Below are 72,089 nucleotides of genomic sequence, written 5' to 3'. Positions count from 1 at the left end.
GCGTTGTTGCTGTGATGTCATTTCAGGAAGACAAGTTCAGTTAAGGAGTTTTGTGTTCAAATTGTGAACACAAACAAACATTAGCTCATGGAAGACATTAATTCCAAAATTCTGGCAATTTGTGCTGCTGAAACAAATTTAACATTGACGTTTCTACCTAAACTGACATCACACTTTTGCTCATGAATATGGAAATTTGAATTGGCATAAAATCCAAAAAGGCACCATAAAACGGCTAACAGAACATTAAAAATAACTTTAAATGGGACACAAAGGTGCATTTTCTATGATTGCATTTAAAAAAATTACTTTGCACGGGCCCATTAAATAGAACTTGACGCAACGAAGCCACGACCTCGTCCGAATGCGGTGAACGGGCTAGATACATGTAACTCGTTTGGCACCTAAATGCGCCAGCGAGTTTCGATTTTGTGAAGTCAAAATTCCAGGGACTGGCAACAAGTATGGCGGGTATTGCGATGGTACATCAACCATGATACATCCCGAAACTTCAGAGCCATCGCGAACTTGTCACCCTGCTTTGGTCACGGGATATTGACACCTCTGACCTAATCTAGATTACATGCAGTCAGACTCAGAATGGTCCGGATTTTGGTCCGAGAACCAGACTAAAAAACTCAAAAATTTTTTTGGGGGGAGGGGTTGATTTGGGCATCTAAAAAGAGGTGGGCTCCCGTTGAACTAAATTCATGTAAACGTTTTTAATTTCGAAAAAAATAAAGTACTCTTCGTTCAACTATAGCCTTCTACAATGGACATGAACACACAAATCTAGCAAGATATAAATGTCCAAAGGGCGCCTATATTCACACCATTTAGACCCACTAGACACACCGACAAACGCAACTGAAAAGTATGCACAAACAAACCGCACATTATTCCCGCTAATATTAAAGCGAGACTTCTGCCGCGTTGATGGTATTGCAAAAAGCGTGGAGCTGAGCGACCGTAGTGCGGAGAATAATCAGCAAATATACACACACGCACATAGGCAAACGCATTAGGCCGCAGGGTACAGTGGGCCGGGTCTTGTGTCCCACCGTTGCGCAAACAACTCCTCCCCGCCTTGTGTACTAGCCAAACCCCCGGACCCAAAGCCAGGCCGACAGGGCCCCGAGGCCCCCCGGCGCGGCTCAGACCAAAGCACCGCAAAGCTGGCAAAAAGACCGCCCCAGCTTGTCGGTGCCTTTGATCGGGGCCGGCTCGCGGGCCGGCCCCCTTTGATCTCTTAAGACCTTGATTATGGAGGAAACAACGGGGACTTAATGGCGTTTTAGGATGACAAGTGCGCGACCACTTCACGGCATTTTGCCAATCAGATTTCGATTGGAAGCTGCCGTCGATTTTTTTTTGTTCAAAGGATTCAATCGGCAGCGAAATATTATCGTTTATACTCTTGTTTTCTTTTCCCCCGAAAATTGAAACGAATGATATTTATCTTTTTTGTGTGTGTCAGCAGCCAGACCAGATGGGTCCCCGATTCCCTCCAAATGACATGTGTTATCTGGAGCGTAACGTCTGACTGGGATTGATAAGAACCAGGCCAAAATTGATAGAACTGAAATTCTAGATCTAGAATACCAAATGACTGATTACGGTAAATTTTGCTCGAAAGCAAATCCTGGAATTGTTTGTTAAGCCTAATGGCTTCAGTTGTACAATCCACGCAAATAAGCAATCTATGCCAAGTTTTTTTTCTACTATCTATTCTAATCCTGTCAATTTTACCAGAAATGGAACCAGATTTTCTACCACTTTAGACCATCTTAATATTAATCAAAGTAAACTACTCAAGAAATCCACACACATTCGAGAGAATAAAATCATGCAAGTCATGTGACAAAAAAGTCATGAAGACTCGAAAAAAATATATACAAACATAAAAAATGTGTAGCATACCTACCATGGCATTTCTCTAAAAATGTCCAACGGCAAACCAATATTGTTCTGACTCCATTTTCTACTCTGTTAAATACCCAGTGTCCGCCTTCTCTATCACTTAATTTCTTTGTAAAGCTCAAAAGATTTCTCAATTATCCAGAACCCGAAAGGGTTGCCTAATAGACCCGTCATGCACGCGACGATGTTGATATTGCGCACAACGCCGGGAAATGTTTTTGACGAGGGAGGGCGCACTTAACCATCCACAGGCAAGCTCTGTCCACAGACAGAACACCATTAGGTTTTCCTTGATAACTAGCCTCATTGCCTATCGAATGAGGAGAGGCTACGGCCTCCTACCTTTAATATTTTATGCGCCTGGTCGATCGAATTCTCTGTGCTCTGGATAGCCTTGCAAAGAAAAAGCGGAGATACGGATAGCATATTGATGGCTAGTTTTTGCTCGACATCAGAGATCGTCAAAGCAGAATCTGCACTGACACGCTAAATGGCAGCACCAGGGAGTGGACAGTAGCGGGCGGCTATAACAAACCAAGAACACGCACAAAATCGATGAAAACATGTGTATGGGTGGCACTGAGTTGAGGCCTCCTATCCAAAATTTTGCCCAATGTTTTTTTCAAAATAGCATTTTCCCCAAAACGTGCTTCCATTAATACAAAATTCTGATATTACAAACTCTTTGGTTGGGTCTGCCTGAGTTTGTATTAACGAGAGCCGCTCGTAAAAGACATTGATGGGATCTCTATTATCCATCGTCAGAGGGCGCCCTTGAGAAATAACGGGTGTTAATCTCTCGGCCCACAGCTTCTAGCCCTTTCAGAAATAGTGTATAACTAGCGGGATGCCGCGCTTCGCGCGGCACCCGCTAGATGGGTGGAGTTGACTGTTTCGTAATAATTACTGTATACAGTGAAATCTCTATAATTTAAACTCCAATAACTCAAAATAAGTCAAATAAAGAATCAGACGCTCTGCTGCACGCGAGCCTATTTGGACTCGCCATCAGTCTCGCCTAAGTTGTATTTGCGTTTAGCAACGTGCGCGCACTGTAACGTTTCCTGCGGAGATTGTGCGAGAGTCCAGGACATATTGTCAATATAGGGAAGGGGCTAGCTAGGGTGAAGGGTGCTAGTCGGAACGCCTAATTTCCGTAAAACCCGTCAACCATGTCACCAATATTTCCGGGGATGGGGAGAAATATTTCCAGGGACGGGAGAAATTGTTTTTGTTATAGAGGGGAGATGGTGATATTGAAATGGGTGATATTGAAATCGCTGATATTGTGGAGGTTTATGTTTATGCTGGGATTCATACCGTTTAAATGTTGTTTTAAATTGCGCACCGATTAGGAAGGTCTTGCTGTCAACAGTTGAATGAAATGAAGTATTTATTGCCGACCGCGATTGTCTCATGCGATGTCTCATTATATAAAGCTCATAACTAAATGTTGTGCTGGAATATTGTTAAGTCAAATTGAACATTGATTTTTCAAGGTGCCAAACCATAAAGGACGTATACACCAACTGTACAATTAGGTAATTTAGATGAAACGCGGTTTGATCTTGGCCTTTACAACGTCGTATCCATCGTTCTCACTACAGAGGAGAGGAGGGGGAAGCCAGTGGGGGTGGGGGTTGGATATTGTGTGGCCTATTTACATGGGCGTCGCCAGGATTTGTTTTCTAGAGGGGGGCAAAACATATTTTTGCCAAAAAATGCCTGTTTTTCTCAACACATTCTCCATTTATCAGTTTTAGAGGGGGAAGGGTCGCAGGGACATTTTGCCCCCCCCCCCAACTCATTAAATTTACACCACTATGACTTCGCGGGTTTTTTTTCTTCTCTTTTTTCGTTTTTTTTTTGCTTTTCCGGGGGGGGGGGGCAACCCCCTTGCCCCCCCCCCCTCCCCCCCCCCCCCCTCGCGACGCCCTACTTATGTTACACCTGTGAATGGTCACTTATATTTCCGGGGAAGTGGGCAACAATTTATATTCGTTATGGTGAAGGGGGTGTTTCTTATGTATTAAGTAGAAGTTAATGTCATTATAGCAGTTGGTGTTTTTATTATGGTGATGGGGTTGTAGAGCAAAGTATTGTAACACGTTTATTTGCAGAAGAGAGTAAAACTATAAGAAAGGACATATTGGAGCACTTCATAATTATGTCAAGCACCACATGTTAAATGTATTTATTACAAAACTGTTAAAATGAAATCAGGTACAATGTATACACGAATTTTTTAGTAATAATGTATTTGCATTCATTACAGGGTGGTACTTTGACAAAACTCAGGGGATATAATTGTAGTAAATTTTCGGAGCGATTTTCGCAAGGGACGTCGGTCCAGGCTTGTTTAGCATAGGCACAAACATTCCATGAAAGACTTTCAAGCAAGACGGCCAAAGGCTATTGTGCATTTGCATTTTGTGTGTGTTAAAAGCTGTAATCATAAATAATGACAGCGGCATTGTAAGTTACAGGACAACATTTTTTAATGAGTGTTGGTGAAAACTCATGAGAAATGGAGGGGTATGCGAGTATGAATATTTTGTTGTGAAATTTTAAGAGTGATTATGTAATTTGGTAATCAAAGACATTGTTTTGTTATCAAATAAGATTGCCAGGATCGAAACAGTCTGCTTGGCCAGTAATTATCGGGTAATCATTCCATAATCATTCTTGGGTACAACTTTTAAAGCCAAGGATATAATTTTAAAAAAGGATGGACATAAAACAGCAGAAAAGAGTGATTATTTTTGCACTATTTCATGACTTCTAAATAATAAAATTATGGCTAGAAGAAAAATGTGTTTTGAATGGGTAAAGAGAAAAAGTAGGAATCTTGCAGTTGAACTGGAAAGAATAGGTGTGTCACGTCTTCGTCTGAGTTGAGATTCATGGTTGAAGCATGCACTGGACTCTGGAGCATGCTTGGAACATGGTTGGAGCTAGTCATGTGATGTGGGTGTCATCGGGAGTCCTGTGTAAAGGAGTAACACAGAAAAGAATAACGACTAAGGTGAAGAAAACTTGTAAAAAAAATACATCGGCTAACAATAGCTACAAATAAATTTTCCTGCGCGGTTTGTGCCTTACGATTCTGCGCGCCGTGCGTGCTCACAGCACATCGCGCAGTAATCGCCATCTTTATTTTTGGGTTGCGTGTTTTTGCTGTGCTGTCATCGTAATTTTCCCCCCAAATTTCCTGAAAAAATCAAAACCCTGCATGCCCTCTATCTATGACATACCTGTTTATTGAGAATGTCTCCAACTATTTTGGTCTGGCTTTTTTAAAGTGGATTTTGTTCCTTTATCAGGAACCGGGCCCTACTACTACGATCGCCATGTACGTCCGAGGCCCACGCGATTGGGTCACACTATTCACAAACAACAATTGTCATTGCCAGCAGTCCTGGCAGACTGGCAGTGGTGTTCGAAAGAATACTTATATTCCTTTGCCAGAGGTGATCGAAAGAATACTACTATAATCTATAATGTGTCATAGCACAAATCGGACTTACCAATTTTTAATTTGTAGCATAATCAATGCATCAAACGACCATCAAACGAAGCTAGTGCTGAGGAAATGTGGGGCAAGCATGCCTTTAGCTTTGCATGTTGCATGGAATACCGTTGCATGCGCTGCAGCGCATGCGAACGTGTACGTATAATTATGTACGTGGCACGACAGGTGTAGCGTGAATATCCGACTCCATGAAATGTGGACTCATTGGTAGTACTGCGCACGCGTGAGTACGATACTGTGCTATTTTTAAGGATCATTTCGGGAGAGTGACCTGTCACGTGCGAGGGATCAACCAATAATAGGGAAATAGGGGTCATATTTTCATAGGAGTCGAGTTTTCATGTGAAACCGGCCCATACGCAAGATGGCCGGCGCGGCCCAATGGGGAAGGGAATTATGGGAAATAGGGTGGAAATAGCCGGGCCCCGTTCCGCATCCCCCGCGGCCAACGGGCGCGGGCGGGACGGGAGACCGGTCGGGAAAATGGCAGCGCCCTCCAATCATTTTCGTGATTGTAGTATAGATGTAGTACCATGTATAATGCAGTGATAGTGCATTAAGAGTTTGGAGTAATTGAATAAGCTATTCTGAGCTATATAATCAAATGTAGGACACAATTGTTTATTCGGGGACGAAATTATTAGTGGAAGGGGTGGGAAACGATATGTCCTCGTCCCCCATATCGATCGACGCCGACGGTTGGCACCGTGCTTCAGAATGACAGACTTTACACATAAATTTATACGTAGGGGCTACATGTATGCCTACATGCTGTACAGCGTCATTTGGGGAAATGGAAAATTTCGAGAGACACCCTCAAACTGTTTTTAAGTGTAACTTTTCTCTGCGTGTGGGTGTGTATTTATGTGTTTTACTGCCCCCTGCGGTATTTTCGTAGGCCCTCGAATTGTTTTCGTAGACCCCGAATATTTCGTAGGCCCTAGGCACAGTGTCTACTATCCTATTGGATAATCCGGGCCTGTACATTTTTACCCGAAATTTAATCAGGCTGCATATATCGTGGAACTGCTAAAGGTGACGGACCAGGTTTAACATTATTGGAAACTTGTCATAGAAATAAGAGCTACCGATATATCAGAGAGTTTCTCCAAATATTTTATAACGGTTGGAGCAATACTGTAATGGTCTAAGATTTGCTTAGGCTACCTCTGTATTTTTTTCCATTTTGTTTTCACAAATTGACTATTTCACTTAATCTTGTTGCAGATTGTATTATAGGCTTAATCCGGAGACTGTGTTTTGTTTCTTTCCTGAAAAAGGTAAACATTATATACTGTGAATTATACTTGCAAGTGTTTGAAAAAAAATGTGGTGAATAAAAAAAACAACTTATGTGCTAGCCAAGCATCAGGGATCGGATGGGCCATAACAATGCCCCATGCCAATCCCTTAGGTCTCTTTCGGGATCACGGCGGTCCCGGCCAATACACACTTCCTTCCCTGTCCATCCATATAACCCCAGAGGGCGCACCATGTAAAAGCAAAGAGAGGAACAAGGCGGCACCCTAAGCCGCGCCCTGGCCTCCGAGTGGCCAGTTAGTGCCCTGAACCTGTACGAAGATGCCAACCTGGAACTCGCGGATAGTACCAGCAGCAGTGCTTACCGTACTAAGGTACTGTTGGTATTTTAGGACGGTAAATTAAATCCTTTATAGAAAGTGTCGGACAGCGCGTGTTGAAAACTAAAATGACACATGCGGGATCGAACCACCGATTCTCCACCCGTGGGTCAGAATTTAACCACTAGGCTATTTCACGAGTTACAGTTACGTTGAGCTTAAGACTTAAGAACCATTCATTGTGTTCTTAAGATCGGGTCTCTAAATTGGTTTCAATTGTTGACGGGTTTTTCCTTTCCGTTGTAGAGCGACAGTGCAGCGCGCCAATTATAATTACGCTCTGTTGCGTAATGTGCATACTGAACAAAGAGATATCTCCACAAGGATACAAATTCCATTACGGTGTTTCCATAGGCCCCCGAACTTTTCGTAGACCCCCAAATGTTTCGTAGACCCTAGGCACAGTGCCTACTGTGCATATTGGATAATACGGGCCTGGCTGGATTTGCCACCCACCCAGCCCACCAAAAATTTTGCTCTGGATCCGCTCTTGCCATAGTCGGTGTGATCACTGCCCCAACATTACAATAATGCTAGTGCAATAATTTGTGGCCGCTTTTAATTGTAGTTTTTCCTTTTTCTTTTTGTGATTTTTTTCTTTGAACAGTATTTCTTTGTTTTCTTCGGTTGTTTGCTTGTTGTTGTGTTTGTCCCCTGTTTTTCGGTTTTGATGTGTGAACAAGGGTCCCCATTTAATGGGCCTGTGTGCCTGTTCGGGGTTTCCCTTTTGCACCACATGTCATTTGTAATGTATTTGTACAATGAAGGTAATAAAAAAAAATTAAAATAAAATAAAATAATTTGCGGTACTAGCGTGTGCACTTCAAGTCCATTCACGTGTTGTGCGTTTCAAGCATCAGGAGGGTATAGCAATTAATGCTTTGCCGACTTGCCGAGCCGGTTACTTGGGTAAGTATCCCATAAGGCCATGCAACGTCCGGCGGGCGCCTCAGGCCGTGTCCAAACGAAACGGGCTTCCACGGAGCATAGAGCTACAAACCCTATGTAGCTCTATGCACGGAGCTAACGCTATGAATTATTGTCAGCGCGTCCCCGCGTATTCGGATGCAGCCTGGGAAAAATGTTGCAACCTGACGCCACTTCCGCAATTGTGTGCAAAGTCTATGGAGTGTCAAGTGTTTTTTTCCTAACAAAATTGGAAATATTTCTCAGTCCCAGATTCATGTCTTATCATCATTTTTGCAATGAATGACTTGTATTGAGATGATTATGAAGAAAAAAGTGGCGTCAGGTTGCAACATCCCCCCTGGAAAAGCACCCAAAAAAGAAGAAAAAAGAGAGGAAAAAAAGAAGAAAAAAGAGGCGAGAAGTCGTATTGGTGTAAATTTACGGGCTGGGGGATGTCCCTACCCCCTCTAAAACTGATATGTTGAGAAAAACAGGATTTTTTTGGAAAATATTTTTGCCCCCCCCCCCCCTCCCCCTCCTGAACAAATCCTGGCGACGCCCATGTTTCCAGCTCTTGCACGAAACTTTACCCGAAACTGTTCGTTTATTTCGAGCCAGGCGCGAGTAAGCTGGGGGAAGTAATCGAACGCACTAATTATGTGCCCATTTTTAGGGCACATTTTGAGGCTTTGGGGCTTGGTTTTCATATTCCTCGTTCATATCAAAATTTTACCATTTGGGGAAATGGATACTTCAAAAAATGTCAGAAACTTTTAGGGCATTTTTTTCATCAACACAAAATTTCATCTTGAGGGGGCACATTTATGTCCTCAAAAGGGGCACTTGGGTAAATCTGGGGCCCCCGGTTCCGCCGCCCCTGCTCTAGGATAGGGCCCACGGTATTTCCGGGTATAAAACAGGTATATTTACCTGTTATGCTTATTAACGAAAACTTTTAAAATGAGTTGATAATTAATATTTCCGAAGTCCCGATAGTCCGAAGGTCCGATAGTCCGAAGGTTCTTTAGTCCGAAGGTTCGATAGTCCGAATGCACCACATTTTATAAGACGGGGTTCGTTGGTCCGAAAATGAAATATTTTTGCATATGACTACGAGCTTGTACTTTGGTGAAATTCGCTTGAAATGAAGCCCTAAAATTGCTCCATTTTGCAATAGAGCGCAGGCTTCATTTTTCAAAATGGCGATGCCGGGGGGATCCAGGAATTTTCGCAGGTGGCGGGGGGGGGGGTTTATCGGCAAAAAAATCTGAAATGTAGACACGTTTTTTCTCCGGACAATCCTCAGAAAATCAAAATGTGGGGGGGGGGGGGGGGGGGGGGGGCCTTGTACCATAATTTCAATGGGGGCGCTGTTCAAGTCCGACATTCATGAACACATTATCACAATATAATGTACATACATGTATACCCCCTAACCAAGCTGGCTCTGTTCGTATCGGGAGCAGGTTTTTTTTTGGCATTTTTTTTAACTTGAATTTCTTTTGGAATTTTTTTTGCCAGAGCTGGGGGGGGGGGGTTGACCCCCAAAACCCCCTCTGGTTCCGCGCCTGCGATGGAACACAGCACTACTTTTAAGGGTGATCATCTTCGGATTGAATTTTCTCCCCAAAGTGAAATGTCGACAAGTTTTTCCGTCAAAACAAATGGGGTGGGGGCTTGTACCATTTTCCCAAATAGGGGGCGCTCTTCAAAAACGGCCATAATGCAAACTACGCATTATGTGCCCATTTTCAGGGCGCATTGTAAGGGTTTTGGAGCTTGGTTTTCATATTCCTCGTTCATATCAGAACTCTCTAGGCCTATACCATTTTGGGAAATGGTTACTGCATGATAACACATTGTCCAAAATTTTAGTGCCAGTTCCCCCGCCCCCCCCCCTCCGGTTCCGCCACCCCTGCATCCCCTTTGCTACGCCCCTACTTACAAAATGTCACATTGCGACCACATTGATGCATGAACCATGGAAAAGTGTTTACACCATTGTGACATTGGCATTTGACATTTCCCCCTCCCCCATACTTAAATCCAATTACTTATTTTTCTCTCTCAATTCATCTCTCCATCGTCTGCGTTTCTTTACCGTGGATTTCAGATATTTAGTTACAGTTCGAAACGCACAGGGACGGTGTGGCAGGTAATTCTGTCCCCCCTGGTTAATGTGTCCCCCCGGACAGATTTACCGGGTCGTGACCCGGTAAATCTGTCCGGGGGTACACTTTTACCTAGGTAAACCTGTCCCCCTCTAGGTAAATCTGTCCCCCTGCACGACGGTAAATGTGTCCCCCCTGGTAAATGTGTCCCCGTGCAACGTCACAAGGCTAGCACCCAGACTGTATATTAGTAAAGTTATTAACTGTTTTTGCTCGGCGCCTTGCTAAATTCGGGAATGGTGCTTACGGCAAAGCACATGCAACTCCCGTTTTGATGACAACTTCGGGAGCGAGCGATTTGCATGGTGGGCGTGCGCGCGACTGTACCGCACCTACGGAGGGCGTGCGCGCGCTAGCGATAGGTTGAGTATTACTACGCGTGCCTTTTCTGCTTTCTTGCAGAAACATAGATCGGTTGATTAACATCTAAACGTTAATTTCATTTTGATAATCATTGATGAAGGGTGGACAAATCTAAAAATATATTCCCTGTGCGCTGAACTCATTATAATAACATCAATATAACAACTTATGCGTGCAAAACCAGGGGGGACAGAATTAACTGGAGGGGACAGAATTACCTGGAGGGGGACAGAATTAACGGGACAGGGGGGACACTTTTACCTAGGTAATTCTGTCCCCCCGGACACTTTTACCGGGGGACAGAATTACCGTCCACAACGGACGACCGAACGACTGGTCAACTGCAGGGTGTACAAAATCTATTTGGTCTTATTTTGGACAGAAAGCTAAAAAAGAAGTGGCGCACTGCTTTTTTTTCTCCATTGACTTAGATGAGCGATATATCAAGTCTATTTGGTTTAAGTTTTGACAGCTAGTCCATAATGTATATTTATAATTCAGTGGCTGCGTTCAAATGCCTTGGTCCTTGCACTAACTGAAGTAGTCGATATTTAATTAATAACCACCTATATTACGGTGACATGAAGTCACCATGGCAAGACGTAGATGACGCTGACTAGTCTCGGTACCGCCATTGAAGCGTGTAATAGATTTTTGCCATTAGGAGACCTTGGATAGAATAAATGATACCTTAATGGCCCTACCTTAGACCAACACGATCTACTGTATGGTTAATCACAATAGATTCATGACTGCATCTGTTGTGTAACTGGGGGTGGGGTGGGGTCACAGTGCCCTTCTCCAGCCCGAGGGCAAAAAAATGAGCTTTTTGTCGTTAAAAATCAATCGAGTACTTCTTCCAAAAATGAGATGCCCCGCCCTAGGTCTGAGCAGCACCTGTTGGTCCAACGGAGCTCTCTCTGTCTCTGGTCCGACGTCGATCTAAGCATGCAAATCTATGCGACCCCGCGCGCTAGCCAATCGGAGTCGACATGACGTCATTTCAATCCGAAAACTGGACTAAACTACTGACTGGTCACTTTGGATGCCATGTTTGTGTCATACAACACTGGGCGTATAGATCTGATAAAACCAGACATTGGCTTTCAAAACGGGTTACCGAAGACCCGATATAGAAGGCGCCCGCTGAATGGTCAGAATCTCGAGGTCAAGACGCAGTCTCGTTGCACAAATAATCGCCGAATCTGCTGGCATATCATAGACGCTTGACGTGCAAGGGGATATTCCATAGACTACGCCCTAGGTTCCATCCCCTGCAAGTTGAACCTAGTCACGCCCCTAGCATTGCATCAATACACTCATCAGCGCAATATTTGCCAATTCGAATTCAAACATAAAATAAACAATTGCTGACTACTGGGATGTTGGTGTTTTTAAAGGGAATGTATATACAACATTTGCTTTTGCTGCAATTTTCAGAAATAAATGGATTCGGAGGATTAGTATGTTATAGAAAATATTGTTAAACTGACTTGCTTCACGTTTTGGGTTTGGAGATGCTAGAAAATCCAAGAAAACCAACCATGTTCTTGTAGTCTGGTTCCCTGACCCCACTTAATATGAAACGGAACAATGTATAGACTTTGGGGAATCGTAAGGTCAGAGAATCAGTCTAGCAGCTTGTACCCATTCACAGGTGTGTAATCAATTGCTAAGGAAATGCGGAATAACTAAATATGAAAAAATAGGAGTTTTTGACAAAAAGCCAGTTTTCTCCAACGCTGGTCGGCCGACCAGCGCTGGAAAAATACAAGTTTTCTTGAAAATGTCAGCACACCGGAAGCCCTGATTTTACAGGATGCTTTGGACTGTCATTCCCAAACAATCCAGTAAGATATTTTGTGATAATTTAATCATTTCGTTTTTTGATGTTTGGAAATGTTGTATCTTCTCTTTAACGCAGAGGCAATTTATATGCAAAGAAGTACATGTGAGGTAATTTATTTTCAGCGCAGTGCATAATGAGTGAACGGTTATTTTCACAGATTATACACGTTGCTGTTCTTGCCAATGAAATTCCACTATTCAAGACTCGATAAAGCAAACGCGTTTATCACAATACTGTTGACCACGCTCTATTTATGAGGCTTCGACAAGTGAAGTTTCAAACGTTAATAAAAATGAACCAAAAATAACTTATATCCTTTTTCCCTTTTGGTCTTTAATAATAATAATAATAATAATAATAATAATTACCCTGGATTGGAAATTTGGGAGACATCCCCATAGACTTGGGCACATATTTTTTCAAACTTAAATGTGCCCTGTCCTTTTTCCACGAATTTCGGTGTGTTTACTAATTAGACCACGAGCAACAAAAATAACATTATTCCGACAACAACATTTTGCCTCTAAAGGGGGGCTGTGACATTAGGGAGACATGATACGTATTATTAAAACGCGTTTAATTAAAGATCAAAGCGCTTCTGTATTATTATTACTCCTGATCATCAGGCCAATGAAAATATTCAAATGAAAACATTGAAATGAAACATTCTAAATATAATCTCAGCTCCCTGAGGAGTATACAGCTCGATGCAACCATTCGGCGCAAGGCAGCTAGAATCAAGCACAATGACCATCTCTGCCCTCACAGGCACCCATTTTCTTCTGGGTGGAGAGAAGCAATGAGCGACAAAAGTGCCTCGCCCATGAGGGCGCACACCACAGCGGCACAGCCCCAGGCGAGAATCGAACCCACAACCTGCAGAATTACCCGCAGACCACCAGCTCAATGCAACACCCCGCGGTCTTTAGGGGAAAAAAGCGTTAACTCGATCCACGTTACCTCCTCCACAAGGTCATGTTAATAATTGAAAGTTACCATGCATCATCCCAAGATGACCCCGTGACAAAGGCAAGTGTGTGTTAGCCGACTCGTTAAGTGGTGCTGGAATTTACTACCTTACGGAGACATGCACACAATAGGGAACAAAAGATTGTATACGTCTCCACAAGAATTTCACGAAATAGATATATGGATTTTACTCGAAAACTAGGAATTTCCAAGGTAGGTTGATTTGTCGCAAATGGAAGAGTTTTAGAAAAGGGATATTTAGTCCAAATTTCAGCCCAGGAAATTAATTCTGGTTAAAATAGAGCATTTTGAAACGTCAATTTTAAACTCGAAAACTTTACTACACGAGAACAAAGAAATGTCTCCACAAGAATACAAATTCCAGAATGCGTGCTCTTCAATGTGTATAGCAAATTAACTACTCGACTGTAAAGTATCGCGGTTTTGTTTCCAGTTTAAAATCTCTCTCTCGGCGACAATATGAGTTCCGATCACTAACCTATCAATTTCTTAACTGAGATAAATTCTACTCACTACGTTTTACGCATGAACGCAATTCTTGGTAAGAGGTGAGTGGCTGCGTGTCCAAATGGAAGATTATGTTTTTGATTCTTCAACCTAAATAATAAATAATGACATATGACGCCAGTCACGCCAATAAGGACGCCAAACTGGCGGTGTTTGTCTCAAATAATCGGCGCAGAAAAAGATGAACCGGTAGCTGTTATACTTAGAAAAATCTCTATTAATACACATCAGCAGGACCATACCAGCTATTCGATCAAAATACCATTCGGCGCACGACAGCACTCAATCCGCCTCCGGCCGGCGTGAGGTCACTGCTCATCATTTTTTTAACAACAAGCTTAGATACGCACCTCAGGCTCGAGTGTTAACTGGTGCATGGGAGCCGTAAATTCGGTGTAGGCCTAGTGTATTTCATCCAGAATAGTTTTCTGTCGTATCCTATACGCTCGGAGAAAAACAGGGAGGTCCTCAAGAGATGGCGATTAATTGATACTTCTGGTGATTCTGGAAATAAGGGACTGTGGGATTTCAGATTTTTTTGTTTTGTTATCGGGAGGAGAGAAGTTGATGAGAAACCATGGCCTCCAATGCGGCCACACTTCTCTACGCAACAGCAGCAGCAGCATGCGTCGTCTTCGCAGTACTACCGTGGGTCCACGGCATAGAATCGTCCTGGGGTCACCGCGGTTTTAAGGTCCATTGTGAGAAGGGGATCCGTCTTGGTGACGGGGACGCCGGCTTGGGAGTCTCCCGTAAGACGTCATCCAAAGCCCAGTGTCTGCGGAGCTGCTTTGCTCGCCCCGAGTGCGAGTCTATCAGCTACTCGCCCGAGACGGGCCAATGCTACATGAGCGACTCCACCAAGGGTGTAGCTGGGGCATCTCAGGATGAGGGATACGTCTACTGCGGACCTGACCAGGATGAAGTGTGGGAGGTATTTTCTTTTCCTTTCTGTCCCCCTTTTCTATTTTTAAACAGATACATGAACAAAATCTTGTGACATTCGTTGATATAAACGACCGAAACGATAAGTTACACGCGCTTTCAATATCTAGCAAGCCAAAACACGGCATGTGAAAAAAAATATCTGCGGCGATTTTAACTAATTCACTTTGTTGTGACGTTACTACGCTGTTACCACTCCTAGTTACATTTGGCTAGAAAAACATTCACATTTGCACCCGGCTGACTACAGCTAGGGTCAGATTGGTTTGGTGTGCAAGATGGACTGTATTCTAGTCAATTCAAACCAGAGTATTTTGGAGTGTTTAGGGAATGGGACACGCCCCCTCGAGGCCCCGCCTCTCATTGCGTCCTCTCTCGGAATTCGGAAGGCAAAAAAGAGCATAAAACACTGGAACTTATAGGTTTTCCCGGCGAATTTCGGAATTTTTCTAATCAGTTTCATTATCAGCCATTCAATTTCAGGTGAGTTTGGCACATGTGGTCAAATTGGGGTTTCTTTTTAATTTTGGGTTCATTCAATTTCATTTTTAGGCAGCCAAGATTTTGCTCTGAATGTTCATTTTCATTTTCGAGCATCCTATTTCGTTTTGCTGCATTCAAGACTTAAATTGTAGCAGTCTTAAATTAAGTCTTTGCAACCTTTTGACGGTTGACGCATTCAAATTAGCGAACATATGTGCGCTTATTACGTATAACCATGCTTTTCGTTTCTTTTTCGTTTATGGGCAATCGCTTTCATCGTTTGGTCATTTTAATTAGTAAGGTTTTTTTTAATCGATATATTTTCATAGTTTCCTCCGAGGTTCATCCCCCCCAAACAATCTTGATGACTGTAACATTTACAAAGTTACATATTAACTGATATGATGGAAGCAAGATGTAACGATATAATTAATTGAAATAAAGGGACTAAGATAATTTCTTTTTCACTGTTGATCTTTTCTACTTGTTTAAACGTTTGAGCAAGGGGCATATTTACGTTGACGACTTCTTGAAGTGCAAGACATCGGTATGGTTGTATCATCGGGACACTTCTCTTGTGTTATTTCGTAAATGTTTTCTTGCGTATGTCTGACCGAACACTTACCGTATTTAAAGGGCCCATGCAAAGTTAGTTTTCAATACAAACCTTGAAATATACACATTATGCCTTCTCCGTTTTATGCTAATGCAACCTTAGTTTCACATTCATTAGAATACCTGTGATGGCATTCCGGGCATGATTAATGTTACATGGCTATTTAAGCACAAAAAATTGCTAGAATTTTGGATATTTTGCTGTTATAAATTTCTTTCATTTGGTGATTCTTTGATGTGTCAGTATGCATGGCAGTAAGCCAGTGAGCAACCCTTTCCCACAAATGTTTTCTATTAGAAAATTTTGGATGAATAATTTGAAAGAAAACCCCCAAAACTGAACAGTGTCTTCCTGAAATGACATGACAGTAACAGCGCGCTCATACGTAGTCCGGAAAAGCATGGACACTTTTAAATGTTTAACCCTAAAATGGCCGGTTGTTTTGACCATCTCTCAGCCGGGGGGCAGATTCCGCCCCCGGTCCCTTTAGGGTTAAAGAAATGCACTTTTGCAATAAGATTAACCCAAAAAATGTTGTTAAATGTGTAGTTTTCGCACATTTCACAGTAGTGAAGAGTTGCACAAAAAAAAAATCCTGAGAAAAATACATGATTTACGCTAAGGAATACGTACACGTATGAAGTCTTAAAAGATGTTTGACAAAATGTGAAATATGTTTGCCCATTAATGAAAACGAATGCCCGATCAACCCCTTACTGCTGGTTTAGACAAAATTGAATGAACAACGCGATATTTTATTATGAATGCATCTTTTACAGGGAGGAGTGAAGCTAAAAGGCGATAGATTGCTCGGATAGTGAAATTGAATGATTCTTTTTGATTGTCGAATGCCGATCTGCGTGTTCTTTCAATTTCAATCTAAATCGAATGAGCCAGGCGTTAAATTGAATGAAAACTTGGTGAAATTGGCCGGGAAAACCTATATTATCCATCCAGAAAATGAAACCTCTAACCTTAAAACTATACAGCGTGTCCCAATAAACATTGTGCATGAAGGCGTCGCTGATTTGCTCAAAAGGTGGTCTAGCTAATCAATTTTTATAATATTTTAAAGCCCATGGTATTGTTTATAATTGGTAAAAATATCAGGAAATTTCATCAATGCAACCAGAGATATCGTTGATTTTGTAAGGCCATTTTTCCCCCTCCTGTACAATTAGAATCCTGTAGTTAAGCTTAGGCCAATACATTTCAGCTGTCAAAGGAGATTGCATGTTCATTATCCTTTCAAAATCTTTGTCAAAGACTAAACACCCAGCATTTTGCATTCCAAGTTGTATTAGATTCAATTATACAATGATATATACCCAAAATGTTATCTGTGAACACCCTTATCCAAATGCAACATGAAGGCGACGCAATATTTCACTGCGTAACAGTCATGTGGTTGCGAAGGGCGTTTTCTAAAGGTTACATAGTTCATTTTGAATGAAACTACGTGTACACACATGTTCACGTTGGCGAGCGAAATCTTTGGAAATTAATTTCTCCCGTTTGGAAGACCATATCTTCATGCAACTTTCAGGGTTTACTTCCCTCATAATGACCCAAGTATGTGCTAAAAATCGTTGCGATGTGTTCATTTCTTTTCGTTGACATTGGAAAAATAGGCCTGGCTGCGTGCACTTTTGAAAGTTAGAACACTAGCGTTTGCAGTATCTGTCAATCTTTTCAAGACTCACAAAAATTAATAAGGTTCCTATTCATTATGGTATGCAGTATAAATTTGGAGAAAAGCCGCCTTCACGAGTTATTAATTGATAAATATCACCCTTTTTGCCGGCTTCCATTGGTCGATACCGTGACCCACGCCACAACACTCCGAGTGACGCTAATGAATATGCTAATCTACCATACTCGGTCAACCGTAGCGCCTACGGCGCTTTGCGGAACAATACACGTTGACTGTGTCGGCGGAAAATCCTCGTCGAAATTTTCCATGGAGATGGTTCTAGTTGGTACACTAGCGTTTGCAACAACAGACGGAGCTGAAATTCGGAATATTCTTAGATGATATAAGTGTTGAACTACTCGTGAAATAACAACTTGGAGAGATTCCTAAAAAATTGAGGTTCATACATGCATTTGGGGAAGTTTTTGGACGATTTCTTCCAGACTTGAAGGTCAGCCTTACCAGTAACCAGTAATGACGTTTCGGCATCGATGACCGAGATTTTTTCACTGACATGAAGTTTAGAGTGTAGTCTTCCATTATAAATTAACATTTCAATCACACTGAGCATATTTTCTGAGAAATACAACGTTCAAAAGTCATGTTTTTGGGGATGCATGGAATTCACTGCTCTATTAAAGCGTCTAAAAGTACGTAATCGGATTAGCTTTGCCTAACAACACCAGATGCTTTGCCTTAGCAACCACATGACTGGTAACACATACCGATAACCCAATAATATACAAGCAAATACTAGTGTGGAAATTACATTGTGCAGGTCGAAAAATACATTACCAAATTAAAGATATCTCCGGTTTGCATCGATAGATTTTTTTTCACCAATTATAAACAAGACCACAGGTTTGAAAATGCTATACAGTTTGCTTAGCTAGTCTGAACAACTTTGCGAAAACTATCGATGTTTATTGGGACACGCTGTATATTCAATTGCTGTATGTCCATCAATTTTATGCATAGCAGCCATCGTAGAGAGTGCAATATTTTCACACACATGATTATACCTATTTCTTTAATAAAATTACGGTGTCAAAAGAACATTATTTCCTCATATATTTCGCTCAAAACAATCTCCGTAATGGTTCCTGAGCTACTAGTGATAATACAGACTGCTAGCTACGCTTAATTGACCGTAAGCTTTGTAAGGGTACCATTCATTGTCACGCGTTGTAATGCGGTAAATTACCGTACAATTCACGACTAATAGGTACCATCAATTTACCATTGTCGTAATTTTTATCTGTTTTTTTTTGGGGGGGGGGTGTTACAGTGCATGCTTTTCTTATTAATTTTACTGTACGTCAAAGCACAGTTTTCAAAACAATCTCATAGCGGCTACCTATATTGCTGATATCAACAATGACAAATGTCTGCTTTGACTACTGCCAAAAGCATTTTCCATGAACGGACAAGCATCAGATGCGCTGATGTAACTATGGCAACAACGTGTGCCAAAATACAGGTAGTCTATAAGTATAGATTTTCCCGTCCAATTTCACCAAGTTTTCATTCAATATTTTTATTTGCTCATCGGACCAATTCAAGGAATGGTATCGAAGCATTGTGCCATGTGTTGTTCAGAATGGACTGGTTGTTTTCTGTGAAAACAGGCACAATGCTTCCGTCATCACTGTAACTGGAGACTGTCCACTGCCCTCCATATACAAATCTGCATAACCCATTGGCTGTTAGAAGTGGACTGTCCGCCATATTGCCAGTCCCAGATTAATAGATTTATAAAGAAAAATATCAAATTGGATTGATTTTTTGTAAAAAACAAAATTAAATGGCAACAAAATATATTTGATGTAAATGCACACTTTTAGACTTTTGTGTACACTTTTAGACGACTTAAATCGAGAGGGATCGGGAACCAGCGCGCAGCTTCACTTTTTTGTACAGCTCAGAATGGTCCACGAGCGGTGTTTTTATTTGCAGCACACATCGTCAATGGTCTTTGGATCATGATTATTTAGCTAGAGTTCGATGTTTATTCATAAGAAAATTAGAATGACGTCACACCATTGCTATCACTCAATCATGCATGTACACTAAAGCGTTTCAAAGAACGGCTTTCGTCGAGCTGCCACATGGGTAGTGGAATGAACTATGGATGGCAAGATCTGTGGTTCGAACCTGTGTCCATTTTCATTGAACCTTTTTGTTCGTTGAGATAAGTTTAATAAGCCTCTGTACTGATGACGTCACACTTTGTTCACATGTGCACTTTCCTATGGAGCCAGTGGGGGCCCCGCGGTCCACTGAGCACCATAGGAAAGCACACACGTAAACAAAGTTTGACGTCATCAGTACAGAGGCTTATTGAAGGGAAAACACTACGAGAAGCTAAGTGTCTTCCCTCCACTCAGCGTAAGTAAATATTCATGTTAGGTTGCGTGATGTGATTGGTTAAAAGACGACGTATGCTGGGAAAAAAGGTGCGGCCCACGTGCTATCCAGATTTGTTTACATGGAGATCAGTGGGACCGTCATTATGCATGGGTGTTCAGAAACATCGCTCCTATTAGCTGCTCCTGCCCTGGCATGGTACTTGATCATTTTTACCGCCAAAAATCTTGAACAATATAATTAGTAGTAGCGGATCTAGAGGGGGGGGGGGTGGTGTTGGAGGTTGCAACCCCCCACCCCCACCCCCACACCCCCGTTCAGCTGCTGACTAATGTTATGACACAAGTAAAATGGGGCCAAAAATAATAAGCGGAATGCTAAAGTTCCTAAATGTATTCTTGAATTGCCTTAGAATGCAGGAGAAAGCATCGTAGCCTTCAATATTTTCCGGGGCATACCCTTGGACCCCCCTAGCAGGACGCGTTTTAGACCCCCCCCCCTCCGGTTTTTAGATCCTTGCAATGGTACACTATGGAGACCGAAGTTCATAAAGCAGATCCCAAACACGCGTTTAATTCGCGCTCGCGCCAATTTCGGAAAATGTTCTTCTGCAGTCTAGTAAAGTCATTTACGTGATGCTTGAAACATATCACCTGATTGAATAAAGATGTCATGGGATTTGAAATATCTTCATAAAGTTTAGATTTAGGGCCTGCACAATGAAAAGCGAGGCATCACTGTGGCCTGCTACGTTAGGTCGGGGTCCAAATGCTGCAGGTTACGGGTTGGAGTGCCCCGAAGTTTTACATTTTATTTTGTTTCCCCAAAGCGAATTTTCTCTCTTAAATTGTGTTTAATCAATTCCTACCAATCGACGAAATAAACTTCAATTTGTTTTCCTCTGATTTATGGCCCTGGAGGATTTTAGGGGAGTTAAGTCCGAGAACCAGTCCGTTACCACCTGATGCATGTGCATTATAGTATTTGACCATACTTGCTTGTAGAACAAGAAATGCTTGCCAGTAGTTCAGTTCGACTCGCCCAAAAGTTCAATTATTGATCAGTTATATGACCTTCGCTGAGTACGACAACGTGTAATCAAATATGTGCATCGTTACAATGAATTAGTAAACGCCTACTTCAGGATGAACACGTTCGATGGATATATATAGAAACTATAAAATGAACGTTAAACTTCAACCCTCCCTTGTTATGTCAGTCAACAAATCGATGTACGGACCTTGAGAAATATATAGCAATCATGTAGCTCCATGAAGCAATGAAGACTTTTGAACTATGGGTTTGCTGCATTACTAGTCCAGTGCCCAGTATAATCCTCTCCATAATAAATCGAGTCGCATGACAAGGAATGTAGTATAATGTCTTTTTCATAGTTATTTATGACACGTGAGATTGCATTATTCAAATGAATGGGTTTTTTTATGTTTACCTAATTTTTCAGGGACTAACATAATATAGAAATCTAAATAGAGAAATTGAGGAATAACACATAATGCCTATATTTGACCTTACCAAACACACACTGACAGAGGATGTCTTAAAACAATTGCCTAAAGTTGGTTGATACGTTTTTTTTCTTCAAAATGTCAAATTTCTTTTCCGAACGAAATTGGAATGAGTACAATGTCCTGTAACAAAAATATGTGCTTGTTTGCATTAACGCATGCGTTTATATAGTTTTGAAAAGCGGTTTTACACAGCGCGCTCCAGTTCAAAAAGTTTTGAGCGAAACACTTTGAATATACATATCTAGTGACGTACAGCCACGTATTCATGTATGTTAATTTTGGAATCACGCGTTTTGTATTAGCCTATATAGCATCGTGGACCGATCCGGCGACTTTTACGTCTTTTCCTCTCAGAGGATTGCAAAAAGCGTAGTTATTTTCAAGTGTAGATTTGAGTGGTCGCACTAATGGCATATCGTGTACGTGCCTTTTGGCTGTGGCACCCGAAAAATAGATTTTCAAATTGAATTGATAATTGTCTAGCATTGCATAAGTGATGAGCTTTCCAATGAGATATCGCACGAAAAAAAAATCGGCCGACAATAAGTAACCAATTAAAAAATTTCGACTTCATTCCCTCCCAAAACTTGATGACTGTAAAATTTACAATGTTACAAATTAACTGATAGGCCCTATGAGGGAAACAAGATGTAACTACGAATTAATTAATTGAAGGGACTAAGATAATTTATTTTTCACTGTTTATCTTTTCTACTTGTTTAAACATTTGAGGAAGGGTCATCTTTACGTTGACGATTTCTTGACGTGCAAGACATCGGAACACCTATGTTTGGCAATGGTTGCACCATACCATCTGGAACATTTCTCTTGAGTTATTTCTTAAATGTTTTCTTGCGCATGTCTGACCGAACACTTACCGTATTCACAGGGTCCTATATGCAAAGTAAGTCTGCAATGCAAACCTTGAAAATACATCTTTGTGTCACATTTAACCTTATTTGCAAGTTTCGTTTTCCATTTTGAGGGGTATTTTTGGTGCCTTCTCCGTTTTATGCTAATGCAAAGTTTCATATTCATTAGATAACCTGTGATGGCATACCGGGCATGATTAATGTTACACAACTATTTCAGCAAACAAAGTTGCTAGAATTTTGGATATTTTGCTGTCATAAATTTCTTTTATTTAGTGATTATATGATGTGTCAGTACATGGCAGTAAGCCAACGACCAACAACGCGATACTTTTAAAATGAATGCATCTTTGATACGGACGAGTGAAGCTAAAAGGCGATAGAATGCTTGGATAGTGAAATTGAATGATTCTTTTTGATTGTCGAATGTCGATCTGCGTGATCTTTCAATTTCAATTTAAATCGAATGAGCCAGGCGTTAAATTGAATGAAAGCTTGGTGAAATTGGCCGGGAAAACCTATATAAACTACAAGCATCATAGCATACAGTCAGCTCGCAAGCTATTAAAACGAAATCGAAGGGAAACTGGGGTAACAAGATGGTCTATGAAGAAATTTAAAAAAAAAGTGTCTAAAATATGACACGGACACAGATGACGAAGGAAAACTACATCGTAAAAAAAGTCATGTACAGCAATTTATGAAATTAAATGCACCATAACGAATCATGCATTCGAAAGAACATATTGTTGATTAACAAAGGATATTGAGTTTATGCGCCTGTGAATTTTATTGCTTGGCCTTCATCAAGATCTTCATTGAGATGTATAACAACATGTAGAAAGGAAAGACTACGAGCCGAGGAAAGACTACGATACGAGCCAATACGGTGAATTATGTATTTGACGGTTATGAAAGATTGAACGTAGTGCAGTATTATTCCATCAACCATTTCCATAAAAATATGAATTGAAAACATTTTTTTATTCAGCCAAATAGGCCTAGCTATTGAAAGATTGAAATTAACAACACAGGGAAGAGTCGAACTTTTCCCTTATTTTCTGTTTCCACAAATATCCGTGGAGTTTCACAAAGTCGCCGACACGTGTTTTGCCGTTCATTATTGATATATTGAAGTTGGTGTATGCGTGCTTTGTGTGTGGAACCTTGATAAATGGATTTTTTTAAATTAAATTAATAATTTTCTAGCATTCCGTTAGTTATGAGCTTTCGAATGAGAAATAGCAGGAAAACAATTGGCCCATGACGGGCAATCAATTATTAATTTCAACTTTTGAATGAGCGGGACACTCCTAATTCGTTCTGAATAGTGTGCGCAATTTCTGAACTGGAGCGCGCCATTTAAAACCAATTTTTAAAATCTGTATAAAAGCCTGCAAAAACAAACAAGCACAGTTATTTGTTACAGGACATTATATTCCATTACATTTCGTTCTGAAAAGAAAATCTAATTTTTTTAAAAAGCACGTTTATGACAACTTTAAATGTTTCATGTTTGTTTGTTGTTGCGAAATCTCACTGATCTGTTTGTTTTAATTTGCAAGTTCTTTACTGAGGGTTGGCATTTTAGTTGTATTCTTACTACAATCTGTGTCCGACTCTCAATTTACATGCAAGATCCTTGAAGAATGATCAAAACAAACACAGGGACCTAATTCGACTTGGTACTTTGAAGTGTATAGGATAAGATAGTATGTTTATATTTTTGTCATGTTTTCATTCAGAGAACCGCTATTACAGTGGAACTCCCCACAACGACATTGATGCCAACCACACTGGGTAAGTTTAATTGGTTTCGAGTGATCGGAGTCGCTTTGAAGAGAATTGAATCCGATGTGATTAACTGCATTTGGAAAAAAATAAGTGGTAGGCCTACAATTTTCTACATGAACTGAGCATAGGATATGAAGCTCAGTAAGACGTGTATTGTTTTGGTTTTCATTTCCGTACGTCTACAATGGTACTGAGTGTAAAACTTTGTGAAATACGTACATGATGAGAACAGTTTTGAGCTTTGATTTGTGCAACAAAAGTTAATCAAATGACGGCTGAACTAAAAATCACCAGAAATTACAGGGGCTTGGTAGTGAAACAACAAAGTCTCAATCTGAACCATTAGTAAAAACTTGTGTCAACTATTTCTTCGGCGGGACAAATAATCATTTCTGGGCCAATATTACATTGGGTGTTATTTTTTTGTCCGACTTAGCTGCCTGAACAGAATTAAAGACGGAAAGAAGAATCCAAATAAAAAAGAAAGATCACAAACTGTAGGTTTTCATATCATGGAATTGAGTTCAGACCGATTCCTGCAGTAAATTAATCGGAATGGAATTCACTTGGTATCTTGTACCAAACCATGACCCTCCCAGTTCGTTTTGCGAGTTTTCAATAACTGTGATCGTCTCGCAAGTTCACGCTGTGTCTATTCAGTGTTGTTGTCCATCACAAGCTCTCACAACTCCATCACAAGTCCGTCACAAACACCCAAGTCTCTAATTATGTCAAAAGCTATGTACGTGAACTGTGAAAAAGGGATTCCTTTGTCGTTCATCTCTTGTTACTTGTGACGGGGTCTACCTGATGTTCATCAATACCTATGTTCCCCAAAATCCTTACAGGGTTAGGGTTAGGGTTATATAGTTAGATGGTTAGGGAACATAGGTATTGGAGAACATAGGTATTTGGGAACATAGCTATGCACCCCTTGTGACCGGACTTGTGATCGACTATCTAATCACCTATAACATTGCTCATGTTGACAGAACCCAACGAGTGTGACAGTGACCCTTGCCAGAACGGAGCCGCTTGTAACGACGGCCCGGACATGTTCACTTGTGACTGCGCCCCTGGGTACGAGGGAACCACATGCAACACAAGTGAGTAGGATACATTTCGTTACCGTGAGTCTGAAGAATATCACGACATCAATTCGGGCGATTCACAATGCAGTGCGCCACCAAGAGTTTGCCATGGAGAGTTCATTTTTCCCAGTGCACTGTGGGAGATGGTCGACAAATTCGCAGCGCGGGACATTTGATATTGTGAGTTTTTTCCGGTCAGTGGTTTCGTAAGCGTATGGTTCGAGGATCTGTTTGCCCATTTCCTTTCTTGTTATCAATATGGTGTTTTTTGTAAGGCGGCAGAACACTATGCCCCAATCTATGACATATTAGCTCAAGTTGTCTACTGACACTCATTCAAAAGGGCCAAGTTTTGTCGACCGTAAACTTGAAAAATGGACTCTCCGTGGCAAACTCTTGGTGGCGCACTGCATTTTGAATCGCCCGAATTACATCTAAACTAATTACATTATATTCGTGTGTGAACTCATAACGTACACATTCAACAAATAGACAAGTATTCTCTTTTATACATGATTCATTTTGTTCAGATACTGACGAGTGTGGCAGTAACCCGTGTCAAAATGGCGCGAATTGTGTGGATGCCGTCAACGAGTATGCATGCACGTGTCTCGCAGGCTATGATGGCGTACACTGCGAAACAAGTGAGTTCACGATTTATTCGAAATGTAGACTGTTTCCAGTGCCGCAGCCATCTTGGAGGTGTCTGCTTTTGCTCAGCAGGGATATCGCTGATATCTATTGTACTGACTGGATAGCGCTTCGGGCCGTGGGGGATGAAGTCACTGGACGGCATTTTGAAGCTCCCTTTGGCCAAGTAAAAATATAACAACAAATATTAACATGAGTAAATTAACACTGTGGGCAAAATGAATGAAAACGTGTTTGATGATCCAAAATCGTTTCCTGAACTATTGTAATTATGTGCTTTATATACGGATCCGTGGGCTGTGGAGCTTTTTAGGGAGCTTCAAAATGACCACCGTCTGTGTACGAGCGCGAGGGCGACACGGTCTTCTTGTGCACAAACATTAGTCGAAGCCAACCTCGCCCCCAGGGCGTCGAGCAGTACGCTCCCACCACTATCTGCTCTCTCACCCTGGTATTGGTCATTTGCATGTGCACAATTTTTGCGCACGTATGCAAATGAGGAATAGTCTGGTGCCTGCCTGTACGTTGCATTAGCGTTTGTGTTTGTATGCGGTGTCTGGGGTAAAACACAATCAATTCGTCGCGCCGTGAGTTACAAAAACACGATTGTTTTCGACTGAGTTAAAATGTTACAATCTTATCCTGAAAACACGTCATGCACGTTGGAAATAACAACACTAACTACACGATATAAATCCATTACTAACCAATTGCGGTATCGAATCAGGATAATGGAAGAAAGTTTCCTATCCAGGGCTTACTATTGGAAACGAGGTTGGAAATAAAGTAAGCACTGGGGACGAGGTTGTGGTCGAAGCACTATCTAGTCAGTATAGTAGAGAGTTAATGAATAAGCGGGTTCGGTGTCTCTGTGAAGTAGTCCAGGTCAAAGGTTATTCGGGATAAAATCGCTGACGTGATGAGGTGCGATGTTACGCAGGCACGAGCGTCGTACGCCCGGCCGTCTACCCGCGCGTTCATACGCCTTCGATTATCCCGAATGACCCGTGACCCATATCATTGTGCGCATGCGCAGTTGAAAAACCAAACTGGCCTAGTGACATAACAAAATACACCTCAAAGATGACTGCTGAATGCAATCGATCTATTGACAATAATAAATAAATAATAAATACAAACAAATAACAAAATTGTATTCTTTTTATGTATTTATGACAGACATCAACGAATGTGCTAGCAGCCCTTGTCAAAATGGCGTCTGCAATGATGCAGTCAACAGCTACACTTGCACCTGTTCTGCTGGATATGAAGGAACTTTATGTGACACGAGTAAGACCTAACATTACTTCCCTACATTCTTGGACATCAAACAAAATCTTGTTCTCCCTAAATAATCATTTAACCATCCACAGCCATACTCCATGTACAAAAGACAGTGATAAAGTTTGTGGTGTATGTCATTCAGGGTCCATGTCATTATAAGGGCAGGTGGTAAGAATAACATGTATGGTTCTGCCGTGAGTGTGCCCCTTTGAATAGGGCGCCCTCTTGAGGACAGGTTTTACGCCCTCTGTGATACCCCCAGATACAAAGGACTGCCATTGTCACTGGATTTTAATTTAGAAAAAAAATCATTGACGATGAACTGTGCAAAACATCTACACATTAAAAGCAATGAGATTTAAGGAACTTTCCAATTGTAATAAATCTGTGAATGAAAAAGATATGCAAATTGATTATGTTATGAGCATACTGCATCCTTGTCAACTTCAGAGAGATTTATTCCACTCACTGTTGTACAATGGTTGTCAACACAAACTGAACACAGGAAGCAGTATCAATCGAGAAAAGTATTATGTTTAAACCAAAGAAAGAGAATTAGTATTGTGGAATAATTTTTGCTGTAATGTTCGTCTTTATGGCAGACACCAATGAATGTGCTAGCAGCCCGTGTCAAAATGGCGTCTGCAACGATGCAGTCAACAGCTACACTTGCACGTGCACTTCTGGATACGGAGGCACCTTGTGTGATACAAGTAAGACCCAATTTGACTTCCATTTTCTTTTTTACAGCAAATCGAAATGTTTCACTCCCTAGACTAAGCATATTAATCCTAAGTGTGCCAGTAATGGACTCCATTGAGTGGACTAGTGAGTTGTGGAGTGAAAGATATGTGTAACATTAATTGGAATCAGACAATCAGGAGGTTGGTATGGATGGCTAACCATCCCCTCCATCACCATCACAAGTACCACCGCCAAAACAAACCTCTTTTACAAATTGGACCAAATCCAAAGTTCTCTGAATAACGTCATCGCTCACATTGTGCACATTGATTCATTGCTCCAAGTTTTTGGAGACTGCCTTGTCTCTTCTACCCCCCCCCCCCCCCACCCGAAAAATCTTGGACTTCAACACCACCAAGACACCCCTTTGGAAATCAAGGGGGAAAAACAAGCCAAAATTGAAAAGTATTCTAAAACGCGTTGGTTTACTCGGTGTATTCTTCTCTGAATTTATGACAGACATCAACGAATGTGCTAGCAGCCCTTGTCAACATGGCGCCTGCAATGACGGAGTCAACAGCTACACTTGCACCTGTTCTGCTGGATATGAAGGAACTTTATGTAACACAAGTAAGACCTAACATTACTTCCGTACATTCTTGGACATCAAACAATATCTTGTTCTCCATTATCATTTAACCATCCACAGCCATACTCCATGTACAACAGACAGTGATAAAGTTTGTGGTGTGTGTCATTCTGGGTCCATGTCATTATAGGGTCGGGTGGTAAGAATGACATGAATGCTTGTACCGTGAGTGTGACCCTTGTATAGGGCGCCCTCTTGAGGGCACGTCTCACGCCCTCAGTGATACGCATGAGAAGATACATAAAACTGCCATTGTCACTTGGTTTTAGAAATAAAAAAGCGACTTCGTTGACGGAGTTATGTCCAAACAATCTGCTCATAAAAAGCAGTGAAATTTAATTCCAATTTTAATAAGGCTGTGAACGAGAAAGAAGTGTAAATTGATTTAAAATATATGTTAGGAGCTTACTGCATCCTCGTCAACTTTTAGAAAGATTTATTTCACGTACTGGTTAGAATATTATTCTGCCATCACAAACCGAGCACAGCAAGCAATATCAATCAAGAAAAGTATTATGCTGACACCAAACAAAGAGTATTATGCAATAATATGTTTGTGTAATATTCCGTCTTTTATGGCAGACACCAATGAATGTGCTAGCAGCCCTTGTCAACATGGCGTCTGCAATGATGCAGTCAACAGCTACACTTGCACCTGTTCTGCTGGATATGAAGGAACTTTATGTAACACGAGTAAGACCTAACATTACTTCCGTACATTCTTGGACATCAAACAATATCTTGTTCTCCATTATCATTTAACCATCCACAGCCATACTCCATGTACAACAGACAGTGATAAAGTTTGTGGTGTGTGTCATTCTGGGTCCATGTCATTATAGGGTCGGGTGGTAAGAATGACATGAATGCTTGTACCGTGAGTGTGACCCTTGTATAGGGCGCCCTCTTGAGGGCAGGTCTCACGCCCTCAGTGATACGCATGAGAAGATACATAAAACTGCCATTGTCACTTGGTTTTAGAAATAAAAAAGCGACTTCGTTGACGGAGTTATGTACAAACAATCTGCTCATAAAAAGCAGTGAGATTTTATTCCAATTTTAATAAGGCTGTGAACGAGAAAGAAGTGTAAATTGATTTAAAATATATGTTAGGAGCTAACTGCATCCTCGTCAACTTTTAGAAAGATTTATTTCACTTACTGGTTAGAATATTATTCTGCCATCACAATTCAAACACAGCAAGCAATATTAATCAAGAAAAGTATTATACTGATACCAAACAAAAATTATTTTGCAATAGTATTTGTGTGTAATGTTCCGTCTTTATGGCAGACACCAATGAATGTGCTAGCAGTCCTTGCCAAAATGGCGTCTGCAACGATGCAGTCAACAGCTACACTTGCACGTGCACTTCTGGATACGGAGGAACCTTGTGTGATACAAGTAAGACCCAATTCGAGCGATTCACAATGCAGTGCGCCACCACGAGTTGCCCATGGAGAGTCCATTTTTTCACGTTTACGGTCGACAAAACATGGCCCATTTGAATGAGTGTCAGAAGGCAACCTGAGCTCATTTGTTTTAGATTGAGGCAAAGCGTTCTGCCGCCTTACCAAAAACACCATATTGATAAAAAGAAAAGGAGAGGGCACACAGATACTAGAATCATACGCTTACGAAACTACTGACCGGAAATCAACTAACAATTTTAAATGTCCTGCGTTTTGAATTTGTCATCTATCTTTCACAAATGCACTGGGAAAAAAAATGAGCTCTCCGTGGCAAACTCCTGGTGGCGCACTGCATAGTGAATCGTCCGAATTGAACTTCAGTATTTTTTGACAGCAAATCGAAATCTTGCACTCACTGAAATAACCATCAATAATCCTAAGTGTGCCAGAAGTGGACTCCATTGAGTGGACTACTCTGTGGTGAGTTGTGAGTGAAAGATCTGTTTGACAATAATAAGTCTCAGTATCAATGACGTCATTAACATGTGCACTTTCCTATGGTGCTCAGTGGATCGTAGGCCCCCACTGGTTCCATAGGAAAGTACACATGTAAACAAAGTGTGACGTCATTAGTACAGAGGCTTATTTGAATCAGACAATCAGGAGGTTGGTATGGATGGCTAACCACCCCCTCCACCACCACAAAAACCGACTATTGTTAATTATTTACATATTGGACCAAATTCCACGTTCCCTGAATAACGCCATCACTCAATATTGTGCATTTTGATTAATTGCTTCAGGCCTTTTGTGTTGTATGTAAAGATTGCACTGTCTCATGTCCCCCGAAATATCTTGGACTTCAACACTCCCAGACACCCCTTTGGATAACCCTTGGGAGAAAACAAGCGATCGTTCCCGTTTTTGTGGGAGGCAAGGATTTATCCACAGGGACATTTTTTTTTACTAACCCTGTATGCATACGTATTTCAAGCCGTGTGTATTAAATGTCATATACACGTTCTGTGTGTGACACATACACACAAAATCAATACACACGTCCGTGTTTATCACACGTCCGCAGAGTGCACTACAATACACCTCATTACAATTAATTAAACGAGAAAAAGTTAGTGTTTGTTTCATTTGATACTTGCAGTATCAATCCGTTTGGTGAATGGTGCGACGTCAAACGTGGGCAGGGTGGAGGTGTGGCACAGTGGCGCCTGGGGCACCGTGTGTGATGACAATTGGGACATGAACGACGCCAATGTTGCCTGTCGTCAGTTGGGCTACCCGTATGCGACAAACTTCTACGGCTCAGCTACCCACGGTGCCGGATCCGGGGCGATTCACCTCGATAGTATAAACTGCGCTGGTACAGAAGCTAGCCTTGGCAGTTGTCCACATGGCGGATGGGGTGTGCACAACTGCGGCCATGGCGAAGATTCCAGCCTGAAGTGTTATCCAAGTACGTGGCTGTATTAATTAATGACAAGAAGATGTTGGTTTCTTTAAAACATTTCATTAATAATCACAGTCCAAACGTATAGTGCTAACAGATTTCCCCTTTCAGTTTCTAATCATTTGGCTGTCTCTTCCTTGGGGGGAAGCCCCCAGGAGTGTATTTCAGCAGTGTTTAGTCCAGTCCTTCACATGACAGTATATCAAATTAATTCGCAAGCTTTTCAACTGAACTGTGACAAAATCATTTGCTTGTTACTGTTCGTCAAAGTTGATTGTTGTTTGACTTAGGTTAGGCAGGCGCGGTTCTACGGGGGAAGTGGGCTGCAGCCCCCAATTTTTTGCTTAGAACCCCCCCCAACCCCCCCCCCCCCCAATTGCCAAAAAAAGGAAGTAGCAGTAGAGAATGTTAGAAGGTGACGTCACAGGCAAAAGGTCTCCGCCCCCCTCAAAAAATATTCGCCACAGCCGTCCAGGCACGGATCTAGAGGGGGTTGGTTTTGTGTCGAACCCTCCCCCGGCCCCCCGTTGAAAACTGTTGAAAATTGCATTGATAAGAATAACGTCAATGTTTGCCAGAGGCGTAGCCATTCTTGAGAAGGGTGAATTTGTACAGAGGTAATTTTTATAGTGTGTATGATTGTGGGATTTGATCAGCGCTCCCTATTCAAAGTTTGGTACGAAGCGCGCCTGAGGTTTGGACTTGTGATTCTCGTTTGACCGGACTTGTGATGGGCTTGACCACACCATTTTTAGGCTGACTATTTGTCAGATGGTGTATAAGCAACCCCGCTCTGGGGAAAAAACATTAAATTGTACGTATTATGATGATCATAAAGTATAATTTAAATCCTGACAGGGATTCGTCTGGTGAATGGTCCATTGTCCAACGAGGGCCGTGTGGAGGTCTACCACAACGGAGTCTGGGGAACGGTCTGCGATGACAGTTGGGATATCAACGACGGTCACGTAGCCTGCCGTGAACTTGGCTACCCGTCTGCCGCCCAGGTCTGGTCCTCTGCCTTCTATGGACAGGGCACGGGGGCTATACACCTGGATAACACGGCGTGTAGTGGCAGCGAGGCTAGCCTAGGAGCTTGCGGCCACAGTGGATGGGGTTCTCATAACTGCGGACACGGTGAAGATTCGAGTGTCAAGTGCAACCTGACCTAAGAACTACAGTTTGAAGGTACGATCTTTCAAGAGTGAAAGGAAAAATATTGGGCAAAGAAAAGGGATCCGCATTTACATTAAAGGTAATGTACAACATTTGTTTTTGCTGCAATTTTCAGAAATAAATGGATTTGGGAGGATTAAAATGTTAAAGCAAATATTGTTAAACTGACTTGTTTCACGTTTTCGGCTTGTACATAATGGACAGACCAAGAAAACCAATCATGTTCTTGTAGTTTGGCTCCCTGACACCACTTTAGATGAAACGGAGCAATCTGTATAGACTTTTGGGAATTGTAAGGTCAGAGAATCAGTCTGGCAGGCTTGTAGCTCTTCACAGGTGTGTAATCATCTGCAGAGAAAATGCGGAATAACTAAATATGAAAAATTAGGAGCAGTTTTTGAAAATCAGCCAGTTTTCTCCAACGCTGGTCGGCCGACAAGCGTTGGACAAATACAATTTTTCTTGAAAATGTCAGCTGGCACACCAGCAGGAGCGCCGATTTCACAGGATGCTTTAGACTGTTATTCCCTAACAATCCAGTAAGGTATTTCGTGATAATTTGATCATTTCGTTTTTTTGATGTTTGGAAATGTTGTATCGTCCCTTTAACATAAATTTTTATTTTATACATTGTGCCCACTTGTTTTCCATTTTGAAGTTGTCATGGTATTGTAATTAACAAAAGACATTGTGCATAACAGCCATCTTAGAGGGCATCGTTTGTTATTTTAATTCAGTAACAATGAATGCACAGCAGCTTACACCCAAGGTCAATATTTTAATGAGAAATACGAAGTCACGATTCCGTTTAATTGCAACAAATCAGCGAATAGGATTTGGCATATGCTGCGCGATATTATGTGAAACATTGGAATGATGTTCGTGTCCACAATCTTGCACGTCCGGGCTTTCTAGCTATTTGCAAAGTGCAATGAATTATGTAATGGTGTATAATAATGTACATGGATCAATTCGAAAACAAATTAACGACAACATTTAGGTATAAGGTGAAGCGTCACGCTTTTGTACCCTAACCTATCGACAGACAAGTGGACATGACCGAGAAACAAACAGAGACAGCGACAAAGGACAAAATGGACAACAATCAGACGCACAAAGACACAACCTAGAAAAACAGAAACTGGTATGAGACGAGAGCATACATTTAGATTCATAAATTATAACTAATTATTCAAATAAGAATTGAGTGGATGTGAATTAAGGTTTTTAAACAAAGACAGAGAAGGAGGGTGATGATTTTAAGAAGTTATCTAGACTATTCCAATATGATATACCACGTTGAATAACACTTTAGATTTCTTCTTCTAGTGCTTCGGGTATTATAAAAATGAATATCAGATGTGAACATAAAGAAGGGGTTAAAACAAGTAGCTCGATGTCGATTTGCATTATGGTGGAATTGTAGCAAAACCCTCATACAGTTGTATGTTTAAATAGTATAACTCTATGAGGAAAACACACATCATTACTCCCAGAATGGCTTCGCTATAGCGCCCTCATTTACAAAAAAAAAAAGACCTTTGTGTATACATCGGTGCGTTCGAGTAGCTGACCCGGATCGATTCAGATAAAGGCACTGAGGCAGACGGGTTAGCCACGACATCCTCTGAATGACGTCAGAGCTGGTCTAACGGCACGGGACGATCTGGATGAGCTACTCCAATGCACCCATATTTGATGGAAGTAAAGCCTTGAGATTAACTTTGTCAATCAGGCGATATCTCAAGAAGAAATGTATCCATGTATCCATATGTATCTGCGTTGCAGTTGGGGGCTTAACGACTCTCGATCGCAGCTGCATCTCTTACCTCAAAATATCGTTCACGGGTCATTTTTGTACGTTTGTAACTCAAGTTAACGTCTCGTTAATAGTTTCATCAGTGATTTGAGTTGGTGACAATGAAACTAGCACATGGTAGCGCTGTGAGTGATTTTCACTATTCAAAAGGCTACTTCGACTTGATGATGGGAATTAGAGTCCTTATCAAGCAAAGAGAGATAAAAAATCTTGTTAAACTTGTTTTGTTACTCTTTTGAGTTTGATGTGCAAAATATTTTTCAGAATTTATTGAAGATAGCCTAAAACAGGTTCATTTTTTTTTAAAACACTTCTCTCTGTAGAACTACGACGACACTTTGTATGCTTGTACATGTAAAGTTATAGGTTGTTATTATGTAAAGTTGTTAAATGTAAATTTGGTGTTTATATGTTTTAGCGCCTTGAATTGAATTCGTTTCTGCGATTGTCAGCGTTTTATAAATTTCTCTTTTATTATTATTATAACGATGACGTCATAATGTGATTTTTTAGATAATGAGATTTTTAACATTTACTTCAATGTCAAGGTTAAAAAAATCATTATATAACCTAAATGTGCTCAATTCGAAATTCTTGTTGTTAATAGCTTGGGTGGTTAATAAAGATGTTAATCTGGCAAAGAATGGTGAGAAATATCTGACATCGTGTTCTCATCAATGTGCCGTGTGCTATTTTAAAGACAAGGCTTGATTTGTCATGAAACTTGGTGGTCGCGTAGGATATTTTGCAGATATGCGTATTACCAAGGTCCTAATGATGACGCCATACATTGACTGTTTTAAATACTCTTTGAATGTTTTCCCCTTTTCCACTCTCAACTTGACATGATCGGAACTTGTGACAAGATGGACGTGCTACTTTTCACGTAAGAGAATAAAAACAAACATGCACCTAGTATTGGCATCATCATGATGTCATCACCAAATGTTTTGGTGATTTTAAAAATATGCTACCGAAAGTTTCATAAAGTTTGTACATGTTTTTTGCGACTGCATTTCTGTCATTTTTGTGTTTTTGTATGTGTACAGGTCAATTAGATGCAAAATTGCACTGACATAACTTCTCATAAGCTTCAGTTTACCTGCATGGGTTGGACATAGGCTGTACATTGATTGACCGCTCGAGACCAGAAAATGACCCCCCCCCCCCAATATTTTGAGGGTATAACTTTTATTCATGAGCTCGGCGGACGGATTTAGGCCTATTTACCGGTGTGCACACCTATGAGCAAGCACGGGCAAGGAAAACCTCGTCCCCAGTGCTTACTTTATTTCCAACCGCGTTTCCAATAGTAAACCCTGGATAGGAAACTTTCTTCCTGGATACCGCAATTGGTTAGTAATGGATTTTTATCGACACCGCATACAAAAGCAAACGCTAATGTGTAACGCATATCCAGGCACCAGACTGTTCCTCATTTGCATACGTGTTCAAAAATCTTGCACATGCAAATGATCCAATACCAGGGTGAGAGAGCAGGTAGTGGTGGGCGCCGGTACTGCTCGACACCCTGGGGACGAGGTTTGGGCAAGGACTACTAGTCGACTAGTGGTTGTTTATGTGACGTAACTTACGCCTGCGCAAATGGTCTAAACGTCATCACGAAAGCTTCTTCGTCCAGGCTCCCCGTCCATGCATCATGATTGGTACGATTATTGGTAACCAGCGATGCAACCGTGCCCAATGGTCTGGTTCCAAATGGTCAACTAGAGTAGTCCAACCATCCTTCCTTCGAGGGAAGTTAGTCAAAGATATACCTTTATCATGCTGCCACCATTTCAATCATGTTTCCCGTATCCAATAACAGTAGGCCCTACTGAATGATAATGGTTTTTTTGTAAAAAAATAAATAAAAAGGAACCAGACTATTTTTCCTTCTAGCCTCGCTTAGGTTACGTTGATTTTAATGGGAAAAAAATCAAGATGGCCGCAACATGATAATGACTGCGCAATAGTCGTAGCCTTGTTGCCATTTTGTGATTGGACGATGAACGACATTCGTTTGATGGTGTCTTCATATCTCCAGTGCAAGTAGCTGCAAGCGCGGTCGGTTACCGCGCGGTCGCAAGTAGCGCTGCCTACGCACCCGGGATCCGCACTCAGTATACAATACTTTCAGAATCATTTTAGTGACGGTCTGTTTCATAAAAAAGTGAACATCAAATGATCTATAATAATTACATCTTGAGATCGTTTAGATGCATGAAAGTGAATACGGAATTGAAGTGTTAAGTAATTAGTTCTTGCGGTAGCATCATCAGTCCTTTTTACTTATATTAAGGAGGATTTTTAAAAACTTTTAACTATTTTAAAATTAAAACAATGTTTGAAAAGAAAAGCAGGGATCAATTTAATACGCATAATATGTACATAAAATTAATAAATTTACAGTCGTAAAACAATTTTTTAAAGAAAGCATGAGTATACATGAATAATATAGTAATTTTTTTTTAAAGAGAGAAGTAATTCTTCCATTCCAAAAGTTTATGCACAAAATTAATGTCCAACGAATCATTGTAGATAGCTTGCAATGTTCATTTGAAAATCGAGATATATACACAGTAGGGTTTTGTGAAATGATAAAGTTTTTCTTTCCCCCTTTCTGATGTATCACTATGTGAACGAAATGTGTCAAAAACCTGCAGAATCTGGTCTTGTACGATGAACATGTACATGCGGCGCCCGTACGTGTACATGGTACCGTACGTCGTACTTGCGTACATGTACTTCAACGTCGTTAATTGTCCAATCACAAAATGGCAACAAGGCTACGACTATTGCGCAGTTGATAATGGTCTATATAGTTCGCGCCTGAGCTCGCTCCATTGGTGGACCCAACCACTTGCAGTAGATATGCTTCCACGCGTGACACGTAGACAGTAATAAAACAGCCACCGGGATCACCCACGGCTCATTGTGTGAACAGCACGGTACTCACCTCAGCCAGCAGTGTTAAACTGATTGTGAGATGTAGTTTCATCCAGAATTGTTTTCTGCGGTACCTTATACGCGGATATTTTTTCCGTGTTATCAGCTTAAAAAATACAAAGGGGTCCTCAAAAGACGGCCATCAATTGATACTTTGATTAAGGGACTCTGGGATTTCAGTTCTTATCTTTAATTGAAGGACGATAAGTTGACGATAAGGAAACCATGGCCTCAAATGCGGCCACTCTTCCTTACGCAGCAGCAGCAGCATGCATCGTCATCGCAGTACTACCGTGGATCCACGGCATAGAATCGTATTGGGGTCACCGCAGTTTTAAGGTCCAGTGTGAAAAGGGGATCCGTATTGGTGGCGGGGACGCCGGCTTGCGAGTGTCCCGTAAGACGTCATCCAAAGCCAAGTGTCTGCGGAGCTGCTTTACTCGCGCCGAGTGCAAGTCTATCAGCTACTCGCCAGAGACGGGCCAATGCTACATGAGCGACTCCACCAAGGGTGTGGCTGAGACATCTCAGGATGAGGGATACGTCTACTGCGGACCTGACCAGGATGAAGTGTGGGAGGTATTTTCTTTTCCTTAGTGTCCCCTTTTCTATATTTAAACAGATTCATGAACAAAATCTTGTGACATTCGTTGATATAAACGACCAAAACGATAAGTTGCAGGTGCTTTCGATTTCTAGCAAGCCAAAACATAGTCTATGTAATAGCATTTTGAACAACCTTTAACTGCATGATGCACTCTGAAAACTGATTGCAAAAGGACCAACGAAACATAAATATTTGTAAAATGCGAAAAAGCCCTGTGTTCTGTTTGCAAACAGACATACAGCTCTAGTTGGCAAATTTGCGAAAAAGCCTTTCTTTTTGTTCTGATTTGTTTTGGCTTTTCCGCATAGTTGCGGAAAAGCCTTTCTTTTTGTTCTGATTTTTTTCTTTCTTCTTACTCTTCTTTTTCCCCCAAAGCCCATAGACTTTGTACACGTTTATTCTACACGCCACTTTTGCCATTAAACTTTGTTGCATATCGTTCAAAGTTTGCATAGGCATAGTCCATACAGCATAGATGTATGCGGACGAGCGACGTCATGATGACGTCATCGACTAATTTATTATAGATTTTTGAATATTTAATTTTTCCCATAGACTTTGTACACAGAAATTTAAAAAAAATTGTAAATTTTCAAAGGGCATTTTTGACTCTTTGCCAGTAATTCATTTACACAAATCTTTGTCCAATCAAAGACCCTAATTCAAACAACATTGTGTAATGATGACGTCATGATGACGTCATCCGGTGTTTATTTATGGGAAATTAAATTGTGACACTTTTAATATTTAAAAATGCACAAGAAATCAACCGTACGCGTCCGTAGCATTCTGTTGCCGGCAAGTGGTAGAGTAGATGAAGCTCTTTATTTCATTCAGTGTGCGTGAAATCACGTGACCCTTGCTTCCGGTCGAAAAAGGCCAAAACCGGAAGTGGCTTATATTTTAAAAGCGATAATAGATATGAACTTGCTTTTAACGGTGTTAGTCTCTTGGCTGATAGTATTCTTCAAATCATCTACCGATGACGTCGTGCATTCTTCGAGCGCCCTCTAGCGACAGGTTGAAAATTTTCAAAAATGTATTTTGAATAGATGTCTGTGGCGAAGTTTGTCTGAATCGCCTAAATATTGGTGTATATGATAACCTTGACCCACTTAAGACGTGTGCGAAGTTTTAGGCGTATTACGTCATCAGACCGGAAGTTATAATGAAAAGACCCGTTTTCCTTTGAAAATTCCTAAAAAATCAACCATGGCAGTTTTTATATTAGTTTTTACTTTAATTGTCTCTTTAAGGGTAGGTCTAACACATTTCAAAGCTTCGAGACAATAAGCGAACTGGGACATGCCCTGCGCACATTTAAAACTTCAGGTTGACAACACCTCTGCTTTAAAACATGCACAGGACGTCCACAATGTACATGTACATGCACGTACGTTTTACATATCGTATGTCAGTCAGCCTGCAGAACACGTGTTGCCTAGGTCAAATCCTGTACACAGTGACCGTTTTAGCCGATTTTCGGCTAACTTTGACTGAGTTTATGTTCATGCATAGTCAGGGACATATAACTGATAAAAACAAATCATACTGCGGAAAAGCCCTATGTTCTGTTGCAAACAGACATAGATTTCTAGTTAGGTGTTGGGCCTCAGCCCAACACCTGTTGTTATTGTAAGAATTTAATATTATTAGGTGTTGGGCATGAGCCCAACACCTGTTGTTTTTGTTAGAATTTACTATTAATTTTTTTTTTTTTTTTTTTAATTATTATTCTTTAAGACACATTTCTTCTCCGGAACTGTTTGTCAACATGAAAAGTAATATGAATGTCGGGAATCGACATGATAATACATGCTCTTCAATTAATCTTGTATGCTTAAATCACATGACCCTTCCTTCCGGTCGAAACCGGAAGTGCCTAATAATTCAAAAGTGGAAAAAGATATGAACTTGCTTTCAACGATGTTAGCCTGTGGGTGGGTTGATCTTTCCAAAAAAATGATCGGTGACGCCATCAAGTGTTCGAGCGCCCCTCGGCAGGTTAAAAAAATGCCAAAATTCCAAATTTGCGGTAATCGCTTCAAAATTAATATACATAATGACCTTAATGCAGACAAAACCTGTGCGCGAAAAAAAAATGATTACGTCATCAGACCGGAAGTTACAATGAAAAGACCTTTTTTCCTTTGAAAATTGCTAAAAAATCAACCGTCAGAGATATAATCCAGTTCTGTGCTTTAAATGGCACTTCAATAATAGGTCTAAAACTTCCTAAGGTTTCGTTACAATAAATTTACTAGAAGATGCCCTGCAGCCCCCTTGAAGTTTGAAGTTGAACACGCCTACCCATTGAAACGCTCATTTAATGCCACGTACATTGTGTGTACAGCACATGGGGATAATTGCGTACAAAGGGAAAATCCCGAAAAACAGTGCGCTGCGATTGCGTAAAAGGGAACTTCCCGTCATTATGATACTCAAAAATTGTGCTGGCAAAAGCGTCCAACTGGGCGCTTTTTTAAATTGGGCGTTTTTTTTCTAAAAACATGCACATTGGGGTCAAGGGGGTATAGCGAGCAATATCTTGTATTGCGCCAATGGTGTGCGACCTTTACTTTTAGAGATATGAGCTATTATATGGGTTTTTGTAACAATTGTACTATATAAGTTTACAGTACAGCAGCATACGCGTGCAGATCCTCACCTGACTCTTTTTAACTATCCTTTGTATAATTACTCCACGCGCTATTTTTCAACCCTCAACCCTCAACCCTCAACCCTCAACATCAACAATCAACAGTGTTGTTGTCGAGGCCACAACCTCCGAGGCCGAGGCCAAGGCCGAGGCCACAACCTCCGAGGCCAAGGCCGAGGCCGAGGCCGGCTATCAAAACACGTAATAAAATATAAATCACTAAAACAAGGCTAAGATTATGTTGGAGTTTTAACATCTTTTTAGTTGAATTCACTGAGCTTTGGAGTGCCTGGCTTACAAATTTACAGCTGGCAATGGGTTTCCTCTTGTAGGGAGTCCGGCGAATTTTATTTTTTTAAAGAAAGAAATCTCAAGTTTTGTATCACTGAAAGCAAATTACACAACAAAATCAATGGCGTTTGAATCAGGCTCATAGGTGTTTGCCCTTGGGATATACAACAATTTAAATGGCCAAATTTTGAGTTTCTATTCTGTAAGATTTACATCATTTACATTGCAATTGAAACTTTTGACATTACTTGTTGGATTTCTGACAGATACTGAGCATAGAAAATGTACTGAATATTTCTTGCAAATCTATTATCTGCATTCATTAACCTATTATGAAAATATCTAGACAGACTCAATTTCACATCACGATCATCACTGAAAATAGGGGTGCCTGTTAGAAATAATGCTGGGAAACATTTGGCCTCATTAGCTTTCTCCATTAACACTCTGACTGGGGTATTTCGTTCACAAGGAGCAACACACATGATATCGTCAAAATCTTGATCCAAAGCACCTTGAGCAATGTTAACTGGCTGCAAACATGTATCGTAAACAATGCCTGTCAGACGTTCTTTATCTGTGTCCACATCAGTGTCTTCATCACTTTCACTTGAATTATCAGATTCATCCTCTTCTTGGTTTTCATGTTCATCTTTCAAAGGATTGTCCCATTCACAGTTAATCTCAATTGCACTATACGATTCATTATGCTCCTTTAGATAACGTAGTGCACGCTCAACATGTTCTCTGCTGACATATTGATACTGCATATCCTTTGAATGACAATTTCCTCTTCAACTTAACTTTGATTAACTGATTGTTATTTTCACATCTAGGTAATGATGTTACTGTTTCTGAAATATTTGATCGTACACAAACAACTGGCCCATGCACAGCATTCTGACCTCCTCTGGGTAAAGCCATCATTTTCATAAATGCTACATTAATTGCAATCAGATGTTCCTCCAATGTATTCAAACAGCTCAAATCCTCAGGAATCTCTTCCAATGCCAAATTGTTTGCACAAGATTCTGCTGGTATCTTATTCTGAAGCAATTTTCTATGAAATGTAAAGCAAATCCACAAACTTGATCTACTTGATTTTGACACACGACACGTATCACCACAGTTTCTGTCGGCTTCACATGTATGCAAAAACTTACCAGATATGCTATCAACACATTTATATTTGTCTTGATTACACTTTACCACCTGCTTTCGAAAAAGGAGTTTATGACAAACTGCACATATGTATTCAGGTCCTGATGATACATCTTGCCTCCAATTTCTTATTACATTGCTCATAATACGTTGACTTGATCTCTTTCTATTTGCTCGTTGATTATTCCTTTGCTTCATATTCTCACGATAACGCTGATCCCTGTGATATTTAGCTTTCTGAAAATTTATCACTTTCATCCTATATAATTGATCAAAGAGTACTTCTTTTTAATAGATATAATAAGAATATTTCTGTAGGATAAATCACTATGGTACTTCTTTTTCATAGATTTAATGAGATCATTTCTATATGATACATCACTGTGGTACTTCTCTTTCATAGATTTAATAAGGCCATTTCTAATGATACATCACTGTGGTACTTCTTTTTCATAGATTTTATAAGACCATTTCTACCGGTATATGATATATCAATGTGGTATTTTTTTTGCAGTATTAATCTTTTGTTGTTTATACACTTTATTCTCATGGTATTTTTGCCTCATGACTCCAGTAATCTTTGCTGCATTCTCTCTGTATCTTTTTTTGCCATACTCAATAGCACCTTGTCTGTATTCCACACAATTATAATATTTTTCTTTCTTTGCACACTCCTTTTTTCTCCCTGCAGTCACTCTTTACTTTGTGTTTTTGTACATGCTCTTCATTTTGTTCATCTTTCTTTCTTTGATATCTTTTTCTTTGATGGTCTCTATCAGATTTTTGCCTGATCCTTAAGTTTGCACGTTTACGTCTCTTTGAAGTTTTCAACACTGGTGTTTTGGATGAATTTCTATCATGCTTCTCATTATTGTCTAGAACCTTTCTTCTGAACCCACGTACACTTGTCACTTAATCGTAATGTATTTGATTCTTGTGATACAAATAAATTCCTGACTTTATACAACTACCGGTATCAGTACTACTGGCTGGACATATATATCTATTTGAAAATAAAAACCACTTATTAACATCATCATACGTATAAATACCGACATCCAACATGTGTGCTGTTACAATGATTTCGACCTCAGTAACCCATGTACCATGATAACACAATCGCTCCCTCATTACATAGTCTTCCACTGTTGTATAACCTTCACGTAAATATCCCTTGAACAAAGCTGCATTCTCCAACAAATGATGAACAATTACCAGTCTCAGTAACATATGATTATCTTCAGTCCCTGATATAGCATAACTAATAGCTCTGTAGAAACAGTTACCATCACCTTGGATTGTCTTTATATAATCAGGTTTACTCAACTGCTCACATCTCACCGGGAATTCCATGAGCATCTAGACAAAGTGTTGTCAGACCATATTTTTGACACAATGCAATCTTATGGTCATAATCTAATGGAACAAATTTCAAATTGACTGGTTGATAAGATTGTATAATTTCTACATTACGTTCACTCTGTTCTTTTCTTTGTACATTACTACAAGATGGTTCACTGCTTCCACTGACAGTTTCACCATCATTACAGATACTGACATCATCTACCCAGACAGTAACACCTGTAATTTCAAACTGTTCATTGTCACTGACATTTATAGACTTTCCAAGTTCAGTACAATACCTGCACACACCTTGCCATGATGACACACATTTGAGCAAGCTTCTGCCTTCACTGTGCTGATGTCCATGCTGATTTCTAGAATGTGAATCAAAAATGTAATTCATTCCATCTTTAGCAATTACTGCAAATGTGTTGCCTTTGAAACAAATGAAACAGGCACAGTATTTCTGAATTGTCTGCTCTACTGCCCTACTCAACGGAATCATATTGAACTCAGTCAGATGTCCTTCTTCTGCAAAAGTGTCAGAAACAGATTCAGCAATCTTCATGTGAAAACATTTACCAAATGCATCTATCTTATCAGGCAACTCACTGATTAACAAATATCCATTCATCATTGTAGAGCTCCGAGACAAACAACTGTACAATTCATTCCCAGTATTCAACACAAAATCCACGTCTTTGCAACTCCACATATTTAACGGCTTAATTCGGCTATAGAGGATTCCACACAGGCTCATACAAACACATTGTCTTCCAGCCAGTTCCGCAAATCTGAGATCACCTTGATGGAAGCTACCTTGAATACATCTGATTTCTTTAGTCTCATTAATCTGTTGATTGTCTTTACAAGAGCAACTGTGTTTACTACATGTACATACATGTATTTTGGATCTGAGTTTTGTCTTGTCACAATCTTGTGCTAAATTTTCCATGTTGTCTCCAGCTTTTCTTTTGGACTTAATTTTCTCAACACTGTTCTTTTCATTCTGTATGAACACTCGCTCTTTCCTTCTACTTTTGCCATTATCATCTCTACTTTTCCTTGCAGACTGACCTCTTGTCCTCTGTACATTGTCTTGATTTTCCTCATTCTTATCCTTTCCACTACTACAACTAATCTCAGCATTACTTTTCTTGCTGCGTAAAAAAATAACCTCCAGTCTGCTGAACAATGCAACATCTTTCACCTGTATTTAAACATGCATGTTTGCAGTCCATGATATCTACATGTACATGCTCAATTTTGTCATTGCCTGCCTGTTCCTCACCTTCGTTTCCATGTACAGTTGAAACTTCAATGTGCTCTTGCACATTCAGTGCATGACTCAACAGCTGCTTCCTCCATGTACACTTCAGATGATGGCATCTCAAATTTGTTCTCATCTGTCGGAATGCCAAGATCATACAACAAAGAGTCATTGTAGGTACACCTCCCACATTTTAGATACAGCCATGCTACGGATTTGCTTGCAAGCACAGACTGAATGTTTGCAAATCCCATACAATTGACATGATAGTAGATTTTACAAGTATCACACTTCACAACTTGATCGTGTTCACTAGCCACTTGATCACACAACCAACATTGCTTGACTTGTACTTCGTTTATAGAACGATTCACATCCGTAACTGCTGACTTCTCAACACTACATCTCTTGTGAAGTTTCCTTCCTATATTCCCATTTAGTCCATCTGAACATTTACTTCTCTTCAACAAGACCTGTTTATTCTTATGTTTGATCGACTTCCTTTTTTGGCTTCGCTTTTATTTTTCATTTTCTTGATAACATAAGACAGACTTCTTTTTGTGTGACTCTGCATACTCTTTTGTGTTTTCTCATGGTTCCTCCTCTCTTCCTTACTCATACGCTGTTCAATGACCTTGTCATTCCTCAACCTATGCAATGCTTGTCTTCGTTCACATCTTCTGATTTTCTTTCTCTTCGGTTTTGACACCCTCTTTGTCTCTTTGATATACTCTACAACACAATCCAATACCTGATGTCTACTGCAGCATGTTTGCCCACTGGCCTTCAACCTTCGCACTGCTTTCTGCTGTTTCAATCTCTTTTTGGTCATTTTGTTGATTCTCCACTTCTTCCATCGATTCACATGTCTTTCAACATCTGCCACAGGAACAAACATATACACAGGTTCTGATTCACACACATGTTCAGCATTAGACTCAAGCATGCCTGTACGTTCTTGTATGAACTCAATGATACACAATGGGATTGCATTTTGTCCACACTTTGATTCTTGTTGGAAATTTGATTTCCACACATCCCCTTATATAAATCCTGAAAAAAATGAAAAAAAGTAAAACTGCTGCAAACTGCTTACTGACTGGATGGACCTGAAATATATAAATCTTAAGGTTTGCAACTGTCTCACACTCCCTGCTTAGGAAACCTCCCACCACACCTTCAAAGGAGATGGAATCAAGTTATACATGGTACCTCTATTAAAGGGAATATACATCATTTGCTTTTGCTGTAATTTTCATAAATGGATGGAATTGGGGGGTGGAAATATATAGCAAATATAGTTACACTGACTTTTTGAGGTTTTGTGTTTGAAAATGCTATAAAAACCAAGAAAACGATCATTTTCCTGTAGTCTGGTTCCCTGACTCCATATAAGAAGAAACAGAGCCTTTAACGTACATTGGGGAATTGTAAGGTCAGGAAACCAGTCTAGCTGGCTCGTACCCGTTCATAGGTTTGTAATCGATTGCAAACAAGTGTGATGGTCAATTGGGGCCAGTATTTGAAAAAAAAGCCAGTTGTTTCCAACGCTGATCGGCCGATCAGCGTTGGAAATTGATACAAAAATAGCACTTTTCTTGAAAATGACAGTATACCAGGTGCCATGATTTTACAGGATGCTTTACACTGTCATTCACTAACAGTCCAGCAAGGTATTTCAAAATGATTTGGTAGTTTTATTTTTTGATGTTTGCAAATGTTGTATTTTCCCTTTAAACTCATCAATATTCTCTCTCAGCAGTGTCAATTTACACGGGAGGACCTCCACCAGAATATTTCCCACCTTGACTCCCAACTCAAATCCAGTTGTTCTGACTCCACGTACAGGAATTTCCATGATGAGATTGAAAGGGGTTTGTCTAACCTTGACTCTGTCCTACTCAACAGGAGAAACAAGAAGATTGGTGGCTTGCTTGCCAAGCAACAGCAACGCAGACAGACGTTTCAGACGTCCTAGGTCCCCATCTACCACGCCACCGCCAGAACCCCCTGTCAACACTGTAGTTAATCTTTCTTCCTCATCAATATCTGACGCAGAGCACAAACTTCTCTCCAAGGGTCTCAATTTTTGTCCCGCTCCCCGTTCTGTGAACCAGGTTCAGCTCAGCCAAGATCTCACGGAATACTACCGTAGAATCCGTCTGCGTGAGTTTTTCCTGGACAGTGAACCGTATGAGCCAGAGCCTTTTCGAGTCAAGAGTTCGTGGGTACCCCCCAAGAATCGTGTGCCAGCCATAGAGACATACGTTCAAGTTATCAATTCCCAAGTCACTAACCCGGACAACTTCCCCCACAGGACTCATGATAATCTCCCCAGAGAGGAGCGCCTGGCTCTCAACTCCTTGCGCTCTCGCACCGACATCATCATCAAGCCAGCAGATAAAGGTTCAGCTGTGGTCATCATGGATCGTCAGCAGTACATTGATGAGGCCCACCGCCAGTTGGATAATCGCACTAACTATACCCGCCTTGACTCTGACCCCACAGGCACTTTCTGTCGAGATATACAACAGGTACTTGACGATATGCGATCACGTGACCAGTTGTCCAAGAAAGCTCACAAATTTCTTTCTCCCTGTGATTGTAGGACTGCCAGATTTTACCTTCTACCCAAGATTCACAAGGCTGGCAACCCCGGTAGACCCATCATCTCCGGTAATGGCTCACCCACGGAACGCATCTCCCTGTTCATTGACAGTTTTCTCAAACCCCTTGTCCCACAGATTTCGTCATACATTCACGACACCCCAGACTTCCTACGCAAGCTTCAAGGAATCAAGGACCAGATTCCCAGCACAGCCATCATTGGGACTTTCGACGTCTCATCTCTGTACACCAACATCCCACATGAGGAGGGTGTTCGTGCTTGCTCCTTAGCTCTGGCCAAGGCAGGACACACGACTCCTCCCATCAGTGATGTTGGCACCCTCATGAGACTTATACTAACGAAGAACAATTTTTCCTTCCTTGGTGAACACTATCTACAGGTACACGGCACTGCAATGGGCACTCGCATGGCCCCGTCGATGGCTTGCCTCTTCATGGGCGACCTCGAAGAACGCATTCTTGCCTCGGCCCCATGTCGCCCTTGGATCTGGTGGAGATATATTGATGATGTTTTTTTCATTTGGACCAGTGATGAGGACAGTCTCTTGACCTTCACTAACCACATCAATTCCTTCCACAGAACCATCAAATTCACATCGGAGTTCTCGGCTCACCAAACCCACTTTCTGGATGTCACCGTCCGCAAGCAAGGCAACTCACTAACCACTGACCTGTATTCCAAACCCACAGACACCCAACAGTACCTCCACTCCTCCAGCTGTCACCCCAGGCACTGCAAAACTGGCATAGCGTTTAGCCAGGCACTCAGATTCAGAAGAATTTGTTCTAATGATTCCGATTTCTCCCGCCATACACAGATACTGAGGAACAACTTGGTGGCCAGGGGTCACAGCTCTCGCCAAGTTCATCGTGCCATTGCCAGAGCTAAAGCTATTCCCAGAAATCTAGCTCTCACGGGAAAGGCCCCTGATGCCATGGCCAAACCCATGAGTCCCTTGGTTACCACGTTTCACCCCAATCTCCCTCCCCTTCGCAAAATCACTAATGACAATCATCATATCCTCCATACTTCAGATCGCCTTGCCCGCGCAATCCCCAACGGCCCCACATTGGCTTACAGGCGTCCTCGAAATCTACGGGACTTGATTGTTCGAGCTGAAGTCCCTTCCTTAGATGCATCCCCTCCCACCCAGCATGGTACTTTCAAGTACAGTTCCAGATGAGTTGTCTGCCAGATTCATATCCAGGAGTCTGACTCCCGTATGTAGGTGAGACTAAGAATACGCTCAAGAAGCGTTTCTATGCCCACCGGTCAACGGTCAACACCAAGAAACTAGACACCCCTGTTGGTCATCACTTCAACCTGCCTAACCACTCCATTTCTGATATGATTTTGCAGGGCATTGAATCTCTTGGCCATCGCAAGGACTCAGTTCGCCTCTGTCAGATCCAGTTAACCTTCCTCTTAAAATGTTCAAAGACAATGGTAAATAAAACAATGTCCACAAATTATTCTGTTCTCCGAATTAATTTATTAATTTAAAAATCACTCCTACTTACAACAATACCTCAAGCTTGAGTTAATTACTCTCAAATGCACCACTTGTAAATTGCAATCAAATATATAAACAGAAAATATCCCAGCTGTGTTGGACAATTACATCCAAAGTACGAATGAATACGGGATTAATTACACTGGTCAAATATCCAACAAAATAAATATAACACTATTACGAACGGTTGAATCTACCCAAAATTCACAACCTTCTGCAAACTATTAAGTTAAACTTCTCCAAAATATATGAAAACAAAACTCCTTAATCTTCACTGTATAAGTGGAATCAAATTTCAGTTTTCTCTCCGCAAATACTACCAAATTATTAGGTTCTCTGTAAGTTACAGTCCACTCCCCGCAGGGTCTGTGTGAACGAAGTCACAAATTTAAATTGAATAGTTTATCCTACTTTTGATGACGTTTCACGTCCTCACGTTACTGCAAATTCAAAATACACTATTACAATACTATCTAAAAAACAATTACATAAATGCAGGCATAAAAACAACTGACTTCTTCCTGGTAGTTCTCGCCACCCACTCCACGGTTAAAAACACTGGAAATGCTGCTGCTGTAAGCTGCCTTCAGCCCTCTGGCTTGACTTCAGTGCCTGTGGCGTCGCCTTCGTGCATCTATCCTCGTCAATTGTAGGATCAGATTAGGCCGTCTGTAAATTTATAATTTCAATAAACTCTCACAATAATTTGGAGTCATTATACAAAATACAGGCCGAATCACCAATCAAATGTTCTTCAAAGCTAATCCTAAAAATGAATACTACTCTTTACTTCGATCTCATGTCACTTAGACTTTTCTCATTCTTAAATTAACACAATTAAATTAACTTCTGATATATACATCAGGTATGCAACAATCCTCATAATATATAGCCAATCAATTTTATCTCAAACAATTCACAATTCTAGATTCAATCCTTAATCCTGGTGAATCTCACAACATAAATATAATGAAGGGAAAACAATATTTTCTTTTCTTTTAATTAATCATGAAAACAATTAAATCTTCAACTTACGGTTGCTGGTCGATGTTGCTGACTTGTCTCCCTCACGCCAAAGTTAAAAACACATTCAAGCACAAATTTGCTTGAAAAGCACTCTGAAATCTTCAATGTTGGCTGCACTGCAATTGTCACAAGCCAGATTGCTTGGAAAAAAGATCTTAGGGTCTGAATTACCCTAAAGTATAAAAAAATCGCTGCAGCAGAGCAGAGTGATGGCGCAAATACATGTACATGTACACAGCTCAGAATCATGGAGACAACTACCTCACTTTCCCTTCAAATTCCAGCAACCTTCCACTAATTACCATCTCATTTCCTCACACTCATTCAAACTTAACTTCATTCCCATTCTTATTTAAACCAAAGCTCATGAATATGCAAAATATCTACCTTACCAGAGTGGAGATACCAGGGATGTGTATTGTGTGCGTGTGGGTACATGGAAGATGCTCCTAGAGGTATTGTGTGTGGAATGTGTTCTTATTGTTACCTTGATCAGTCAACCACGGCTGGCTAGGTTTGGGCTCTGATCCACTCATGCGTAGTTGTACAAGGGTTAAAAAAAAGGATTTATTCACACTACCTATTAAATAGTCACAGATACAAGACAAGGGTGGTTTTATTGTGACAGCCTCAGCAGAGAGAAAGTGTGGATGAATCGTCTTCGAACTATTCAACCACATGGTCTCAACATCCAACTTGGAAATGATTAATCCTTTCCTTCCTCCATTGTCTTCTGTTACAGATAATCCATCTGGTCTTCCTTTTTTGTGTTTACCCATCTTTCCCCATCTTTCATCCCTTTCCACCTCAATACTGTCCCCCCCACATCATCCCTTCACTCTCACACTCTTTTGCTCGTTCCCACTCCCTGTGACCTTTGATCCTTCCCCTTTCTGGGCCCTCCCCTGTTTACACAAGACCCCTTGTGGTTTGCCATATCCCTTTTTTCTTTGTTCTCTCATCCACCCTCCCCTGCATCTTTCCACACCTTTCACACCTAATTCTCCTTTTGTGTTTCTTCTTTCAGCCCTGCATGTTTGTGTGCACCCCCATGTTAATGTATGTACCTCTGTCATTTCTGTTTTAGCCTCTGAAGAAGAACTTGCTAAGTTCGCAACGTCAGGCTATATAAATCTTGAGTTTACCTTGAAAACATTAACTGACTTCAACTTTGTCATCTTTGGCTACAAATTGACAATCAACTTCAGTTTTGTAATCTTTAGCTCAGAATTGACAATCAGCTTCAGAAAGTAATCTTTGCCTTTGAATTGGCAATCAACTTCAGCAAGTAATCTTTGCCTTAGAATTGGCAATCAACTTCAGCAAGTAATCTTTGCCTTTGATCTGGCAATCAACTTCAGCAAGTAATCTTTGCCTTAGAATTGGCAATCAACTTCAGCAAGTAATCTTTGCCTTTGAATTCGCAATCAACTTCAGCTAGTAATCTTTGCCTTTGATCTGGCAATCAACTTCAGCAAGTAATCTTTGCCTTAGAATTGGCAATCAACAATAGCAAGTAATCTTTGCCTTAGAATTGGCAATCAACAATAGCAAGTAATCTTTGCCTTTGAATTGGCAATCAACTTCAGCAAGTTATCTTTGCCTTTGAATTGGCAATCAACTTCAGCAAGTAATCTTTGCCTTTGAATTGGCAATCAACTTCAGCAAGTAATCTTTGTCTTTGAATTGGCAATCAACTTCAGCAAGTAATCTTTGTCTTTGAATTCGCAATCAACTTCAGCAAGTAATCTTTGCCTTTGATCTGGCAATCAACTTCAGCAAGTAATCTTTGCCTTAGAATTGGCAATCAACTTCAGCATGTAATCTTTGCCTTTGAATTGGCAATCAACTTCAGCTTTGTAACTTTAGAACAAAATAGCTTTAACACAGAACACGTTTAGCTCACAAAAAACAACTTCAGTTCCCATATAACAACTTCAGCTCACATATAACAACTTCAGCTCACATGTAACAACTTTTATTCATATGATATTTAGGAGATGAAATGTTGGAGTGGATGTGGAATGAACTAAACACACTAAGGAATGAAATGAGAGGACAGGGCAGGGTTAATGGGACAGACACACTGGACGAGCTGCACACAAACAGACCAGAAGGAACTTGATGTCTTGGATGGTGTCACGACACTCTTCATTTCTGAAAACAAAATAAGAAGAAAAAATACATTTGTAAATGAAGTATGCATACAGTTAGGGTAACAACTAGTGTGTAACAACCGCAATACAATTCTTCACAAAATTGCCTTTTGTCTTGCGCAACATGCAGATGTAGCTTAGTACATGGGAAATAAATTGTCGAAACTCTATTTTTGAACTCGCTCCAGTCCTTTTTATTTGTCTGCACTTGTGTACACTTTACTTGATCCTTCATTCACTGGCTATAATTGCTTAACTGATGTGCGCCGCGATCTGAGTGGATATGGCCTGGCAGTAAACGGTTCACTGCAATAAATGACAAAACTCTAACGAATAACTAGCCAAAACGAAGGGATTTACCTGACCCTTGAACAATACACATAACAATGCAGTGATTTCACGTACAAGTTCTTCCCAAATTATGACCCAAATATCCCACAGATTTAAACGATTAAACACTTCAAAATGCCCCCCAAATTAACCCAAATATCTTCTTCAAAGTTTACAGTTAACGATTAATAACAATTGAAACAGAAATCATACCGATTGTGTAGAGTCCGGGGAAACCTAAGCCTTAATTTCTGGAATTACGTTCACAACGAATCAGTACATGTCGCGCTTGACCCTTGACCTACGCGCAAGCCTGCACATGTAAACAAAGGGCGCCCCCAATACAAATCATGAATGAAATTTGATGTAACTGGTAAGACAACGTTACATTTCCAGCCCCAAATGAACTATCTTACTAGATTTTCATTTTCCCCAAACTTTATGTAACGTCCCCTTAAAGTCTGAATAACAATAACAACTTTGTTCTCGGCACTCTCCACGAGACACAGCTTGGTGATTGGTCGTCTGAAGTAGCCGGTCCTGGTCTTGACCTCCACCTGTCGGACGTTGCCTTCATGGTCTGGGTAGGTTTGGCTGACTCTTCCCAAAGGCCAATGACCGCGAGACACCCTGTCATCCGCCACCAGGACCAGATCTCCAACTTGAAGATTCTGTACTCGCTGCGTCCACTTCTGTCGAAGTTGCAATACAGGTAAGTACTCTCGAAGCCAACGATTCCAAAATTGGTCGGCCAGAAACTGAGCTTGACGCCAACGTCGACGGCTGTATACATCTTCCTTCTGAAACAGACCTGGGGGTAAGCTGGGATTAGCCCGCAACAGCAACAAATGATTCGGTGTCAGAGGCTCGTCGTCACCTGGATCAAAACTCAGTGGGGTCAATGGTCTGGCATTGAGAATTGCCTCGACCTCTGCCATCAAGGTAAGCAAAACTTCATCAGACACAACTTGCTCCTTCAACAAACACCTCAAGATCTTGCGCACAGACCGTATCATTCTCTCCCATACACCGCCCATATGGCTTGCTGTTGGAGGATTGAATTGCCACCTGATACCCTGCTGCAGCAGAAAGTCACCAACCCTCCGCTGATTCAGGTCATCAAGACTTTCCCGCAGCTCTCGCTCTCCCCCGACGAAATTTGTGCCGTTATCACTCATGATGATCTGTGGTTTGCCCCTTCTTGCGATAAATCGTCGAAGTGCGTTGATAAAAGCATTGGTATCCAAAGAGTAAGCAACTTCAAGGTGGACTGCCCGCATCGATAAACATGTGAAGATGCACCCATACCGATTGATGTGAATCCGGCCTTGCTTCACGTAGACGGGACCGAAGTAGTCAACACCGACCGATGTGAACGGAGGATTATCTGGCGTTACTCTAGCCGCCGGTAAGTCACCCATGAACTGTTGTCTCAATGGAGCATTCCTCTTCTTGCACTCAAAGCAGTTGCCAATGACACGTCTAACAGTTGCGCCACCTCTGACGACCCAGAACTTCTCCCTCAGCGACGACCATGTCATTCCAACCCCGGAGTGCCCTACTAGCAAGTGATGGTGAATGATAATGAGCTCTGTCACCTTATGGTTGCTGGGAAGAATAATCGGGTGTTTCATATCCTGATCAATTGGTGCGTTTCTAAGGCGACCGCCTACTCGCAAGATGCCATCCATCAAAACAGGATTCAGTTTGTGAAGAGAGAGTCGTTGCCCCCTGGACTTCTTTCCGCAGGTGGCCGTCTCCTGCTTCGTCGAGTGAAGTGCATCTATCTCTTTGGGAAATGCTTGACTCTGTATGTACCTTATTATGCCCCTTTCTGCACTCTGGCATTCTTCTACGGAAAGACCTCCTTGTTTAAGGCTTGAGTCATCTGCTATTCCCTTGCAGCGGATGTGAAGATACTGAACGAAACGCAAGAGCCAAGCAACGCCTCTCTTCAATCGGTTCCATGATGAGTACTTGGTCAGGAAGTCATCAACCTTCAGCTTCTCTTGCACTAAGGCTGTCTGCGTCACCACCCTCTTGAGTTCAGGATCCCTCTCAAGAGCATCATTGAGCGGCAATATGTCAGGGTTTGGTACAGTACCCTGCACGACAACTGGAGGTATTGGCCAATGATCCTCATTCATCATCAGGAACTGCGGCCCCTTTAACCAGCGGCCATCTTTGATCATCCTTTCAGCGCTCAGGCCCCTGGATCCTTCATCTGCTGGGTTGGATTCGGAGTTGACATATCGCCACTGTGACTCATCGGTGGCATCTTGGATCCTTGCAACCCGATTTGCGACAAAGGTGCGGAAGCGCCTACTCTCGTTTCTTATGTATTGCAGAACCGAAGTTGAATCGATCCAGAATACAATGTCGGTGATGGGCAATCTCAGCTCTTCCTGAACCATTTTGCTGAGCTGAACTGATAGGACAGCTGCCGTAAGCTCCAACCTCGGTATGGATATCGACCTCTTAGGACACAGCCTTGCCTTCCCAATGATGAAGGAACAGTCTATCTTTCCTGATCCATCCACTGTCCGTAGGTAAGCCACGGCCGCATATCCACGTTCAGAGGCGTCTGAAAAGAAGTGCAGCTGACTGATTGCAGTATCTTCTAGCTCCCTTGGCCTCAAACACCTGGGGATGGTGAGAGCCTCCAATCTTGGCAGGTCATCCAACCAGCGCTTCCATCTAAACAATTCTCGCTCCTCAACCTTTTCGTCCCAACCTAGCTTCTTGCTTCAGATATCCTGAAGCAAAATCTTGGCAGGTAGGATGAAAGGCGCTAGGAACCCCAGTGGGTCATATAGTGAGCTGACAATTGATAGGATGCCTCTCCGGGTGGTGGGCCTTTCCTTCAGAACCGTCTTGAAAGCAAAGGTGTCCGACTGTTCGTTCCAATGTATACCAAGGGTACGCTCGATTGGTAAGTCTCCCAAATCCAGATCCAACACAGATGGGGCTCTCTCACTTGCTGGAATAGCAGACAGAACCTCCCGGTTATTGCTGATCCATTTCCTCAGTCTAAATCCACCTTTGCTGAGCAGATCAATGAGCTGTCTAGCCAGGTTGATACCCGCTTCTGCACAACTCACCGACACCAAAAGGTCATCGACGTAGAAATTGTCACGTACTGCTGAGGCAGCCTCCCCAAATTCAGCACCATAGTCATCTGCCGTTTTCCTCAGAGCGAATCCTGCACAACTGGGCGAGGATGTTGCCCCAAACAAATGAACCAGCATCTGGAAGTCAGTCGGATCCTTGGACAAGTCATGACTCTGCCACCACAGAAATCGTAGGGCATCGCAGTCTCTCTCGGGAACTCGTACCTGGTGGAACATAGCCTCCACGTCTGCTACTAATGCAACAGTCTCATGGCGGAACGAAACGAGTCAGCACACCGACCAGGTTGTTTGTTAAGTCTGGGCCCTGTAGGAGATTATCATTGAGTGATGTACCTCGGAATCTTGCTGCGCAGTCAAATACCACTCTCATCTTTCCTGGCTTTTGGGGATGAAATACAGGATGATGTGGCAAATACCATTTCCTTCCCACCTCGACATTTGGTACTTCTTCCGCCACTGGTCTTGCATATCCCCTTTGGACATAACCATCAATGGTTTCCTTGTACTGCTGACGCAACTCATCATCTTTCTGCAGGCGTTTCTTAAGGGAACCCAGCCTCGTTTCAGCAAGTGCCCGGTTGTCTGGCAAGTCAGAATTTCGTCTTCGCCATGGTAGACCTATTTCGTAGTGCCCATCAATCAGCCTTGCAGACTCCTCCATGGTGGATCTCGCTCTCCGATCCTCCACAGAGTCACCACGCTTATTGTCCATGATAGATCCGCCAAAATCTACCTCCCAAAATCTCTGCACTTGCTGTTGCAGTTGGTCGTCTTGCAGCTTGGCATGGTTGATATTGAAACTTCCTGCTCCCTGCTTGAAGGAGGGTGATGTAGGACTAACGAGCGTCCATCCCAGGAGTGATCGCACCGCATAAGGTTCCTTGCGTCCAACCCGCCTCTCTTCCATCACCCAAAAGGCTTCAGGGACATCTCCGCCGATTAGGACTTGAACTGGCCTTCCGTCAGTTTGGGGGAACTCAATTCCATCCAGATGTCTCCATTTCTTCACATCCTTCTGATTTGGGAAGACGCTACTTGATATAGGCAAGGTTTGGACAGTCCTCACTCTCGGTAGGTCCAGCTCTTCATCATTTTGGATGGACTTCACTGTTAGGTTTATCTCCATGCCGTGATACTTGCTTGTTCCTCCAACTGTATTCAGGGAGAAGTTGAACCTTTCACCCCTGATCCCAAGCTGCTCAGCCAGCTCCTCGTCGCACAGCGAAACGTCACTGCCTTCATCCAGTAGAGCACAAGTCTCAAGCTCCGTTGTGTTTGACCCTTACTGGCAGCACTCGCAAGGCCACTTGCCTTGATGTCACAGCATGGCACTCTCCAGGCTGATCCTTTTCTCCTTCCATCACCCGTCTCCCAGCCCCAGTTGAGGTACATGTACCAGCAGGTTCAGGTTTAACACTTGCTGGATTTTTGCAGCCCTTCTGCTCCTCACGATTGGCAACAGGCGCACGGGATGGATGAAGGAGAGTATGATGCTTCCACGTGCATCCATCAATCCCACAACGACTGCTGAGTCTGCAACGTCTGGCTACATGCCATGGAATGAAGCAGTTGTCGCACAGTTTATTATCTCTCATAAACTGACGACGCTCGTCATATGACTTCTGTGTGAAGGTCTTGCATTCTGCCAATTTGTGTTGCTGGGAACAGCAGAGACATTTGACTTGCTTGTCCTTCTTTGCTTCATGAAGATAGTCACCACCCACACTAGTTGACAGCGCAGTCACCTTGGCCGGGTAAGCCTTCGGTTTGGTGCGTGAGGAATGACTTGCGCTGGTCGGACTGAAAGTCTTGGTGATATTCTGTCCGTACATATTGCTGGCAGTTTTCGCCTTCGTCTCAATAAACTCCGTCATCTGTGCGAAGCTTGGTTCTCGTTTGGACTCGATGGTCACCTGTGCCTTCTTGGCCCAGTCTGCTTGTAGATGAACGGGCAAGAGACGCTGAACCTTAAGTAGGTTCTCTGAGCTGTTCATGTCCGCATTGTATCCAAGCTGGGACAAGGTTATTTGGCACTTCTTCATGTCCCTCGCTAAATCCCAAAGGGCGTTGCCATCGTTCTGTCGTATCTGTCCTCGGTTGGTAACCTTGCGCAGCAGAGCATGCATTATTAAGTGTGGCTGTCCGAACTGCTCGCGCAAGATTTTAAGTGCTGTTTTGTAGCCTTCTGTGGGTTCCATCAGGATACAGTTTTCGATGCTTTCCTTTGCCTTTTTTTTATACCTCGACAGAACTGCACCAGGTAAGTCAGCCTTGTTCGGGCATCAGTCACTTTGGAACCGATGTTTGTCTCGAAACTGGTCACGAATGCCCAATATTCCGCTGGGTCTCCGCTAAAGGACTTAATGTCAGGCTTCGGTATGTTCATGGTGAGTGTCAAGGCTTGGCACAATTGTGTAATGCTTACTTGATCTTTTGATGCTGGAGTGGACTGTGAGGCTACTTCAGGTGGTGTGACACTCTCCTCTGTTGTGTTTGAAGGAAATGTTATATTGCCACTTTCATCTATCATGTCGGCCTGTGCTCGAGCATGGTTGTTGACAACCAGAGTACTGATTGTGACTTCTACACTAGTGTCAATTGCTTGCGTAACATCTGGTCTGTCTTCTGTGGCATCTTCCTCGTGCATTTCCTCTCCCCAAATATGTGTTTCCAATTCTGCCTGCTCCTCTTCATCCTCCGCATTTTGAAGTTGTAATTTCATCTCCAACATCATTTTCTGTTGCTCCAGTTGCTGCTTTCGCTTGAGCTGCTCTTTCCTCAGCTTAGTAATCTCGAGCCTCTAATGTCATATATCTCATTTCTTGCAGGGTCTGTGGAGTGCAGTATGTAGGTGAGACTAAGAATACGCTCAAGAAGCGTTTCTATGCCCACCGGTCAACGGTCAACACCAAGAAACTAGACACCCCTGTTGGTCATCACTTCAACCTGCCTAACCACTCCATTTCTGATATGATTTTGCAGGGCATTGAATCTCTTGGCCATCGCAAGGACTCAGTTCGCCTCAGCAGAGAGAAAGTGTGGATGAATCGTCTTCGAACTATTCAATCACATGGTCTCAACATCCAACTTGGAAATGATTAATCCTTTTCTTCCTCCATTGTCTTCTGTTACAGATAATCCATCTGGTCTTCCTTGTTTGTGTTTACCCATCTTTCCCCATCTTTCATCCCTTTCCACCTCAATACTGTCCCCCCCCCCCACATCATCCCTTCACTCTCACACTCTTTTGTCCGTTCCCACTCCCTGTGACCTTTGATCCTTCCCCTTTCTGGTCCCTCCCCTGTTTACACAAGACCCCTTGTGGTTTGCCATCTCCCTTTGTTTCTTTGTTCTCTCATCCACCCTCCCCTGCATCTTTCCACACCTTTCACACCTAATCCTCCTTTTGTGTTTCTTCTTTCAACCCTGCATGTTTGTGTGCACCCCCATGTTAATGTATGTACCTCTGTCATTTCTGTTTTAGCCTCTGAAGAAGAACTTGCTAAGTTCGCAACGTCAGGCTATATAAATCTTGAGTTTACCTTGAAAACATTAACCGACAAATAGCAAGTAATCTTTGCCTTAGAATTGGCAATCAACAATAGCAAGTAATCTTTGCCTTTGAATTGGCAATCAACTTCAGCAAGTTATCTTTGCCTTTGAATTGGCAATCAACTTCAGCAAGTAATCTTTGCCTTTGAATTGGCAATCAACTTCAGCAAGTAATCTTTGTCTTTGAATTGGCAATCAACTTTAGCAAGTAATCTTTGCCTTTGAATTCGCGATCAACTTCAGCAAGTAATCTTTGCCTTTGATCTGGCAATCAACTTCAGCAAGTAATCTTTGCCTTAGAATTGGCAATCAACTTCAGCATGTAATCTTTGCCTTTGAATTGGCAATCAACTTCAGCTTTGTAACTTTAGAACAAAATAGCTTTAACACAGAACACGTTTAGCTCACAAAAAAACAACTTCAGCTCCCATATAACAACTTCAGCTCACATATAACAACTTCAGCTCACATGTAACAACTTTTATTCATATGATATTTAGGAGATGAAATGTTGGAGTGAATGTGGAATGAATTAAACACACTAAGGAATGAAATGAGAGGACAGGGCAGGGTTAATGGGACAGACACACTGGACGAGCTGCACACAAACAGACCAGAAGGAACTTGATGTCTTGGATGGTGTCACGACACTCCTCATTTCTGAAAACAAAATAAGAAGAAAAAATACATTTGTAAATGAAGTATGCATACAGTTAGGGTAACAACTAGTGTGTAACAACTGCAATACAATTCTTCACAAAATTGCCTTTTGTCTTGCACAAGATGCAGATGTAGCTTAGTACATGGGAAATAAATTGTCGAAACTCTATTTTTGAACTCGCTCCAGTCCTTTTTATTTGTCTCCACTTGTGTTAACATAGACTGCTTTAACAATACTGCCTACTTTGTAGTCACCTTATACTCTTTGGGGCATTTCAATACAGTTGTATGCCGCTGTAACCATATTGAGTCAACTGAAATGCCACAAAAGGCAAGGGCCTACCAAGTAACCACATTCCTCAAAGATAACACAATACGATCAAACCATCTGGAGAAAAGATGTTCAACAAAATCACTTCCATGAAATTTCAATTAATACATTTTCACTGACTACATCATCTAATTCAAAATAGATCATGTCAGTTCATAGCAAACATGCCTGCAACATGGAGGTAGGAAACATAGATCATTATGCAGGAAATGTAAGTCAGTCAGTTCATCCAAAAGATTGCACTAACAACAGCCATGACAGCCTCAGGTCATATACTCCGAACAATTTCACTTTTATAGCTCCATGCCTACACTAGTACTCCGATTTCTTTTCATTCACTATTTTTTGACCTACAAAACACCACTCTGTGAGTCTGTGAGTTTGTGTATATCTTCCAATAAAAAGATGTTAACACAAAGATCCCATCAATCATATTCATGTCGTCAACTATTCGTGAAACACATGCCCCCAATATCATCCCAGTATAGTTAACAACACGTAAAAAGTGGAGTATTTGAGCCACATTAATATGGGGTACACCCGTCCTGGGCCACGATACACCATGGATACACCTAGACCCGGCCGATACGTGGCTTGTCTACATATCCACGTGATACACCATGCAGCTCTGCATACATTATCCACGTGACCATGGTGACGTGACCATATCGTCATCAGTCGTCAAAAAATCACCAATTATACAATTAGGCCTAACACTTCATCTGAAACGTTTACATAACAGAACAGTATTCATTATCCAACAGACATTTACAAATACAAGCTAAACAAAACAATCTGCTAACATCACTAAATTTTCCGCTAACAAAACTGCTCGTATATCGCAGGTCGTACCTCGAAAGCTGATATATGGTTCTGGGTACTATACTTTATACAGTACATGCACTAGGTTTGTTCGTAGCAAAGATCATAGAGCGCGTTCGTAGACATGTTTAGTCCGTATGAAATTCTGAGGCACCATACTAACACAAATAAGTGGGCGCTCTACTAGTTGTCCTTAAAACCACTGTGAATTAATTACACCATGCCATAGACCCGTGAACGTGGCGGTATAACGTATACACCGCCACGCGTACATCCCTCATTGAACAGCTTTCGATCGGCCAGCATCGCCGGGAATAGAATTTTCGTTTGGTTCCCGAAATTTCTTTGGAATGACCGATCCTACACAGCTCAAAGTTTGCGGATAAGGTTTTGTGTAAGTTCTGGTCATAAATGTTCTCGTTAAATTGCGGGACTCAAACGGAAATTCTATTCCCGCCGATGTTTGCCGATCGAAAGCTGTTCAATGAGATGAACGCGTGGCGGTGTATACGCCACGTTCACGGGTCTATAACCATGTCATAGAGCAAGAGATGATCATACTCAGCATTAAGGAAAACAAAATTGTATTTGTATTCTCTTTCATTTGATTGAAAATATTCCCAAGAGTCAGAATATCAAGTAATATTTTATAAAAATGTTTCAGTTTAAAGGCAAATCACATATTTAAAGGTGCAGTTTTTCTGCAGTGGGATTTTTAGCCCATTGACTTTGTACACGTTTTCAAGCCACCATTTTTACAACTTGGCGATCTGTAATCGTCATCAAAGTTACAGCCAAGGAAGACCCTCATACAAAAATTATGCAAAGACTATGACGTCATTGACGGTCATGATGACGTCATCACCTAATTTTTTATTGATTTTTGAAAATTTACGTGCATATTTGGAAAACCTATATCTACAGAACTGTAACCCCGATTGGGTTGAAACTTGGTATGTGGCTAGACTGGGATGTGTTGTAGGTAAAAAAAAATGAGGTGACGTTATGATGACATCATCCTGAGACTTTATATGAATATTTGAATTTTTTGACCTTTTAGCCATATGTCACGAACGCAACATGCAAATTTCAAAATTCTTTTTGTATTAGGTCTGTTAGGTAATAGGTATTAGTACAACATTTTGAAAAATGTGTGACGTCATCATGACGTCATCAAAATGCGATTTTTCAAAAAATATATAAGGAAAGGTTCGATTGTCATGAAACTTGGTGGGTAGGTAGTTAATCGTACCAGTATGCAAAATTGGAAGTGACGTCACAATGACGTCATCGTTTTTAAAGTTTTTTTTTTAAATATTTATAATTTTATTCTGCTTCCAAAAATTGCACACTTTTTTCATCGGATTGACATTAAACTTGGTTCAAACCAAGACCACAATGACAAGACACGTGACCCTTGCTTCCGGTTGAAAAAGGCTAAAAACGGAAGTGGCTTATTATTTAAAAGTGGTAATAGATGTGAACTTGCTTTTAACGGTGTTAGTCTCTTGGCCGATAGTATTCTTCTGATCATCTACCGATGACGTCATGCAACCTTCGAGCGCCCTCTAGCAATAGGTTGAAAATTTTCAAAAATGTATTTTGAATAGATGTCTGTGGCGAAGTTTGTCGGAATTGCCTAAATAGTGGTGTATATGATGACCTTGACCCCTTAAGACGTGTGCGAAGTTTGAGGTGTATGACGTCATCAGACCGGAAGTTATAATGAAAAGACCCTTTTTCCTTAAAAAATTCCTGAAAAATCAACCATGGCAGTTTTTATAATAGTTTTTACTTTAATTGTCTATTTATGGGTAGGTCTAAAATATTTCAAAGCTTCGAGGCAATAAGCAAACTCGGACATGCCTTGCGCACGCTTAAAACTTCAGGTTGACAATAACTCAGCTTTAAGTCCACAATGTACATGTACATTTACATGCACGTACGTTGTACATATCGTATGTCAGTCGGCCCGCGCGCAGCGCACGTGTTGCTGAGGTCAAATCCTGTCCACAGTGACCGTTTTAGCCGATTTCCGGCTAACTTTGACAGATTTTATGTTCATGCATAGTCAGGGACGTATTATTGATAAAAACAAATCATAATGCGGAAAAGCCCTATCTTCTGTTGCAAACAGAATTTTTGCAAAATTTCGTAAAATGTGTGACGTCATCATGACGTCATCAAAAACGTGATTTTTTTTTAATTTTCATATCAGGGTATGTCCGATCGTTATGAAAGTTGGTGGGTAGGTAGGTATAGATAAAAGCATTCAAAATCTGAAGTGACGTCATCATGACGTCATCATCTGATTTTTTATGAATTTTTCAAATTTTAATATTTTCTTCAAATTTTCGACCGATCGACCTCAGAGAACCTGATGTCCGATTGGGTTCAATGTCGGTATGCAGATATTCCAGGAAGTGTTATAGACAAAAATTGCAGTGACGTGACGATGACGTCATCATGTGTTTTATATGAATTATTCAATTGTTAGACCTTTTACTCATATCTCATCAATGGAACGAGGTTAATTCAAATTCTTTTTTGCGAAAGGTTTGTTAGGTCGTAGATAGATACAGAACATTTCAAAAAATGTGTGCCGTCATCATGACGTCATGAAAAAAATGGTTTGTTTTTTTACATAGCATAGACACTTTTTGTATAGAATACGCATGTACATGTTCATTCGTCCTGGATGAAACTCCTTTACGGCAGTCATTAATAAAACGGTCGAAACAGCTCAGTGTTTGTCCACAAACACATTTCTAGTCTTTGGCTTTTTCGCAATTCTTGCGAAAAAGCCTTTCTTTTTGTTCTGATTTTTAGCTGTTCCCAATTTCAATTGGGAACAGCTATTGTTTTCGTTAAAGTTTTTTTTTTTCCTTTTGTTTTTTTTTTTTTCTTTTTCAGCTTTCCCCATAGGTTTTGTACACGATTTTATTCTACAAGCCACTTTGGCAATTATTTTAAATCCGATCAACTTTAAACTCAGCATAGTTATTAATCATCATCTGAGGATGTGTGCCGAAACTTTTCGTCACGCTGACGTCATCACGTGATTTATTATAGAATTTTGAATATTTAATTTTTCCCATAGACTTTGTACACAGAATTTTTTTTAAAATGTCAATTTTCAGAGGGCATTTTCGACTCTTTGCCAGTAATTCATTTACACCAATCTTTGTCCAAGCAAAGACCCTAATTCAAACAACATTGTGTAATGATGACGTCATGACGACGTCATCCGGTGTTTATTTATAGGCAATTAAATTGTGACAATTTTAATATTTAAAAATGTATAAGAAATCAACCGTAAGCGTCCGCAGCATTCTGTTGCCGGCAAGTGGTAGAGTAGGTTGAGGTCTTTATTTCATTCAGTGTGCGTGAAATCACGTGACCCTTGCTTCCGGTCGAAAAAGGCCAAAACCGGAAGTGGCTTATTATTTGAAAGTGGTAATAGATATGAACTTGCTTTTAACGGTGTTAGTCTCTTGGCCGATAGTATTCTTCAAATCATCTACCGATGACGTCATGCAATCTTCGAGCGCCCTCTAGCGACAGGTTGAACATTTTCAAAAATGTATTTTGAATAGATGTCTGTGGCGAAGTTTGTTGGAATCGCCTAAATATCGGTGTATATGATGACCATGACCCACTTAAGACGTGTGCAAAGTTTAAGGTGTATGACGTCATCAGACCGGAAGTTATAATGAAAAGACCCTTTTTCCTTAGAAAATTCCTGAAAAATATGCCATGGCAGTTTTTATATTAGTTTTAATTTAATTGTCTATTTAAGGGTAGGTCTTAATCATTTCAAAGCTTCGAGGCAATAAGCAAACTCGGACATGCCCTGCGCACGCTTCAAACTTCAGGTTGACAATACCTCTGCTTTAAAACATGCACAGGACGTCCACAATGTACCTGTACATGTACATGCACGTACGTTGTACATATCGTATGTCAGTCAGCCCGCGCACAGCGCACGTGTTGCTGAGGTCAAATCCTGTTCACAGTGACCGTTTTAGCCGATTTCCAGCTAACTTTGACAGATTTTATGTTCATGCATAGTCAGGGACGTATTATTGATAAAAACAAATCATAATGCGGAAAAGCCCTTTGTTCTGTTGCAAACAGATATAGATCTCTACTTATATGTCTATATCTCGTACAAACAGACCTGTTCCCAAAAATATATTTTCAATTTTATGTTTTAAGAACCCAACCAGCTTCTCTTCGGAAAATGTGTCCCGAACAAAACCATCACCGATTCATATTATAATTTCAATTTAATAGTAAAATTTGTTTAGAACAAATCATTGAATCATTTTGTACTGTGCAATAGACAATCAAAAACATGTTGGGAACAGCTCTGTGGTTGTTCACTCACAACCACATAGTTCTAGTTAGCTGTTTCGGTGTACACACCGAAACAGCTCTTGTTTTCGTTAAGATTTTTTTTTTTCTTTTTTTTTTTTTCCTTTTTCAGACTTTTTCTCCATAGGTTTAACACACGTTTCTTCTACCAATCCACTTTACCACTTTTTAAAATCCGATTGATTTCAGACTTGGTACATACTTAGACCACCACCCACAGATGGTCCTAGAAGAAATTTGTGATCGTGACGTCATCAGGTGTTGGGTTACGTTACATTAAAGATGCATTTTTCCCCATATGTTTTGTACACGTTTTAAAACACTCCAGTTTGGCATCTTCGTAAATCCGATCGACTTTAAACTTAATTCATACTTGGACCACCACCCACAGATGGTCCTAGACGAAATTCGTGATCGTGACGTCATCAAGTGTCAGGTTACGTCACATTAAAGATGTATTTTTCCCCATAGGGTTTGTACACGTTTTAAAACGCTCCATTTCGGCACTTTCGTGAATCCGATCGACGTTACACTTGGTACACACCTATACCATCACCCACAGATGGTCGTTAAAGAAATTCGTGATCGTGACGTCATCAGGTGTCACGTTACTTCACATTAAAGATGCACATTTTCCCCATAGGTTTTGTACACGTGTTAAAACGCTCCACTTTGACACTTTCGTAAATTTGATCGACTATAAGACCACCATCCACACATGGTCCTAGAAGAAATTCGCCATCATGACGTCATCAAGTGTCAGGTTACGTAACATTAAAGGTGCATTTTTACTCCATAGGTTTTGTACACGTTTTCCTTCAATTAGTACATTTTGGCACTTTCATAGATCTGATTGACTTCAGACTTGGCAGACACGCATATCACCAATCGCAGATGGTCCTATAAGGTTTTCGTCATGTTGACGTCATCAGGTGTCATGTGAGGGCGCCCTAACTTTGCATTTGTTGCAGCCCTGTAACTTTGCAAGTATGGGTTTGATTGCGTTGAAACTTTGCATGCCCTCACATTGGGGTGTGTTTCGTGTGGCAATATAGGTGACGTCATCGCAACGTCATTAGCTGTCATGTGAGGGCGCCCTAACTTTGCATAATTTCTATATCCCCACGAGTATGCATCCGATTTGGTTGAAGCTTTGCATTCACACAAACTTGAATCCGTTATACACCAGAATATAGGTTAAGTCAAGGTGACGTCATCGGTCGTCATGTGAGGGCGCCCTAACATAGCATCATTTGCAGCCCTATATCTTGTAAGCATGGGTCCCATTGCGTTGAAACTTTGAATGCCCTCATATTGGGAAGTGTTAATGTGAAAATATCGGTGGCGACAGTATCACTTCTGTAGTCGTCATGTGAGGGCGCCCTAACCTTGCATCTTTTAAAGCCCTTTATCTCCGCAACTATTCGTCCGATTCGGTTGAAACTTTGCATGCACTAATAGTCATAATCTCATGTCCTTGTCAAATAATGTAACAGTCGAAACAGCTTGTGTTTGTCCACAAACACATCTCTAGTTTTTCTTTCTTCCTCTTCCTCTTCTTCTTCCACTTCTTGTTTGCACAAAATCCCATAGACTTTGTACACGTTTTTTCTACACGCCACTTTTGGCCTTAAAACAATTCCGATTTCCTTCAAACCTGGCACATACTTAGAACATCACCTGCAGATGTGTGCCGAATCATTACGTCATGCTGAAGTCATCACGCGATTTATTATAGAATTTTGAATATTTAATTTTTCCCATAGACTTTGTACACAGAAATTAAAAAAAAAATGTCGATTTTCAAAGGGCATTTTCGACTCTTTACCAGTAACTCATTTACACCGCTCTTTGTCCAAGCAAAGACCCTAATTCAAACAACATTGTGTAATGATGACGTCATGATGACGTCATCCGGTGTTTATTTATAGGCAACTAAATTTTGACACTTTTAATATTTAAAAATGCATAAGAAACCAACCGTACGCGTCCGCAGCATTCTGTTGCCGGCAAGTGATAGAGTAGGTTGAGGTCTTTATTTCATTCAGTGTGCGTGCAATCACGTGACCCTTGCTTCCGGTCGAAAAAGGCCCAAACCGGAAGTGGCTTATTATTTTAAAGTGTTAATAGATATGAACTTGCTTTCAACTGTGTTAGTCTCTTGGCTGAGAGTATTCTTCAAATCATTTACCGATGACGTCATGCACTCTTCGAGCGCCCTCTAGCGACAGGTTGAAAATTTTCAAAAATGTATTTCGAATAGATGTCTGAGGCGAAGTCTGTCGGAATCGCCCAAATATTAGTGTGCATGATGACCTTGACCCACTTAAGACGTGTGCGAAGTTTTAGGCGTATGACGTCATCAGACCGGAAGTTACGTTAAAAAGACCTTTCCTTTTTCAAAAATTGCTAACAAATCAATCCGTACAGATATAATCTTGAATTGCCCATTAAATGATAGCTTAAACATTTGCCTCAACAGTGCCAAGTTCCCAGCTTGTCAAATTGTTCACACAGTTGACGCGGCGTCGGCAAAAAAATTCCCTTGCGCAAGTTGCGTCAGAGAGAGTAAAAAAATGCCGAGTCGACTCCTCCAAGCATAAACCGCAAGTGTGTGCGTGTATACATACATGGACCAGATTCGGCATCGCCTGCTTCCCATACACCACACACGCACGTGGTCGTGAGGGCGCGGACAGTCCAAGCGCCACTCTAGCGAAGTTTACGGCAATCACTTCAAAATTGTGCGGCGAAGAAATTCTCCTACATAAAAGAAAGCGAAAAAGCCCTGTGTTCTGTTTCGACAGACATACAAATCTAGTTTTCTTCTTCTTCTTCTTTTTTTTCCCTGGCAAATCCCATAGACTTTGTACACGTTTTTTTCTCAACGCCACTTTCGGCATTAATCTTTGTCGTATATCATTTAAAGTCAGCATAGGCATAGCCCCTATAGCAAAGTTGTGTCCCGAAGACTGACGTCATGGTGACGTCATCGACTAATTTATTATAGATTTTTGAATATGTAATTTTTCCCATAGACTTTGTACACAGAAATTTTAAAAAAAATGTCGATTTTCAGAGGGCAATTGCAACTCTTTGCCAGTAATTCATTTACACCAATCTTTGTCCAAGGAAAGACCCTAGTTTAAACAACATTGTGTAATGATGACGTCATGATGACGTCATCCGGTGTTTATTTATCAGTGTTGGAGGTCTCGAGGCCGGCCTCGGCCTCGAGGCCGGCCTCGAGGCCGATTTTCATGGCCTTGGCCTCGGCCTTGGCCTCGGAGGTGCAAGGCCTCGGCCTTGGCCTCGGCCTCGGAGCCTTCCGGCCTCGGCGAATCGGTCGAGGCCGGCTCGAGGCCGCCCATTTTGATGTCTTTTCTATTCTAATTAATTTTAAGTTTTTACCGTATCAAACCCTCGAGATTCTGCCGCAGTGGGTTCCGTGAAACGAACGCATATACAATGTACGTACGAATGAACTGAAAATGGTTGCATTGAACGTACTCACGTACGTAGCATCTTCGCCTAGCCTGCGCTTCAGCTTTCCACGTGCGTGTAAGCGTTATAACTGTTACCGCGTGCCAGACTACATAAGTCTGGCACCAATCCCATCTGCGTACAATAACATGTGGTAGTAGACTAGTCTGGTTGCAGTGTTGTACAAAATTTTCTCGTTTCGCCTCTGTACCCCGACCTTTAAAATGATTTGCGGCAAGGCGCGGCAAGGTGCGGCAAGCTTAATCATTTCTTTTTATGGGCCACTGTTTCAGTAAAAGTCTGAACTTTCTGGGTACGATCGAGTGTACTAGGCCGTACCATTTTTTTTTTCATAAAGATATGATAAAAACAGCTACGATTTATTAAGTAGATTTTATTTTTACACGGTAATTTAAATGAAAGTTCCGGCTCACACGGTAATGTTTGGCGCAAATGGTCAATATGGAAAGAGCGATTTCAGAATTCGTTTTTCCATCCAAATGAATGCAAAGTTCTGAATGAATGTTTTAATAATAGGAGTCAGTATTCCTCGTGGTACCAGGATACTTTTTTGTATTTTTAGAGCCATGTTGATACTTATTACATGTATAAGCACGGTTTGAAATTGACTACGGTAGTTACAGACATACGGCCAAAACCTCTGGACTCCCTACCTCTTGCCATGACCTTAAAATTCTTCGAAGCCATTGGATTCAAATCGGATGATCCGAGAATTCATGGTCATTTTGATGAACTGAGTGATATCATGCACGCATGTTTCGTGTTGCCGTGTTGTTTGGAGCGGGATTGGCCATTGCCAGACTTTGTCTGGTACCGCAGTATTAACAGTGATAATGCGTGGACACTTATCCCGTTGTGTGGAGCGGGATTGGAACGATGCTTTGCCCGTCCGTAACGGCGGGCCGTCTGGCATTGTCTGGTCGCATCGCGGTGTTTGGTCGGCGCGCGCCTGGACAGTGCGAAGGTCGGGGGGGGGGGGTCGTAACTTTTTGGTTATGAGTGGTAAAAACCTGATTCAAATATCAAGTTGTTGTTTATTTAATGAAAATTCCTATGATATTAAGCATTTTGATAGGTTTTGAAAATAAGATTTATAAAACATGCTAAAAGTAAATAATGTAAATCTTACAGAATAGAAACTCAAAATTTGACCATTTAAATTGTTGCATCTCCAAAGGGCAAACATCTATGAGCCTGATTCAAACGCCATTATTTTGTTATGTAATTTGCTTTCAGTGATACAAAACTTGAGATTTCTTTCTTTAAAAAATAACATTCACCGGACTCCCTACAAGAGGAAACCCATTGCAAGCTGTAAATTTGTAAGCCAGGCACTCCAAAACTCAGTGAATTCAACTAAAAAGATGTTAAAACTCCAACATAATCTTAGCCTTGTTTTAGTGATTTATATTTTATTACGTGTTTTGATATCTGGCCTCGGCCTTGGCCTTGGCCTCGGAGGTGGTGGCCTCGGCCTTGGCCTTGGCCTCGCGGTTGTGGCCTCGGCCTCGGCCTTGGCCTCGGAGGTTGTGGCCTTGGCCTTGGCCTCGGCCTCGGAGGTTGTGGCCTCGACTACAACACTGTTATTTATAGGCAATTAAATTGTGACACTTTTAATATTCGAAAATGCATAAGAAATAAACCGTACGCGTCCGCAGCATTCTGTTGCCGGCAAGTGGTAGAGTAGGTTGAGGTCTTTATTTCATTCAGTGTGCGTGCAATCACGTGACCCTTGCTTCCGGTCGAAAAAGGCCCAAACCGGAAGTGGCTTATCATTTGAAAGTGGTAATAGATATGAACTTGCTTTTAACGGTGTTAGTCTCTTGGCTGATAGTATTCTTCAAATCATATACCGATGACGTCATGCAATCTTCGAGCGCCCTCTAGCGACAGGTTGAAAATATTCAAAAATGTGTTTTGAATAGATGTCTGTGGCGAAGTTTGTCGGAATCGCCTAAATATTGGTGTATATGATGACCTTGACCCCCTTAAGACGTGTGAAAGAGTTTTTGGCGTATGACGTCTACAGACCGGAAGTTATAATGAAAAGACCCTTTTTCCTTTGAAAATTCCTGAAAAATCAAGCATGGCAGTTCTTATATTTGTTTTTACTTTAATTGTCGATTGAGGGGTAGGTCTAAAAAATTTGAAAGCTTCGAGGCAATAACTCGAACATGGCCTGCGCACGCTTAAAACTTCAGGTTGACAATCACATGACGTCCACAATGTACATGTACATGCACGTACGTTGTACATACGCACATACATCGTATGTCAGTCAGCCGGCAGAGCTAGTGCACGTGTTGCTGAGGTCAAATCCTGACCAAAGTGACCGTTTTAGCCGATTTTCGGCTAACTTTGACAAAACATGCACAGGACGTCCACAATGTACATGTACATGCACGTACGTTGTACATACGCACATACATCGTATGGGCCCTGTCACACTTCTGCGTATCCTAATTCCTTATGAGTTGCGCATTGACTTTTTTTTCATACGCAGTCGTACGCACAATACGCACCTCATATGCATCTCTATCGTTTTATGTAAGTTTTATGTACGCAGGCATACGAATGGTATGGCCCAGTACGCTGGATAGTTTTGGGCATGCAGGTCATAAGTTATAAATACGCAGCGCATCGGTCCCGCATCGGTCGAGCGCGGTACGAGTACGCTATGTGTTCGTGAGGGATAAGCCGTTCATACGCGGCAATACGCTGACCTCCTATATTGGACGTATACATAGCGACGTATTGCACGAATTAGTACCGCTCGTCCTGCGAGTGGGCAGCGCATTGTACTTATTCGTAACTTATGAGAAACGCACAGATGGCGAACTTGCGCACTGCATACGCAACTCATACGCATCTCATACGCAGTGGATGCGCTGAATTCGTTACTTGTTCGCTAAATGTGCGTCGCACATATGTCAAAGTAATCAAAAAATTTCGACGTTTTTGATCGTACGGCTGCGTATTGAAAATTGTTGATAAGGAACTCATAAGGATTTGGGATACGCAAAAGTGTGACAGGGGCTTATGTCAGTAAGCCCGCAGGGCACGTGTTGCTGAGGTCAAATCCTGACCACAGTGACCGTTTTAGCCGATTTTCGGCTAACTTTGACATACTTTATGTTCATGCATAGTCAGAGACGTATTATTGATTAAAAAAAATCATAATGCGGAAAAGCCCTATGTTCTGTTGCAAACAGACATAGATCTCTATTTGGCTTTTCCGCAAAAAGCGGAAAAACCTTTCTTTTTGTTCTCATTTTTGGCTTGTCCGCAAAAAAGCGGAAAAGCCTTTCCTTTTGTTCTCATTTTTGGCTTTTCCGCAAAAAAGCGGAAAGCCTTTCTTTTGTTCTC

At 41.3% G+C, this 72,089-nt stretch overlaps 4 protein-coding genes and 1 long non-coding RNA gene across 5 annotated transcripts; 1 reads left to right on the top strand and 4 right to left on the bottom strand.

Moving 5' to 3' along the window:
* The first annotated feature begins 14,149 nt into the window (after positions 1-14,149).
* LOC119746270 (fibropellin-1-like) lies at positions 14,150-32,872 on the top strand. Its single transcript, XM_038223116.1, has 11 exons — positions 14,150-14,815; positions 24,132-24,186; positions 25,173-25,286; positions 25,802-25,915; positions 27,102-27,212; positions 27,809-27,919; positions 28,410-28,520; positions 29,122-29,232; positions 29,833-29,943; positions 31,111-31,422; positions 32,275-32,872. The coding sequence occupies exons 1-11, from the start codon at positions 14,459-14,461 to the stop codon at positions 32,586-32,588; spliced, it is 1,821 nt and encodes a 606-aa protein (XP_038079044.1). The 5' UTR covers positions 14,150-14,458; the 3' UTR covers positions 32,589-32,872.
* A 15,921-nt stretch (positions 32,873-48,793) lies between these two features.
* On the bottom strand, positions 48,794-50,481 carry LOC119746266. Its single transcript, XR_005273715.1, has 2 exons — positions 49,870-50,481; positions 48,794-49,503 (listed from the first exon to the last, which is right to left on the bottom strand). It is a non-coding gene; the product is annotated as an uncharacterized LOC119746266 (long non-coding RNA).
* Positions 50,482-51,929: 1,448 nt separating this feature from the next.
* Positions 51,930-54,760, bottom strand: LOC119743958. The gene is made up of 2 exons (XM_038220069.1): positions 52,785-54,760; positions 51,930-52,017 (listed from the first exon to the last, which is right to left on the bottom strand). Exons 1-2 carry the CDS (start codon positions 54,758-54,760, stop codon positions 51,930-51,932), a joined length of 2,064 nt encoding a protein of 687 aa, XP_038075997.1.
* A 333-nt stretch (positions 54,761-55,093) lies between these two features.
* LOC119743942 lies at positions 55,094-55,693 on the bottom strand. Its single transcript, XM_038220067.1, has one exon. It carries the CDS (start codon positions 55,691-55,693, stop codon positions 55,094-55,096), a length of 600 nt encoding a protein of 199 aa, XP_038075995.1.
* Positions 55,694-56,736: 1,043 nt separating this feature from the next.
* Positions 56,737-57,603, bottom strand: LOC119743926. Its single transcript, XM_038220066.1, has one exon. The coding sequence runs from the start codon at positions 57,601-57,603 to the stop codon at positions 56,737-56,739; it is 867 nt and encodes a 288-aa protein (XP_038075994.1).
* Positions 57,604-72,089: the final 14,486 nt, after the last annotated feature.

Source organism: Patiria miniata, unplaced genomic scaffold, assembly GCF_015706575.1.
Source record: "Patiria miniata isolate m_02_andy unplaced genomic scaffold, ASM1570657v1 HiC_scaffold_12, whole genome shotgun sequence".
Classification (NCBI taxonomy): Eukaryota; Metazoa; Echinodermata; class Asteroidea; order Valvatida; family Asterinidae; genus Patiria; species Patiria miniata.
The sequence above is the reverse complement of the archived record's forward strand: the minus strand, read 5'-3'. Positions and strand labels throughout refer to the sequence as shown.

Bases quoted from the DNA above. Each gene is read 5' to 3' on its own strand.
- LOC119743942 (XM_038220067.1), bottom strand. From the start codon at position 55,693: ATGTTCCACCAGGTACGAGTTCCCGAGAGAGACTGCGATGCCCTACGA.
- LOC119743926 (XM_038220066.1), bottom strand. From the start codon at position 57,603: ATGCATGCTCTGCTGCGCAAGGTTACCAACCGAGGACAGATACGACAG.
- LOC119743958 (XM_038220069.1), bottom strand. From the start codon at position 54,760: ATGGTTCAGGAAGAGCTGAGATTGCCCATCACCGACATTGTATTCTGG. The intron at 52,018-52,784 runs GTTTGGGGAAAA...TTTTGTTTTCAG, and splicing joins TTAAGGGGACGTTACATAAA to AAATGAAGAGTGTCGTGACA.
- LOC119746270 (XM_038223116.1), top strand. From the start codon at position 14,459: ATGGCCTCCAATGCGGCCACACTTCTCTACGCAACAGCAGCAGCAGCA. The intron at 14,816-24,131 runs GTATTTTCTTTT...GTTTTCATTCAG, and splicing joins ACCAGGATGAAGTGTGGGAG to AGAACCGCTATTACAGTGGA. The intron at 28,521-29,121 runs GTAAGACCTAAC...CTTTTATGGCAG, and splicing joins AGGAACTTTATGTAACACAA to ACACCAATGAATGTGCTAGC.